Source organism: Chionomys nivalis, chromosome 1 (genome assembly GCF_950005125.1).
Source record: "Chionomys nivalis chromosome 1, mChiNiv1.1, whole genome shotgun sequence".
In the NCBI taxonomy this organism is placed as follows: Eukaryota; Metazoa; Chordata; class Mammalia; order Rodentia; family Cricetidae; genus Chionomys; species Chionomys nivalis.
In genome coordinates this window covers 19,807,292-19,879,380 of record NC_080086.1, presented here as the reverse complement: position 1 = coordinate 19,879,380, position 72,089 = coordinate 19,807,292, and the positions used below count along the sequence as shown (strand labels likewise).

Sequence of the window (72,089 nt, the reverse complement as noted above, 5' to 3'; positions counted from 1 at the left end):
TAGACAGATGAAATTAATTAAAATCACCGGAAAAAGTATTAAGAAGTTGCAACTATTTTATATCTGAATTTAATTTTCTTCATTACAAGTTTTGCAGACCTATGATACTGAAACTATATTAAGAAAACATTTCAGGAACATTGCCAAATTCATTTTATGAGACCACAGTCATGCTCATACACAAATCACAAAAGTCTCAACAAAGAAGAGAATTACAAATCAATTTTCCTCATGAAACTGAGTATGGAAAAATAATACTCAATAAAATACTAGTAAACTGAATCCAAAAACACATCAAAATGTTCACTGATGAGAATCAAGTAGGCTTCATTCCATAGATGCAGGGATGGTTCAATATACAAAAATCAGTGAATGCAATCCACCATATAAACAAACTGAAAGAAAAATTGATATAGAAATGAATAATTTACATTGGTATAAATCTTTATTAATACAAGTTTAAGGTCAATTTTGTTATATGCACATTTTAAATCTTGATTAAGGTATTGTGATTGTGTAGTTCATTTAAAAATGTAATGTTTAATTAGGAAATATAGGTTGTTAATGGATAATCATCAATAATAGTCAAGCTTGTAGTCATGTTAGTTAGATTTTCTAGATGTGCATAGATGTATTTCAGATAGATATTCTTCATATCTTTCAAAGACTACAGGATATGGCTTTTAAAATGTTTTAATAACTTAGGACTTTTCATGACAATGAGACACATCTACTCCTGGCAGCACCAAGCTACTTCAGAGGAAGATGGGCATCGAAGAGGCTCCTTATGGAGTTTGATAGCCATTTGGGTAAGAAACTGCTCTTGCCTGAACTGTTGCATAAACTGGACATAAAGAACCCATAGAGAGAGGACTTCTGAGCTTGCCTAAAGGTGAGATGTTCCTTCGGGGTTCCTGTTTCATGAAAGAGTCTGCTAGACATTCTGCAGGATACAGAAGAAAGTGACTGAACTATTTTTGAAATTTCCTGCTTCATGGAAATGTCTGCTGGATACTATGGGCCTGTAGGTTAAAGATGAATGCCCCAATGGTAGAGAGGAACTTTGGGTGACTGTCCAGGCAGCGAGATGTCTCTGTCATTTCTAGAGTTTGGAAGTTGCTTAATTCTTGTTTACTTCGGTAATATTATATCCTTCTGGAGTCTTTGATGGAGTTGAAGAATGTATAGTTATAGTTTTCTTTTGTTATGATAAAAGATAAAATAGATATAAATATTGTAACTGCAATTCTTGCTTGATAACTGTTTTGTTATTTGTAGTTTTAGTATGTTAAAGTGAAAGCCTTTTTTGTTTGAACAGAAAAAGGGGAAATGGTGTAGGAGGTCCTTCTGTATTTGTGCTGCTTTCATTTGTTGAATAAAGATACTGCCTTGGCCATTTGATAGGCCAGCCCTTAAGTGGGCAGAGTAGACAGAAGAGAATGCTGGGAAGAAGGGAAGTGTGGCAGACGTCATGAATCTCCAGCCTGAGATGGATGTAGGTTAGAATCTCTCCTGGTAAGCCAAAGCCTCGTGGTGACATACAGATTATTAGAAATGGGTTGAATCAAGATGTAAGAGTTATCCAGTAAGAGGCTAGAGCTAATGGGCCAGGAAGTGTTTTGATTAATACAATTTCTGCATGGTTATTTCGGGAGCAAGCTAACCAGGTGGGAGGGAACAAAGGGCCCACTCTCTCCCTTACAACAAAAAACACTTTACATGATTATCTCATTTGATTTTGAAAAAGCCTTTGACAGAATCCAATACCCCTTTATGAAAAAAGTCCCCAAGAGATCAAGAACACAGGGACATTTGTAAATATAGTAAAGGCAATTTTCAGCATCCTTATAGCCAATAACAAATTAAATAGAGAGAAATTTAAAGCAATTCCACTAAAATCAGGAATGAGTCAAGGCTGTCCACTCTTTCTATATCTATTCAATATAGTACTTGAAGTTTTAGCTGAAGTAATAAGACAAGTTAAGAAGTTCAAAGGATTACAAATTGAGGAAAAAATAAATACTATTTACAGATGTTATGATTGTATATATAAGTGACCCCAAAAATTTTAGCAAGGGAACACCCTCATCTGATAAACACTTCAGCAAGGTGGTTGGATATGAGATTAACTTTAAAAAATCAATGGCTCTCTTAGGCATAAATGACAGATGGGCTGCCAAAGAATTCAAGGAATCAACACTCTCCATAATAGCTTCAAATAATATAAAATACATTGGGATAATTCTAACCAAACAATTGAAAAACCTGTATTATAAGAACGTCAAGTCTTTGAAGAAGATTTCAGAAGATGGAAGTATCTCCGATATTCTTGGGTCAGTATGATTAACAGTAAAAATTGCCAACTTATCAAAAACAATCTACAGATTCTATGCAATCCCCATCAAAATTCCAATACAAATTTTCCAGACCATAACAGCAAAACTCAGCTTCAAATGGAACAACAACAACACATAGGATAGCTAAAATAGAACCAATCATGGTAGGGAAAAAAAGTTATTGAGATTATTCTTAATGATATTCTGCTATACTAATAGACAGGAGCCTGATATAATTGCCATCAGAAAGATTCCACTCAACAACTGATGGAAACAGTTGCAGAGAATCACAGCAAACACTAGTCAGAATTTGGCAAATCCTTACTGAGAAAGGGGAGGAGAGTTTCTAGAATTTAAAAGGGTTCAGGACACCACAAGAAAACCCACATAATCAACTAAGCTGTACTCAGAAGGGCTCATTGAGGCAGAACTAACAATAAGGGAGTCTGCTTAGGACTGATTTAGTTCCATTGCATGTATGTTACAGTTGTGTAGCTTGATCTTCTCATGAAAATCCTCACACAGGGGTTGGTATCTGTTTCTGACATTTTTGCTTACTTTTGGGACCCTTTTCCTCTTCCTAGTTGCCTCATTTATCCTTAATATAAAGAAAGGTACCTAGTCTTATTTCAACTTCATATGCATGTTTGGTTGATATCCCAGAGAGACTTATCTTTTCTGAGGAGAAACAGAAGAGGAGTGGATGAGAGAAAGAGGCTGGGAAGGGAGGAGAAAGGGTATCTACTTATATATGGAAATGTAGCTAATAAATAAGCAACATAGTTGTACTAAGGAAACTCAATTTGTAATCTTCAGCTTCCAGCAAAGCAATACTACAAAGTCCTATGACAACAGTACATTGGATGGTACATTTGAGATGTAACAGTCCTTCTGCAGAAACTCTCCTTGGATATATGTAATCTGTTATAAAATTTAACATTATAAAGATAGAGACAGAGTCCCACATTGGAGCACCAGAACGAGCTCCCAAGGTCCCAATGAGGAGCAGAAGGAGAGAGAACATGAGCAAGGAAGTCAGGACCATGAGGGGCGCACCCACCCACTGAGACAGTGGAGCTGATCTATTGGGAGCTCACCAAGACCAGCTGGATTGTGACTGAAAAAGAATGGAATAAAACCGGACTCTCTGACCATGGCGGACAATGAGGGCTGATGAGAAGCCAAGGACAATGGCACTGGGTTTTGATCCTACTTCATGTTCTGGCTTTCTGGGAGCCTAGCTAGTTTGGATGCTCACCTTCCTAGACCTGGATGGAGGGGGGGGGAGGACCTTGGACTTTCCACAGGGCAGGAAACTCTGACTGCTCTTTGGACTGGAGAGGGAGGGGGAAAGGAGTGGAGGGAGGGAGAGAGGAGGGGAAGGAGGGGGAGGGAAATGGGAGGCTGGGAGCTGGCGGAAATTTTTGTTTTCAAAAAAAAAGAAAAAAATCTATATGTATTTGATAGCTAATATTGATCAGAATGTGAATAGGTGGAGGTAATTAAACTCAAATAACTAGGCAGACATTTTCATTTCCTTTGTGTACATTGCCTATGCATCCTCTTATCTGGTCTTTCTGCTCAAATCTTTATTTTCCTGTCTTTTGCTATAACTAGTTGCACATGCCTATGAGTTTTATAAGATAGGGACTGGACATATTTGACATCTAAAGTAATCATAAAAATTTAATTCCTTAGTTTTAATTTTATGTGCTATTTGAATTAGAATAGTACAGACTACAGTTGTAATTGCTATGGTATGAATAATGTGGTAAAAGCTTTAATGAAAATTAGTTCAGTAAATTCCTAAATTTCAACATTTTCACAGTACAACCCATAGAGGGACAAAAACACCTTCAAAAGTAGTTTGTACTTCTCATTTAAGTATTTTAAAGCTTTTTATTAAATTATACAGTCACAATTGGTATAGTTAAAAGCAATCATTATAATGCTCCTGTTATTTATATCTTTGAAAAAAATCAGAATAACCATTCCACATTTAATCCACATATGTACTTGAAATAAAAGAATTTTCTTTACTAAGAAAAAGCATTGAAAGACACTTCATCGTTACAGAGGAAAGCTCCTTTATAATTTCTCAAAAGCATGCTTTCATGGAGAGACAACTCTGGTCTTTATCACCAAGGTAAACAATAAGGCCAAAAAGACAATGCCCAGGATCCCAGAGATGAGCTTCTCTGGAATTGATAAAAATTCTGCAGAGATAGAAAATGGATATAGATGTTCAAAGCATTTACACAGAAGAGAACTAAGAAAATCAGAATAATAAACACAGCACCCAAGCCTTCAGCATGCTGCAATCGGTCTATAGGCAATATTATTGCATTTCCACTGAATAAAATGATCATATATTCTTGCAAAAAAGAATGAAAACTGATCAAATCTTAAAAATAATAGCATGGGTCAGGTTGGAGCTTCCTTTCCTTCCAGTAAGCAGCTTATTCCTGCATGCCAGTTAGTCACCACCGGAGAACAGTTACACTGAAGGTCCATTCAATGCCTTACATTTGCAGTGGCTGTGCCTACTGTTCTTGAGATGTTTCTGGGAAGCATTATGAAGGCTGAGCTCCATCAGCTGATTTCCTGCAGGGTCACTGAAATGGAGCTGTGAGTGCCCCTGGGTTTCTTTTGATGCTTCCCTGGGTCCTAAGCCACCTGTTCAATTCTGAGCAGATGACTCATGACTCATGTCTACAGCTCTGTGAGGAGCTATGGTCATTCTACTTATGAAGACATCCTGATCCAGTCACAAAGGAGGGGCCCAGAGAACTGTAGCTTTTGTACAGTTGATACATCTAATTTTACCTTTGGCCTTCAGCTCATATGTAATAGTTTAAAAAATACTATAAATTTGACAAATTATTATATATAGAAAAAATGAAAAAAAAACAAGTTAGTGAGATGAAAAGGTTCACAAACTAAAGGTCAAATTATATACTGAATTCAGTTTCCGTATGTCCTCAAACTCACCCAACATATGTCCCAATGTCACTACACAAAATCAATTTTTTGAAATAGAACAATTATTTAAATCTTGTGTGGTAAAAAAGAAAGTAGTATATTTGAGGCAATTGATACCAAAGGACATAATACTTTAATGAAAAGGCCTAATGCTGAAATAAAATCAGTTTTGCATCAATTTTATGTTACTTGAATTCAATAAGAATTTTACCTTGGGCCTTGAATTCATGTGTTATAGTTTAAAAATAAATTTGACAAATTAGTACTAATAGGGAAAATGAAAAAAACCAAACAAATTAGTGAGACAAGAAAGTTTACAAATTAAGTGTAAACTTATACATTGAACTTAGTTTTCATATGTACTGAAACTCACCCAATATATGTTTCCAAATAACAAGACACGACACAAAATAATTCTTTTGAAGCAGAACAATTATTTATATCTTGTCATGTAAGAACAGTAGTACATTTGAGGCAATTGATACCAAATGACAAAATGCTGTAATAAAATCAATATGCATCAATTTTATGTTGTTTGAATTTAATAAGAAATAGAAATTGAATGATCTAAATCAGTGAGTAGGAACATTGATATATTCTAATTGTTTACATTATCTTATTTTGGGCCAATATTTTATATGAATTTAATAAAATGAACCATGTGCTATTAAATTAGCATTTATATGGAGTAATGAAATGATTCTGAGAAATTACAAAAAATTAAGTATTTGGAAATATTGAAAATTATTTTGTGTCAAAATAACATGTACAAATTAAACAATATTTGAAACACTTCAAAATTGTTTTTCTCAAAAGATGTTTTTAGTATTTATTTTATTTGATAAAATAATTTGTTATTGATTTAATGGCTTAATTTTGAAGCTAACAAAGTAATAAAGTTAAGGCACTACATAATCAAATATTGTTTTGTTTATACTTAGCCAGAGAACCTGTGGTTGTTAAAATCTACCATTTTATCAGATTACTGATTCAGTTATAAGAAGATTTCATTAAGTAATTTAATTCTTGAGTCCTGGAATCAGTGAGATCTAGAATTAATTTTGGCTTTGAGACTTATAACATATGACTGTTAAACAGTTATTAGTATTTGCAACACTTAAAATCAACACTTCATCAGCAGGTCTTCTGTGTCTGTAGGTTTAATTGTATTGATAAGGAAATACAAACACGAGTAGGTGGCTAACTCTCCACAGACAGCAAGGACAGAGCTTTGACACAATTTTCCAGTGTGTTTCATGAGCTGGATTTCCCTGAGGTGCTTAAAGGCACCCATGTTCCAGTTTGATTCCCTGCTTAGAACTGTGCCTCAGTGGCTCTACATGGAACATTTCAGTGTCCCCTGAACTGAATGGGCTGGTGGAGACAAGGAAGCAGTAACAACCTCCCTCTCTTGCCAGAAAGAAAGACCTCCTGCATTGAGGTGAGGAGCTCCCAGGAGTCCTGTGGGAGCTGAGCAAGAAAAAGTGAAAGTCAGTGGCAGAATCCAGGACAACTGCAACAGTGAACTAAGCAGGCTGCCCCATGAGGTAAGTTATGAGCGGAAAAAGAGATTTCTCATTAATGTGTCTCTGAAGGCTGAACAGGAAATTCTCATACCCAACTGATTTTGAAATTGGTTTTTATCATCACATCTTTACAATGTAGGTCACTTTGTGGTCTTGTTGAAAGGACATAGTGGTCAACTAAGTGTATCTTGTAGTGTGTTATTTACTGAGTACCCTAAAAGAATTGCTATGTGTTCTAAAAAGGTGAGAGAGGATTAATCACCAAGCTTCCTCTTTCAAAAGATTCTTATTTGGGTTTTCTCTTTTACAGAAAAATATTTTTATATAATATATTCTGATTGCAGGTTTTCCTCTCTCTACTTCTTCCAGTTCCTACACACCTCCCCTCCCATCTGAATCCATACCCTATTTTTCCTCTCATTAGAAAACAAACAGACACCTAAGCAGTAATAATATAATATAAATTGAAAGAAAACAAATTGTAATAAGAGAAAAGAACTGAACAAGAGAAAGTGTCAAAGTAAAAGCATAAAAAATGCATATAGATGCAGAGACACAGACATTCTCACACAGGAATCCCTTAAAATCCAAAACTGTAAGTTATAATAGATACGCAAAGAATCTTTAAGTTATAAAACAAAGTAACCTGACTTAAAATTATGAGATAAGGAACCTCCAAAGATGCCATTGAGTTTGTTTTGTGTTGTCAATCAACACCTGATTATGGGCCCTAGCGTTAAGAATGGTTTAATTCTTCAGCGTGACCCCCTTGGAGAAAATTAAATTTTCATTTGCAAGTGACCACCGATTGTAGGTAGCCTATGTGTTAGGTAGGAGGACAGGTGTCTACTTCTCCCTTCAGCTTTTGGACTCCATCTGGTACAGATACATGCAGACCCTGTGCATGCTGCCACAGTCTCTGTGAGGTCATCTGTGTGCAAGTCCTGTTGTGTATGGAAGGATTTGATTCCTTGGTGTCCTCCATCCCCTGTGGCTCTTATACTCTTTCTGTTTCCTGTAGCCCTGAGGGGAAAGATGATAAATACATCCCTTTGAAGACCATAATTCCCAAGGGCATTGATTGTGAACTGACAATCAAAAGCCTGCTTGGGATTGACCTAGTTCCTCTGCATGTATGTACAGTTGTGTAGCTTGGTCTTCTTATGGAAATCCTAACAGAGGGTTGGTGTCTGTTTCTGACATTTTTGCCTGTTTCTGGGACTCTTTTCCACTTCCTTGTTGCATCATTCATTCTTAATATGAGGGAAGGGGCCTAGTCTTATTTCAACTTGATATGCCATATTTTGTTGATATCCTAGGGAGACCTTCCTCTTCTGTGCAGAAACAGAAGAGGAGTGGATTACGGGGGAAGAGGCTGGGAATAGTGGAAGATGGGTATCTACACATATGGAAATGTTGTGAATAAATGGGCAACATAGTTGTACTCAGGGAATTCAATTTGTAATCTTCAGCTTCCAGCAAAGCAATACTACAAAGTCCTATGACAACAGCAAATTGTATGGTAAATTTGAAATGTAACAGTACTTCTGCAGAATCTCTCCTTGGATATATGTAATGTCTTATAAAATTTAGCATTATAAAGAGTATCTTGAGAAAAAAGTTTCAGATACAAAAGTAATATTTAGACTTTGGTGTGTTTAGTGTACTTCAATGATTGTTTTTGAAAAAATTTATTATTAGAACAAACAATATAATTCACTTTAATATGTACATAGTCCTAATCTTATTTTCAGGTTATGAAATAGAGAATTACCTGAAAGATTCCAATACAGGGTTTTTAGTTGGTGAGCTTATGTTTACAAAGATATGTATGTAAAACTGCACAGTCATCTGCTGGGAGGCCAGAGGTTGAAAGCATGACACAGTTATGTTCACCATGGAAAAGTTCTGTTATCCTGCAATGGTGGAAACACAAAATGAACATATACTTTATGTGGCTAATCTATTAAGTGAGTGACTCCTATAAATAAGTACAAAAGAAGGGTCTCATGCAAGTAGGCAATGGTATCTTCACTAATAGTGTGGTAAATGCTGATTATTATGAAAGTCAAGTAGACAATTCTTCAGATTCACATAAGGAGTTCACAAAGGTCAGCTTCTTTCTGCCTGTTTATAATTCATCTTCATTTATTGACACCATTCTTTTGAGGGTTTCTTTTTATGATTTTTTCTTGTCTATTGCATCATTCATGAAAACTTACCTTGGTGTGAAAGTTGAGTCTTTTTTCAAAACCCAGGGTTGATCTCTGCTCTCGCGAAAAACTCCAGTCCATGTGATCAGTGAGAGGGATTGGAGAAAGTTCTACCAGGGAATCAAGAAATTTTATTAGTATGAAGTCTCATACTGTCTTTTAAATGTGTTAGTATATTCTGTCATAGTATGCTTATTATCTAGTACGAAGCAAATTATTAAAGTTGAGAACACTTATTACATTGCCAAAAACATTCACACAATATGTTATGTTGACGTAGAATTAACTTTCAAATGTTTACAATTATAAGTTTTATTCTTGTATTAGTAGGAAATTTGGCAACTTAATTATGTAACTTAATTTTTATTTATGCTCACAACACAAACATAACAGGGATTCAAACAAATTTCCAGAAGTTATGCATGAAATTCTCTGGGTATTGTGCTCAAATCAGTTTTTCTACTATTTCTCAAAGTTCAGTTTTAGAAGCAAGGTTGTGGCTTGCTATTGGTGAAATGGGTGATGTAGTGGACATAGTTTCTGCTTTATGGGTAGCCATGTTATCACTAAGTAGCTGAGCCTCCACTGTTGTCAATCACTGTAGAGGTGGTTTACTAATAGGGTAGGTCTAAAGCTTCTCTTAGTTACTGTTATAAATAAAGGTCAAACTTGGGGAGTTATAATCAAAGATACAAGCAAGAAATTCTGAAGGCATGAAACAAAGCTGAAAGGACTTGACACTTGAAGGTGGGGGACTTCAAAATGGCAGGACATCCTGTGTCACTCATTCAATGGAAGGAAATTACCCTGTATGTTCTCTCTCAGGGCTCAGCAACAACATGTAGATTATGTGAGCTCTCTCCTCTGTGTGTAAGAGAGACTGGCCAGCAGCACTGAGCAAGGCTGAAAGTGCCTAATAGGGTAATTGGTCATATGAAGGGCTTCTCTTACTTGCTGAAGGACACCAAGGTGAGAGTTGGTGTCCAGGATCCCGTAAGTACAAATGGCCATGTAAATTGCCTCTGCCTCTGAGGATGCGGCATTCACTCCTTCCTTCAATGGCCACCAGATAGCATGGGTGGTATGGGAGTATTGTCTAGCACATTGGCAATAATAAAGGTTAAGCAATGATTGATAGACGACAGCTCTTACCTGCTCCTCTTCACTCTCTATATAAAGCAGACTAGAATTTTTGGCATTGCAGGACACCAAACTGTCAGTCCAATTTTTTTTCTGCACACTAATATAATAACAATTGTGGGAATATGACATCCACTCCTTTGGACAAGAACCACATGGATCTGCTGAAGAAAGATTATTATCTAGAAGCAAAAGAAATATCATAATGAAAGTTAATTTACATTTGCATAGTTTTGTGCATCCACATATAAAATATAGCTATGAACTCCAGATGCTGATCCTTAGAAAGCAAAATGCAGACTCAAACACACTCAAGCACAGCAGCAACCTCTGATCCATAGTTATATGTCCATATAAAGCATATGAATCCAAAACAAATTCTCTCCCCACAACTCTACTCAAAATTACTGAGCATAACATCTATTCTAGAATACCAAATTCATTCCTGACTCATCCTAGACTTTAAGTAGGGAATTTAAGCCAATTATAAAAAGTGTTGTATAGTTATTTTACGTAATTATTTCTTCTTATTGAGTGACAAAAGGTATTATCATCCTTTAATGTTTGTTTAGGAGATTATAGCATTCATGTTTCTAGATCATTCTCTTCCTATAAATATATCATTAACTTTGCCTGGCTTAAGTTAGACACAAAATATAACGTGTACAAGCCTCAGAACTTTGGCAAGTGAAGTGTGCTATTCTGACTTGTAATTAAGAAGGGGTGGGTTTGCTCCTTTAGTTTAGTATCTGGAGGGTTAATGTAATTCTTAGTAAATTTAACATCTAAATTAATCATAACAATTCTAATCCCTTAGTTTAAAATTTATGTGGTTTTTGAATTAGAATAATACAGAATACTATTGTAATTGTTATGATATGAATAATGTGGTTAAAAACTTTGGAAATAATTAGTTCAAAAATTTTTTAAGTTTAAACATTTTTACAGTACAACATATGGTGACAAAACACTTTCAAAACTAGTTTATTTCTCAGTTAAATATTCTAAAGCATGTTGTTAAATTGTAAAGTCATAATTGATATACTTAAAAGCAAACATTATAATGCTCCTTTTCTTTATAACGTTGACAAAATCAGAATCAAAATTACACATTTAATCTAAGTATGTACTTGAAATTAAAAGCATTTTCCTCACTAAGACGAAGCATTGAAAGACATGTCATCATTAAAGACGAAAGCTCCTTTATAATTTCTCAAAAACATGCTTACATGAAAAGACAATTCTGGTCATTATCACCAAGGTGACCAGTAAAGCAAACCAGACAATGCCCAGGATCACAGAGATGAGCTTCTCTGGAGGTGATAAAATTTCTGCAGAGGTAGAAAATAGATACAGATGTTCACAGCATTTACACAGAAGAGAACTCAGAGAATCAGAAGAACAAACATAGCCTCCCTGACCCTCCCCCATGCTGCAATCGGTCTGTAGGCAATATCATTGCATTTCTAGTGGATATAATGGTCATATATTATTGCAACACGGAGTTTAAACTGCTCAATTTTTAAACAAAACGGCATGGGTCAGGTTAGAGTTTCCTTTTCTTCCAGTAAGGAGTCTATTCCTGTGTGCTTGCCAGTTACCATCCCAGAACAGTTACACTGAAGGCCCATTCAATGCCTTACTTTTGCAGTGGCTGTGCCTGTTGTTCTTGAGATGTTTCCCGGAAGCATTATGAAGGCTGAGTTCCATCAGCTGATTTCCTGCGGCGTAACTGAAAGGGAGCTGTGAGTGCCTCTGGGTTTTCTTTGCTGCTTTCCTGGTCCTGAGTCACGTTTTCAGTTCTGAGCAGATGACTAATGACTCATGTCTACAGCCCTGTGAGGAGCTATGGTCTTTCTACTTAAGAAGACATCCTGATGCAGTCACAAAGGAGGAGCCCAGATAACTGTAGCTTTTGTACAATTGAAACATCTAATTTTACCTTGGGCCTTGAGTTCATGTGTTACAGTTTAAAAACATACTACAAATTTGACAAAATAGTACAAATACGGAAAATGAAAAACAAACAAATTAGAGATGAAAAGTTTTACAAATTAAAGGTAAATTTATACATTGAATTTAGTTTCCGTATGTCCTCAAACTCACCCGACATATGTCCCCAAAGTCATGAAACATAATATCTCTTTTGAAACAGAATAATTATTTAAATCTTGTCATGTAAAAACAGTAGCATATTTAGGGAATTGATACCAAATGACATAATGCCTTTGTGAAAAGGTTCAATGCTATAGCAGAATATATTATGTATCAATTTGATATTGTTTGAATTTAATAAGAAATAGAAATATAATGATCTAAATAGTGACTAAGAACATTGACATATTTAATTGTCTACATTATCTTATTTTGGGCCAGTACTTTATATGAGTTTAATAAAATGAACCATGTGCTACTAAATTAGCATCTATTTGGAGTAATGGAAAAGTTCTGAGAAGTTGCAAAAATAATTAAAGGTATTGTAAATATTGGAAGATATTATGTGTCAAAATAAACACATATAAATTAAACAATATTTGAAACACTTCAAAATTATTCTTTTCAAAAGAGATTTTTAGTATGTATTTTATTTGATGGAATAATTTGTTATTGATTTAATGGCTAAACTTTAAAGATAACAAAGAGATAAAGTAAAGGCACTACATAACCAAATATTGTTAGTTAATACTTACCCGGAGGACATGTGCTTGTTAAAATCAGCCATTTTATCAGATTACTGATTCAGTTATAAGAAGATTTGATTTAATAATTTAATTCCTGAGTCCTGGAATCAGTGAGATCTAAAATTAATTCTGGCTTTGAAACCTATAGCACGTGACTGTTAAACAATTATAAATATTTTATTCATCTAAAATCTAAGTTCAAGTATGTACAAAATAAGCATGTAAGGCAGTTGGTACCCAGCTTGGCATATTAAGCTCTCAATATGTGCCCTCAAGATACATAGAACACAAATTGCAACACTAACAAGCAACACTTTGTCATTAGGTTTCCTATAGTTGTAGATTTAATTGTATTGATAAGGAAACACAAACACGAGTAGGTGGCTAACTCTCCACAGACAGCAAGGACAGAACTTAGAGACAGTCCTCCAGTGTATTCTATGAGCTGGATTTCCCTGAGGAGCTTAAAGGCACCCATGGTCCAGTTTGATTCCCTGCTTAGAACTGTGCCTCAGTGGCTCTACATGGAGCATTTCAGTGTCCCCTGAACTGAATGGGCTGATGAGGACAAGGAAGCAGTGAAAAGATCCGTCTCCTGTTTGGCCTCCTGTAGTGAGGTGGGTGAGGAGCTCACAGGAGTCCTTTGGGGGTTGAGTAACAAAAGTTAAAAGTCAGTGGCAGAACCCAGGACAACTGTGACAGTGAACTAAGCAGGCTGCCCCAGGAGGCTCAGGGTGAGTCAGGAGTGGAAAAGTAGATTTCTCACTAATGTGTCTCTGAAGGCTGAACAGGAAATTCTCATACCCGACTGATTTTGAAATCAGTTTTTCTCATCACACCCTTACAATGTTGGTCACTTTGTATTATTGAAAGGACATAGTGGTCAGCTAAGTGTGTCATGTAGTGTGTCATTTTCCGAGTACCTTACAAGAATTGCTATGTGTTCTCAAAAGGTGAGAGAGGATTAATCATCAAGCTTCCTCTTTCAAGAGATTCTTAGACAAGTTTTCCCTTTTACTGAAAAGTATTTCTTATACAATTGATTCTGATTGCAGTTTCTCCTCTCTACTTTTTCCAGTTCCTGCACACCTCCCCTCCCATCTGAATCCAAACCTTACTTTTCTCTCATTGAAAACAAAAAGGCATCTAAGGAGTAATGCTAAAATAAATAAGTATAATATATAAAATAAATCGTAATAAGAGAAAAGAACTGAACAAGAAAAAAGAGTCAAAGGAAAAGTCAAAATAAAAGTACAAAAAATGCATATAGATGCAGAGACACATACATTCACACTCAGGAATCCCTTAAGAATCCAAAATTGTAAGCTACAATCTTTATAAAGAATCTTTAAGTTAAAAAACAAATAAACAAAAGAAAATGAAAATCTGACTTAAATTTATGAGACAAAGAACCTTCAAAGATGCCATTGAGTTTGTTTTGTGTTGGCCATTGATAGCTAGGCATGAGGTCCACCCTTAAGAATGATTTATCTTTTTCAGCATGACTCCTTTGTACAAAACTAAATTGTCATTTGCAAGTGACCACCGATTGGAGGTAGCCTATGTATTAGGTATGAGCACAGGTGTTGACTTCTCTCTTCAGCTCTAGCACCCCCTCTGTGCAGACACATGGAGGCCCTGTGCATGCTGCCATGGTCTCTGTGAGTTCATTTGTGTGCAAGCCATGTTGTGTCTGGAAGGACAGAATCCTTGGTGTCCTCCATCCCCTCTGGCTCTAACATTCTTTTTGCCTTCTCTTCCATAGTCCCTGGAGCCATGAGGGGAAAGATTTGATAGAGACATCCCTTTTAGGACTGTAATTTCCAAGGTCTCTCCCACTCTACACATTGTGCATTTGTGGCTCTCTGTATTTGTTACCCTCTGATGCAAAGAGAAGATTGTAAACTGGACAGTGGTATGCATGCCTTGAAGCCCAGCACTTGGGAGGCAGAGGCAGGCATATCAATGTGAGTTCAAGGCCAGCCTCGTCTAAAAGAACTTGTTCCAAGGCAGGCACCAATGGTACACAGAGACATCTGGTCTCAAAAAATAAAAAAAAAAGAGAGAGAGAGAAAAAACAAAAGAAAGAAAGAGAGAAGATTCTTTGATAATGGCTGAGCAATACACTGATCTATGAGTATGATAGAATGTCACTTATGAGTCATTTTATTGGTATTTTCTTTAGCAGAACACTAGTGTTTGGTTGCACCCTAGGTCTCTGGCCTAACACGTCTCATGTTCTTAGACATCTAACAGCATTGGGTTATGGATTCCATCTCATGGAGTGAGCTTTAAATCCAATAAGATATTGGTTGGTTACTCGCAAAAGCTTTGCACAACTATTGCACCAACATATCTTGCATGCAAGTCACTTTGTAGCTGTGTTTGTATCTCCTTTTCTTCTTTAGTAGAGATCATAATTCCTTCAAGTATCATGAACACTAGTCAGTAGGGATGAAGTCTCTACGTAGGCACCAGCTCAACATCTCCATGTTTCATGAATAGTGTACGGTAGTGAGTAGTTTTCAGCAATAAGGGTTCACTGTTAGTTTGTAGAAAGCCACGAATGTCCTTGGCAACAGCTTGGTTTGTTTGGGTATTTCCATGGAAGGATTCTTGTATTTTATTCTAAGTTTCTGTCTCATGTCTCAGGAGGCTGCCCACACCAAATATAAATGATATTACATACATTTTTTCTCCTTGTAGTCATATTGTATCAAATATATCATTAAAAGTCACAAAACATTATAAAACTCAAAATACTTTGTCAACTAATATTAAGCTTGATGTTTGTGTAATCAATAATTATCCTATATCTAATGATGTTACAAGAAACACAAAAATCATTTTACATTTTTGTTCAAATTCTTGAAGTCATTACATTTTATTTCATTTTCAAAGATAAATTTTTGTTTAAAATCCCTTCAATGAAATAAATGTTAGGTGAGTAGATATCATTGAATGTTATCAATCTTATGCTCTGTCACTAAAATTAAAATATTAAATATGTTGTTATATAACTATTTTATCCTTAATTGTAACTGTTTATATTGTAATAGGAATGTTCAGTTTTAAATGACAAATTTCAAATATTACTATTTAGTAAATAAGCTAAATTAAAAGTTCTTATCTGTGCTACACAAAAGAATCATTTCAATATTTTAAGGTTTGCATTGTGGCCTTTTTGCTTTGTGACTCTTCTATCTGCCACTAGAAATACCCTTATTCCTTGTCTGTCAAAATATATTGCTAAAACTCTTCCATATTCTTGTACATATGTTTCTATATTATTTACAAGTCTCTGAAACATGTTTTCTGTTTTGACTTCATAGTATTTCATTTATATTTTTATATTGCAGAAGCATATTTGACTAGTTTCATTTCAGTTCCTATGGCCACACCTTGTTTCAGTCACAAAGTTGAGAAAATCGATTGTTCTGCGTCTTCTACAATGAGGCAGGCTCTCTGTTGATCCCAGAACTCACTGATAAGTGTGTTCTAGCTGTCCTTTTTACTCTAATCTTCCTATCTCTGCCTCCCACACTCTGGGATTACCTGCTTGAGGCCTCCTCTGTCAAGCACTTATATGGTTTCTGTTGTTCCAAATGCTGGTCCTCAGCCTTGCACATAAAGTATGGTAGCCATTAATCTATCCCACTAGTCTACAAAGCAGAATTCTCATGGGACAGGAAATCAAATTCTCACTTCAAATTTTTCTTTGTACATTAATGTTGTAATAGCTATTGTAAAATGTCAACTGCTTCTTTGTAGAACAATGGAAATAACATAGCAAAGATTAGAAATTATCTCCCTGTAACAGCATTGATATTTAATGAGTTTGCATTGTTCATAGTTATAAACAGGCATGTATACACTACATGCACTCTCATAGGCTTGTATATATAAAATGACACACTAATACACATATGCACAGAGAAATGTCAGGCACACATTTCTATCTATCCCCGTATTAGGAAAACCAAGAAACACACAACAAATGTTTCCAAAGTCATGGCACAAAATGACTCTTTTGAAACCTAATTGTTTAAATCTTGCCATGTAAAAGCAGTAGCAAATTTGAGGCATTGGTACCAAAGGAAATAGTGATTTCAAGCATTTCCTTTGAATATTGTATATGAATAAATGTTTTCCTAAAGTCTTTATCTGTGAAAATTCATTGACTAATTTTTATTGCTTATTTTCCCTGAAAGTATTGATCACTTTTGTGTAGTCTGAGATCAAGACAAATAAGCCTGTGCAAATATTGGAACTTTGGCAATTATTGTATATTTTGCTGGGGTTTATTGATGAGAAATGGTCTGTCCTTAATTACAAGAAGAATACTGAAATAATTAATATGCCTACAAATATAAATTTTAGTGTATTAGTTTAAAATCTTTTTATATAAAAATATGAGAATATATAATAAAAATTATTTAATACAGAAAATTATTATAGAAATTAAACTTTGAAGGACAATATTATAAAAACCTAAATGTCAAAACTACCAAATATTGCAATAGTTAATGCAACAAGTTACAAATATTAATTAACATATTCATAAAGGTTTCCAGAGGCAAGTCTTAGATTTACAAAATCATAACATATAGATATAAAAACCACTAGGCAATACTTCTGTCATTATTCTTTTGATGAATTCTGAATAAATATTTGACTATTAATTACACAAATATGAAAATCTATATACAGAGACTTCCAGTGCTCAGAGTGAAAACTTCTGTATAATCATCTAAAACCTTCTCACAGGTGATAATTGTGTTTGCCACCACAAAGTGAGGCATTTAGAGAGATAAGATGATCCTTTGGAGTCCAGCTACAAGTTCATCTGAAGGGAGCAGGAAATCTGTAGGGGGAAATGGAAGCAATGAGCAATATGGAGGGAGACAGCTGCACAGGAAGTAAAATGCATGGAGAATAGAAAAAATAAACTCAGACAAAAATGACACATCCACGAATCTAATTTTCTATTTAGAATGGACATTTGTATTTCCAGTAAATGTGTTATTGAACACATTTGAACAAGCAGTCTCTGCTTGCACCTTCTTTAGTGGCTTAAAACTATAACCCAAGCTACTTCAGAAGTTGAGGCTGAAGTGTCTTAAACTCAATAACATACTGGTCTATAGAAACCCATGCGTGTTTCAGGAATAAAACCATGTAAGACCCAGGAACAAAACAAAAATGTGAAGGAGTAATCTGGAGTAAAGCTGTTCTCTGGCATGCAATTTTCAGTATTAGAAAAATGCTCATAAGTAAAAATATCACTACTTTGAAGCAAGATCACATAAATAGCTCAATTACAATGTCCAGAATATTACTGAGCCTACTGATTAGAATAGATGTATTCATTTTTTATTTTCTTTTATAAATGATAAGTCAGGTTTTTATGAAAATTATGAAATATAATGATCAAAGTCTAGAGGCTACATAGGTATGAGGATAATATTTCTATTACACATATAGTAATTATTTTACTATCATGCTTGTATTTACTGACTACTATTAATCTTTAAAATGAGATACTATTCTTTAGTTTGAATGGCTCAATAGTTCTGAGAAATCTTTAAAGTTTTTAAGAAACAAGCATTTTATGTTTGAAAATGTTATAAGACATTAGACTTACCCATACAATATACAATATCAATATCAATCAAAAGGGACAATGTTATCTGACACCAGGATTGTTTATGGCCAGAAATCCTCTGCAAGACTGAGCTCAAACCAATCTAAGTTTTAATTCCAGAAGTGAATGAAATTTATTTTGACCTGTATAGTCATTGCCCACATAATGACATTCTGTGGTTGAGGATTTATCCTCAACTTGCCCAGCATCTGGGATAATTCCCAGTAACACAGCAAACAAACCAAACTAGCAGCAATGTGTAAAGTACAAGAGACATCTTCCAATAAAAATAGCCTCTATACATTAACTAAAAAAAAAAACAGGCTCAAAATAAGGATCTGGATTAAGGCCCAATCTTACTTTTGCCATGTAAACATTGAAAAAAGTCCCCAAGCTGTTAGCCACATCTGCTTCCAGCCTTCTGGGTGGAAAAGAGGTTATTACTTTGAAGATAACACTCTGTGAGCTTAACATTCCTGGTAGTTCGAGTGCTTATCTATGAGCACAAGAACCTACATTTCTCCTATAAGGAAAGTACTTATATTTCCATTAATTATGCTTCATTTTTATAAACGGAATCTTATTTTAAGTGCTCCATATATGTGCTCTATACATGTTCAATTCATTTTGCTTACATATTACTACACTTAAGATTTAAAGCTGTTAATTAAAGCAAACCATGCCATATTCATTAATGTTCCTTTTTTTGTTTGATATAGTTATACCTATTAACATCATGGACATTAACTTGGAGCTTTAAATTATATAATCCTACATAATTAGAGCATATTATTATAATATGCAATGATATGGTCTTTCTCTTTTCTGTCATCTAACTCCGTGAAATCTCTGTTCACATAATGATATAACAAAAATATGAAAACCAAGCAAATGATTTAACTTAACAAGAATAATTAGAATTTATTCTTGAATATGTGGAAAGTAACTTTTTGAAATAATATGAAAAGGTTAGTCACATTTTTTTCCTATTATGCATCTCTCAGTATAGTACTGTTAAAATAACTTTCCATTGGCTCTTGTTAAAGGAATTTGGAAGCTAAAGATGAATAATTTGGAAGTAAAAAGAAGTAAATGTATTTTTTACTATGACACCAAAATAAATTCATTTCTCAGGAATTAGTAAACAGAGAGTCACCACTTGATTACAACTAAAGGAAACATTTGAAGTTCTTTTAAAGGTAAACACTTCCTGTGAATTAGAGCCTTGCAATTGCAAAACAAAGAATAGATGGAACTGCTGAGTGTCCTTAAATAGATAGTAAATAGATGCAATATTGATGTCAAAATATCAAATTTGTAAATTTGCTATTATAAGGATACAATATATCATAGCACGTCAGGTAGAACATATAGAATAAACAGTGAATAAAAGTAGAATGTTGTTGGAACTTTTGTTTGTTTTCAAAAGAGCAAAATTACTAATTTGCTGGATTTTAAGGAGTAAAGATTATATTGTAAACTGTGAGACAGAAATTGAAAAATAATTAAAGCTAAATTAATCTATCTTAGTGACATTTAAAAATTTATGTAATATCATATGATCAATGAAAATATGGTGAAAAGACAAAGAAACAGAAAAAGAGTTCATGAGATAGTAGTGTTCAAAATTAAATGAAAAATAGAATTAATTATATATGCAAGCAACTTATAAAAATCATAGTAATCTAATAATATATTAAGTGTAAGCTAAATAATATTCAACTTAAATTAATATGGGTTTATGATTCAACTTTCTTTTTCTTTTTTAAAGAAAACAGTAATATACATATTATTATATGGACATATTATATGAATAATATACAAATATACAAAATCCAGATTCTCTGTGTATTTTCCATCTTTTTTTTTGTTGAAAAAAAATCCGCCTTCTCCCTGCCTCCCATTTCCCTCCCCCTCCTCCCACTCCTTCTCCCCTCCTCCCACTCCTCACCCCTCCCCACACTCCTCTCCCCTTTTCCCCCCTCCTCTCTCCCTCCCCACACTCCATTCCCCCTCCCTCTCGACACTGAAGAGCAGTCCAGATTCCCTGCCCTGTGGGAAGTCCAAGGTCCTCACCCCTCCATCCAGGTCCAGGAAGGTGAGCATCCAAACTGGCTAGGCTCCCAGAAAGCCAGTTCATGCAGTAGGATCGAAACCTAGTGCCATTGTCCTTGGCTTCTCATCAGCCTTCATTGTCCGCCATATTCAGAGAGTCCGGTTTTATCCCATGCTTATTCAGTCCCAGTCCAGATGGCTTTGGTGAGCTCCCAATAGATCAGTTCCACTGTCTCAGTGGGTGGGTGCACCCCTCACGGTCCTGACTTCCTTGCTCATGTTCTCCCTCCTTCTGCTCCTCATTTGGACCTTGGGAGCTCAGTTCCGTGCTCCAATGTGGGTCTCTGTCTCTATCTCCATCCATCGCCAGATGAAGGTTCTAAGGTGATATACAAGATATTCATCAGTATGGCTATAGGATAGGGTCATTTCAGGTTCCCTCTCCTCAGTTGCCCAAGGTACTAGCTGGGGACATCTCCCTGGACACCTGCGAGCCCCTCTAGAGTCAAGTCTCTTGCCAACCCTAAGATGGCTCCCTTAATTAAGATATATACTTCCCTGCTCCCATATCCACCCTTCCTTTATCCCAACCATCCCATTCCCCCAAGCTCCCCCCATCCTCCCCTTCTCACTTTTCTCACCCCATTTCCCCTCAGTCCCATGCCACCTCACCCGCAAGTTCCCAGTTTTTGCCCGACAATCTTGTCTACTTTCCATATCCAGGCGGATAACTATATGTTTTTCTTTGGGTTCACCTTCATATTTAGCTTCTCTAGGATCACAAATTATAGGCTCAATGTCCTTTATTTATGGCTAGAAATCAATTATGAGTGAGTACATCCCTTGTTCATTTTTTTGGGTCAGGGTTACCTCACTCAGGATAGTGTTTTCAACTTTCTTATATAAATAAGAAACTCTCAACAGAAAAAGAAAAGATGAATATAAAAAATGAAAAATAAACCAATAATGTACTATCATAAGATGATAATAACCATTATAAGAGATGAAGAAAAGTGTTTAGTAATGATAAAATTGCTATGCCAACTACAATTAATATTTCATTAACTGTTATGTACCTCAAATAACCTAAAAAATAATATAACATAGCCTTTAAGAGAGGAGTTTAATCCCAAATGGGAACTAGACACTTCTGCACCATACCTTGGCCAGCAGATTAATCTATAAGGATATGGAAATACTTAAACTGGAATCAGCATGGGAATTCGCTCACATATTCATCTCTGTGAGCCTAGAAGGCTTAGGTTCTTAGATCCATTTGAGAAATTTCCTTAAAACTATACCAATATTTTCAAGTATATAATTAGAAAGAATTTAAAGCTGAGTTGTCTACACAGTTGCTGTGGTAGCCACTAGTCAGCTTACATATGACATTCAAACTGCAGTTATTCAAAGTAAATTTAATTAAAAAGTAAATAAAAGATGAAACAAGTTCACCAATCAGAGAAGCCATATCTACCACAGTCTTAAGTTTATAAAAAATCAATAAATGGCCCTAATTTTAAAACATGTAGTTTCTAAATCAGAAGAACACTTCTAAATAATGTTGAGACAAATAGATGATCATAATGACTTTTCACAATTAAGAATTACAAAATAGCACAATTTTTCTTTTTCTTTTTCTTTTTTTTTGGTTTTTCGAGACAGGGTTTCTCTGTGGTTTTGGAGCCTATCCTGAAACTAGCTCTTGTAGACCAGGCTGGTCTCGAACTCCCAGAGATCCGCCTGCCTCTGCCTCCCGAGTGCTGGGATTAAAGGCATGCGCCACCACCGCCCGGCTAGCACAATTTTTCTTATGAAAAATTGATTTATTCAAAGGCAAAATTACATAAAGGAGACTTTAATAGGACATAAATCCATAAAAAGTGAAATCAGAAACAAGTTTTAAATCTCAACAAATGAAGCAGAAAGTGGAAAACGATAAACTGCAAAATTATGATCAAGAAAAATTACAACAAAAACGGTCAATAAGAAACAAAGTTGATTCCATTGAAGAGACAGAAAGCCAAGGTTGGTGACACACAAATGTAAGTCTCTGCTCTTAAGAGGCAGAATGCTTGCTGGCAGTGTGATATCAGACTGTGTTAAACAGTTAAACACTGTCTTCAAAACAAAACTAAGGGTTGTGGGAGGACTCAGCGGGTAAATGTGTTTGCCACCAAACTTTTTAAGCTGAGTTTAAACACTAACTTACATACGTTAGATAGAGAGAACCAACTCCTATAAACTGTCCTCTGACTTCTGTACATGGGCAATGCAATCTGTGTATGTGTGTGTGTGTGTGTGTGTGTATGTACGCACAAACATGCAAACACAATAATAAATAATAAATGTGAAAGAGAATTTAAAAACAAAAAAAGAAGAAATAGACTCAAGACATTGATTAAGGGGCCATGAAAAAATGTTACAAAGTTGAAAATATTTTATGTGTGAATTTAATTTTTTTCCTTACAAGTTTTGAAGACTTATGATACTGAAACTATATAAAGAAATCATTTCAAGAACATTGCCAAATTTATTTTAAGAGGCCACAGTCACACTGGTACCCAAAATAAAAAAAGACTCAAAAAAAAAGAAGAGAATTACAAACCAATTTTCCTCATGAACACTAACATGAATGCATAATACTCAATAAAATACTTGCAAATTGAATGCAAGAACACTTCAAAAAAATCACCCACCAGGATCAAGTAAGCTTCATCCCAGAGATGCAGGGATGGTTAAACCTACAAAAATTGGTCACTGTAATCCACTGTATAAACAAACTGAAAGAAAAAAACCACACATGATCATCTCATTAGATGCTGAAAAAGCCTTTGTCAGAATTCAAAACCCCTTCATGAAAGTACTAGAGAGATTAGAGGTACAGGGGACATTTTTAATATAGTATAGGCAATTTTCAGCAAGCTGATAGCCAATAACATTAAATACTGAAAAATTCAAAGAAATTCCACTAAAATCAGGAATGAGACAAGGCTGTCCACTCTCTCCATATCTATTCAATATAGTACTTGAAATTCTAGCTGAAATAATATGACAAGAGAAGAAGATCAAAGGAATACAAACTGAAAAGGAAGAAGTCAAAATAATACAATTTGCACATGATATGATTGTATACAAAAGTGACTCCAAAAGTTCTAGCAGGCCACACCTACATCTGATAAACACCCTACTAAGTGGCTGGATATGAGATTAACTTTAAAAAGATAGTAGTTCTTTTAGATATAAATTACATATGGGCTTCAAAAGAATTCAAGGAACTAATACCCACCACAATAGCTTCAAATAATATAAAATACCTTGGGATAAATCTAAACAAGCAATTGAAAGACATGTATGACAAGAACTTCGTCTTTGATGAAGATATCAAAAGATGAAAATGCTTCCTATGTTCTTGGATCAGTAGAAGTATCATAGTAAAAATGAACATTTTACCAAAAAACAATCTACAGATTCTATTCAACCTCGATCAAAATTCCAATCCAATTCTACAGACCTTAAAAAATAAATATTCAATTTCAAATGGAACAACAACAACAGCAAATAGGATAGCTAAAATAGAACCAAACATGACTGGCAAAATATTAATGAGATTTTCTTAGTGATATTCTGCTATACTCATAGATAAGAACCTGACATAATCACCATCAGAGAGCCACCAGTTGGAACTTGACAAATCCTTATGGTGAAAGTGGAAGAAGGATTTTAGGAGCCAAAAGGGTTCAGGACACCACAAGAAAACCCACAGAAGCTGTTAACCTGGACCTAAAGGGGCTCACTGAGACAGAACTGACAATCAGGGAGACTGCTTGGGACTTATCTAGTTCCTATGCATGTATGTTACAGTTATGTAGATTGGTGGTCTTATGGAATTCCTAGCACAGGGGGTGGTGGCTGCTTCTGACACTTCTACTTACATTTTGGGACCCTTTTCCTCCTACCAGTTGCCTCATTCATCCTGAATATGAGGGAAGGTGCCCAGTATATTTCAACTTGAAATACCATATTTGTTGATATCCCAGGTCGACTAGGCTTTTCTGAGCAGAAACAGAAGAGGAGTGGATGGTACAGGGGAGAGAGGTTGGGAGGGGAAGAGCAAGTGTATGTACATATGTATGGAAATGTGGTTTATAATGAAAAACCTAGTTATACTAAGGGAACTCAGTTTATAATCTTCAGCTTCCAGTAGAATAGTTCTAGAATGTCCTATGACAACAACACATTGGATGGTAAATTTGAAATGTAACAAAACTTCTACAGGAACTGTTCTTGGATATATGTTATTTGTTATAAATTTAACATTATGAGTATATCTTGAGCAAAACTGTTGAGATACATAAGTAATATTTGTACTTTAGTGTGTCTAATATGCTTCTATGATTGTTTTTGAAAAAAATCACAATTAGGACAGATAACATAATTCACTTTAATATGTACACAATCTTAATCCTATTTTCAGATTATGAAACGCAGCATTACCTGACGGACTTCAAGTGCAGGTGTTTTAGTTGGTGAGCTTATGCTTACAAAGATATGTATGTAAATCTGTACATTTATCTGCTATGAGGCCAGAGGATGACAGCACAACACAGTTTTGTTCAACGTGGGAAACTTCTCTTATCCTGCAATGGTGGAAACACAAAATGCATATATACTTTATATGGATAATTATTAAATGAATGACTCCTATAAATATGTGCAAAAGAAGGATCTCATGCAAGTCAGCAATGGCATCTTCACTATGGTGTTGTAAAGTCTGATTATTATGAAAACTAAGTAGCCCATTCTTCAGATTCATATGATCAGTTCATGAAAGTCAGCATCTGCAATGGACCAGCTCAACCGGGGTACTGTGCAATTCCTCTTTGTATGCTGTGAATACCATTGGTTAATAAAGAAACTGCTTTGAGCCAATAGCAGGGCAGAGATAGGCAGGGAAACTCATCTGAATGTTGGGAGAGAGAAGACAGAGTCAGAGAGAAGCCATGTTGCCCTGCTGGAGATAGACCAGAACTTTTCCCTGTAAGCCACAGTCTCGTGGCAAAACACAGAATAATGGAAATGAGGTAAATTAATATGTAAGAGTTAGCCAATAAGAAGCTAGGGTCAAGCAGTGATTTAATTAATACAGTTACTGTGTGGTTATTCTGGGGCTGAGCTATCAAGAATAAACAAGAAGCCTCCTCTCACAACATTGGAGCATTGTTAATGACAGAACAGGGTCTCGGGAAGAGGTGAATGACAAACAGACACAAGTCTCAAGCGAATTGCATCTGAATGTGTATTTACTAGGTATGATGCTTATCTGTTATACAGAAAAGATTGCTTACTAGCATGTGTTGTTTTTTCATGTGGTACAGATTATTTTTAGAATCATTAGATCAGATACATGAGAATAGATTTTCATCAGACAGCTGTCCCAGTGAGAGTCTGTGGTTGGTTATGCTAGACATGACTTGGCATTAGTTTTTGATATAAGTCATTATATATACTATAAGTTTAAGGCATTTTGAACTAAGAGCAAGTAGTTGTGGTTAACAGTCACACAGTCTACATTATTTTTATATATCTGCAATCTATACAGAAGACCTTTCTATCTCCTTCTCAATATTTCTAACTCCTCTTCAAACTTTCCCCCAAAATAATCTTAAGAAGATACAGTCATTTATCTCTCTCTTCAATCATTATCCCATTTTTGCTGAATCTGTCTAAATTGCTTAATTAAGTTTGCCTTTTTTTCTCTATTTACTAAACACCAGATTAAACCAGGAAACCTTTTTCCCTTGAATGCTAACACATCTTCTTCCATTAGCTTCATTACTCCTGTATATGGCAATGTCTCATCAGTAGACTCTGGAAACTTAAACATACTATCTTCCCTTCCAGAAGAAAGAAGACTGTATTCCTTCAAACATAAGCAGGTAATCCCAAAAGTGTAAGGACTCCAATGCAGGAAGCACAGCACACACACCCCTTCTCTGCGGGCACTCTTCCTTGAAGCTTGTGCTACATCTTACATGCGAGATCATGCTGACTTCGCAGGAGGTGGCGTGATAAACATCATTAGCCTGTAAATAATTCAGCTTCATTTACAGACACCATTCTTTTGAGGCATTCTTTGTATGATATTATTCTTATTTATTGCATTATTCATGAAAACTTACTTTGGTTTGAAAGTTGAGTCTTTTTTCCAAACCCAGAGGTGATCTCTGCTCTCCCGAAAGACACTAGTCCATGCAAACAGTGAGAGGGATATCAGAAATTCCTACCAGGGAATCAAGGAATTTTATCAGTATGAAGGCTCTTATTATTTTTTTAAATGTGCTAGTATTTTCTGTCATAGTATGTTTATTATCCAATATGTATCTACTTATTAAAATTGAGAAGATTTCTTACGTTGCCAAAACATTCAGATATGTATGTCATGTTGACAGAGAATTAACTTTTAAATGTTTATAGTTATAAGATTTATTCTTCTATCAGTGGGAAATTGGAAATTGATCTATGCAACACAATAGATATTTATGCTAAGAACACAAGCATAACAGGTATTCAAACATATTTCAAAAGTTATTTATGAAATTCTCTGGGTATTATGCTCAAAACAATTTTTCTACTCTTTCTCACAGATCAGTTTTAAAAGGAAGGTCATGGTTTACTTTTGAAGAAATGAGTGATGCAGTGGACATAGTTTCTGTTTTTTGAGTACCATGTTATCACTAAGTAGCTGAGTCTCAACTACTGTCTATCACTGTAGGAGTGGATTACTGAAAGGGTAGTACTAAATCTTCTCTTGGCTACTGTTATAAATAAAGGGCAAACTTGGAGAGTTCTAATAAAAGACACAAGCAAAGAATTCTGAAGGCTGATACAAAAAGCTGAAATGTCTTGACACCTGAAGAAGGCAGGACAACCTGTGTCTCTTGTCCAGTGGAAGAAAATGACCATACATGCTCTCTCTCAGAACCCAAACAACAAAATGTAGATTATGAGATCTCTCCTCCATGTATAAGACAGACTGGCCAACGGTATTAGGCAAGGCTGAAAGCACGTAATAGGGTAATTCTTCATATGAAGGGCTTCTCTAACTTTCTGAAAACAGCAGTGTGGGACCTGGTGTCAGGGATCCCATAAGTACAAATATCCCTGTCTTTGAGGATGTAACACTCATGTCTTCCTTCAAGGACCACCAGAAAGAGTGGATTTTAGAATGTTATGCTTACAGTATACAGAAGTATAAAACTGCAAACTGCAAATCAATGCAGGAGCAAGAATCAATAATTTTCTGTAAGAACAATAGTGTTGGGTCTCAACCTTCCAAATGCGGCAATGCCTTTTTACAATTCCTCATGTGGTGGTGAGCCAAAACCATAAAATTATTTTTGTTTTCTACTGCACAACTGTAATACTGCTAGTGTTTTCAATCTTAATATAAATATCTGATTTTCCCTATCCTAGGTGACCCCTGTGAAGGGGTCCTCCACCCTCAAAGGGATTGCAACACACAGTTTGATAACCACTGTATTGCAAGATTTCTATGCAAAAATGCACACATATGTCTGATCACGTTCTTTTGAAACTCAAAGGCACGTGCCACTAATTATAGCAAAAGTCAGCTTTAGGTGAGTTTAGCCTAAAGTGGATCCTGCATGTCCAATTCCTACAGCATAACATCCAGCATTCCAGTAAGAGCAATATCCTGTCTAAATGATTAGAAAACTCCAGATTAAAAGGTTTTGTGCAGGAAGACCTCATGAGAGTATGCATCGGGAAGGGACATGAAGGAAATGAATGTTTCTGCCTAGTTATCAGACTATAATTGCATCCACCTATTCACATTCTGACCAATATTAACTCTCATACACATATAGGTACTTTTGTGTATGGTAAAATTAAATGGCAAAGTTAATTTCAGAGTAAATGCACTTACACAAGAATGGTTTTCATAATATATGAAATATCTGGAAATAAGTATTCACTACCAGTATACAAATATAGATAAAATGTTCTAAAATAAAGCAATGAAATGTTATACAGAGTTGTAAATACATGAAACATGTGTAAGAATGTGAATCTACTCCACACACATCATACCGACAGGAAAAAAGGTTAAGCAGTGATTGACACACGGCAGCTCTTACCTGCTCCTCTTCACTATCTATGTAAAGCAGACTAGAGTTTTTGGCGTTGCAGGACACCAAACTGTCAGTCCAGTTTTTTTTCTCCCCACTAATGTAATAACAACTGTGGGAATATGACATCCACTCCTTTGGACAAGAACTACAAGGCTGTACTGAAGAATGATTATTATCTAGAAGCAACAGGAATTTAATAATGAAAGTTAATTTATGTTTGCATATTTTTGAGCATCCATATATAAAATATACCTATGAACTCCATATGCTTGTCCTTAGAAAACAAAATTCAGACTCAAATATATTCAAGCACAGTAGCAACGTCTGGCCCATAGTTTTATATCCGATCATTCTCCTCCTATAAATACATCATTATCTTGACCTGGCTTAAGTTAAACACAAAATATTATGTGTACAAGCATCAGAACTTTGACAAGCAAAGTGTACCTTTTAGACTTGTTTTCAGCGACAGTTGGGTCTTCTCCTTTGGTTCAGTATCTGCAGGGTTAAAGTAATTCTTAGTAAATTTACTTAGTAAAGTAAAATGCTGAAGAAAGATTATTGTCAATCATCAGAACGTTGACAAGCAAAGTGTACGTTTCTAACTTGTAATTAGGAATGGGTGGGTTTGCTCCTTTAGTTTAGTGTTTGGAGGGTTAATGTAATTCTTATTATATTTGACATTTAAAGTAATCATATCAATTTTAATCCCTTAGTTTAAAATTTGTGTGCTATTTGAATTAGAATAACACAGAATACTATTGTAATGCCTATGATCTGAGTAATATGGTAAAAGCTTTGGAAAGAATTATTTCAATATATTCCTAAATTTCACCATTTTTACAGGACAACCCATACGGTGACAAAAACACTTTCAAAACTAGTTTATTTCTCAATTAAATATTCTATAGCATGTTGTTAAATGTAAAATCATAATTTATATATTTTAAAGCAAACATTATAATGCCCCTCTTCTTTTTAACTTTGACAAAATTAGAATAAAAATTTCATATTTAATCCACATATGTACTTGAAATAAAAAGCATTTTCCTCACAAGGAAGAATCAACGAGAGACATGTCATCATTAAAGACAAAAGCTCTTTTATAATTTCTCAAAAGCATGCTTACATGGAAAGACAATTCTTGTCATTATCACCAAGGTAACCAATAAAGCAAACCAGACAAGAGTCAGGATCCCAGAGATGAACTTCTCTGGAGGTAATAAAATTTCTGCAGAGATAGAAAATGGACACAGATGTTCATAGCATTTATACAGAAGAGAACTCAGAGAATCAGAAGAATAAACACAGCCCCCTGGCCTTCATCTATGATGCAATTGGTCTGTAGGCAATATCATTGCATTTCTAGCGAATAAAATGGTCATATATTCTTGCAACACTGAATTTAAACTGTTCCAATAATAAACATAACAGCATGGGTCAGTTTAGGGTTTTCTTTCCTTCCAGTAAGCAGCCTATTCCTGTCTGCAAGCCAGTCAGTCACCAACCCAGAACAGTAACACTGAAAGCCCATTCAATGCCTTACTTTTGCAGTGGCTGTGCCTGCTGTTCTTGAGATGTTTCTGGGAAGCATTATGACGACTGAGCTCCATCAGCTGATTTCCTGCAGGGTTACTGAAATGGAGCTGTGAGTGCCCCTGGGTTTCCTTTGCTGCTTCCCTGGGTCCTGAGTCACATGTTCAGTTCTGAGCAGATGACTCATGACTCGTGTCTACAGCCCTGTGAGGAGCTATGTTCATTCTACTTAAGAAGATATCCTGATGCAGTCATAAAGGAGCCCAGAGAACTGGAGCTTTTGTACAGTTGATACATCTAATTTTACCATGGGCCTTGAGTTCATGTGTTATAGTTTAAAAACATACTACAAATTTGACAAATTTGTACAATAAGGGAAACTGGAAAAAAAAACAAACAAATTAGTGAGACGAAAAGATTCACTAATTAATGGTAATATTATACATTGAATTTAGTTTCCATATGTCCTCAAACTCACCCAACATATGTCCCCAAAGTCATGAGACATAATATCTCTTTTGAAACAGAATAATTATTTAAATCTTGTCATGTAAGAACAGTAACAAACTTGTGACAACTGATACGAAATGATGTAATGCCTTCATGAAAAGGCCCAATGCTATAGCAGAATATATTGTGTATCAATTTTATATTGTTTGAATTTAATAAGAAATAAAAATATAATGATCTAAATTAGTTAATACAAACATTGATATATTTAATTGTTTATATTATCTTATTTTGGATCAATATTTTATATGAATTTAATAAAATGAACCATTTGCTTTTAAATTAACATATATTTAGTAGTGGAAGGGTTTTGAGAAATTGCAAAAATAATAAAAGGTATTGTAAATATTGGAAAAGATTTTGTGTCAGAATAAACATGTATAAATTAAACAATATTTGCGACATTTCAAAACTATTTTTTTCAAAGGAGATTTTAGTATTTTATATGATGCAATAATTTGTTATTGATTTAGGGCTAATCTTTTAAGCTAACAAAGGGATAAAGGCACTACATAACCAAATATTGTTAGTTCATACTTACTCGCAGAACTCGTGGTTATTAAAATCAGCCATTTTATCAGATTACTAATTCAGTTATAAGAAGATTTGATTTATAATTTAATCCCAAGTCCTTTAATCAGTGAGATCTAGAATTAATTCTGGCTTTGAGTAATATAATAAGTGACTGGTAAACAATTATAAATATTTGGAATCTAATAACCCTGTTTATTCATATATAGTCTAAGTTCAAGTATGTACAAAATAAAGCATGTAAGGCATTTAGTACCCAGCTTGGCATATCATGCTCTCAATCTGTGCCCTCTGACATAAATCAATATATTGTTACTCAAAGATACCCAGAGGACAAATGACAACACTTAAAATCAATACTTTGTCATCAGGTCTCCTATAGCTGTAGGTTTAATTATATTGATAAGGAAATACACAAATAGGTGGCTAACTCTCCACAGACAGCAAGGACGGAACATTGAAACAGTCCTCCAGTGTGTTCTATGAGCTAGATTTCCCTGAGGGACTTAAAGACACCCACGCTCCAGTTTGATTCCCTGCTTAGAACTGTGCCTCAGTGGCTCTACATGGAGCATTTCAGTGTCCCCTGAACTGAATGGGCTGCTGAAGACAAGGAAGCAGTGAAAAGATCCATCTCCTGTTAGGCCTCCTGAACCTAGGTTGGTGAGGAGCTCACAGGAGGCCTCTGGGGGCTGAATAACAAAAGTCGAAAGTCAGTGGCAGAACCCAGGACAACTGTGACAGTGAACTAAGCAGGCTGCCCCAGGAGGCTCAGGGTGAGTCAGTTGTGGAAAGTAGATTTCTCACTAACATGTCTCTGAAGGCTGAACAGGAAATTCTCATACCCGACTGATTTTGAAATCAGTTTTTCTCATCACACCCTTACAATGTAGGTCATTTTGTCTTATTGAAAGGACATAGTGGTCAATTGAGTGTGTCATTTTCCGAGTACCTTATAAGAATTGCTACGTGTTCTAAAAAGGTGAGAGAGGATTAATCACCAAGGTTCCTCTTTCAAGAGATTCTTAGACAAATTTTCTCTTTTACTGAAAAATATTTTTATAAAATATATTCTGATTGCAATTTCTCCTTCCTCTACCTTTTCCAGTTCTTATACACCTCCCCTCCCATCTGACTCCAAACCCTATTTTTCTCTTATTGAAAACAAACAGGAATCTAAGGAATAATACTAAAATAAATAAGTATAATATTAACATAAATCAAAATAAAACAAATCATAATAAGAAAAAAGAACTGAACAAGAAAAAGAGTCAGAGAAAAAGAGTCAAAATAAAAATAAAAAAAAATGCTGCAGAGGCACATGCATTCACACTCAGGAATCCCTTAATAATCCAAAACTGTAAGTTATAATAGATGTGCAGAGTATCTTTAAGTTAAAAAACAAATAAACAAAAGAAAATGAAAACCTGACTTAAATTTATGAGACAACCTTCCAAGATGTCCTTGAGTTTGTTTTGTTTTGGTCATTGATAGCTGGGCATGAGGTCCTCCCTTAAGAATGGTTTGTTTATTCAGCATTACTCTCTTTAACAAAATTAAATTGTCATTTGCAAGTCACCACCAATTGGAGGTAGCCTATGTGTTAGATAGGAGGTCTTGTGTCCACTTCTCTCTTCAGTTCTAGGACCCCATCTTTGCTGACTCATGCAGGCCCTGTGCATGCCGTCATGGTCTCTGTGAGTTCATTTGTGTGCAAGCCATGTTGTGTCTGGAAGGATCGAATCCTTGGTGTCCTCCATCCCCTCTGGCTCTTACATTCTTTTTGCCTCCTTGTTCACAGTTCCTGGAGCTCTGGGGAAAAGATTTGATAGAAACATCCCTTATAAGACTGTAATTTCCAAAGTCTCTCCCACTCTACACATTGTTCATTTGTGGCTCTCTGTTTTTGTTCTCATCTGATACAAAGAGAAGATTGTAAGCTGGGCGGTGTGGAATTGCATGCCTTTAATCCCAGCACTTGGGAGGCAGAGGCAGGCAGATCTCTGTGAATTCAAGTCCAGTCTGGTCTAAAAGAACTTGTTCCAAGATAGACACCAATGGTACATAGAAACATCCTGTCACAAAAAAAGTGAGAAAAAGCAAAAATTAAAGAGAGAAGATTCTCTGATAATGGCTGAGCAATACACTGGCCTATGAGTATGGCATAATGTACTTATGAGTCATTTTGTTGCTATTTCCTTTAGCAGAACACTAGTGTTTGGTTTTCCCCTAGGTCTCTGTGCTATCAAGTCTCATGTTTTTAGACATCTAACAGCACTGGGCTACGGATTCCATCTCATGGAGTGAGCTTTAAATCCAATAAGTTATTGGTTGGTTACTTGAACAAGCTTTGCACCACTATTGCACAAGCAAATCTTATATGCAAGTCACTTTGTAGCTGGGTTGGTGTCTCCTTTTCTTCTTTAGTAGCGACCATAGTTCCTTCAAGTATCATGAACACTAGTCAATAGGGGTCAGTAGGGATGAAGTCTCTACATAGGCACCAGCTCAACTTCTCCATGTTTCATGAGTTGTATAAGGGTTGTTTTCAGCAATAAGGCTTCACTGTTAGTTTGTAGAAAGCCACTAATAGACTTGCAATAGCTTGGTTTGTTTGGGTGTTTCCATGGAAGGATTCTTATATTTTATTTTAAGTCTCTCTCTGTCTCATGTCTAGCTCTGTAGGAGGCTGCCCACACCAAATATAAATGATATTACATACATTTTTCTACTTGTAGTCGTATTGTATCATATATATCATGAAAAAGTCACAAAAACATTATTAAACTCAAAATACATTATCAACTGATATTAAACTTGATGTTTGTGTAATCAATATATTTGCTACATCTAATGACTGGTACAAGAAACACAAAAGTCATCTCACATTTTTCTTAAGATTCTTGAAGTCACTACATTTTATTTCATTTTCAAAAATAAATTTTTATTTAAAATCACTTCAATGAAATAAATGTTAGATGTGTAGATATCATTGAATGTTATCAATGTTATGCTGTGTCAGTAAAATTAAAATATTAAATATGTAGTTATATAGCTATTTTATCCTTAATTGTAACTGTTAATATTTTAATAAGAATGTTCAGTTTTAAATAACAAATTTCAAATATTACTATTTAGTAAATAAACTAAATTAAAAGGTCTTATCGTGTTACACAGAAGAATTATTTCATTATTTTAAGGTTTGCTTTGTGGCCTGTGTTATCAGCCTATTTGGAGACTTTTTTATCTGTCACTCGGAAGATCCCTATTCCTTGTCTGCCAAAATATATTGCTAAAACGCTTCCATATTCTTGTACATGTGTTTCTATATTATTTACAAGTCTCTGAAACATATTTCCTGTTTTGACTTCATAGTATTTTATTTATATTTTTATATTGCAGAAGCATATTTGACTAGTTTCATTTCAGTTCCTATGGCCATATCTCGCTTCAGTCAAAAAGTTGAGAAAATCGATTGTTCTACATCTTCTACATTGAGGCAGGCTCTCTGTTGATCCTAGAACTAACTGATATGTGTGTTCTAGCTGTCCTTTTTACTCTAACGATCTTCTGTCTCTGCCTCCCACACTCTGGGATTACCTGCTTGAGGCCACATCTGTCAAGCACTTATATGGTTTCTGTTGTTCCAAATGCTGGTCCTCAGCCGTACAAGTAAAGCATCATAGCCATTAATCTATCCCACTAGTCTACAAAGAAGAATTTTCAAGGGACAGGAAATCAAACTCTCACTTCACGTTTTCCTTTGTACACTAGTGTTGTAACAGCTATTGTATGATGTTAACTGTTGCTTTGTACAGCAATGGAAATAACATAGCAAAGATTAAAAATTATCTCCCTGCAACAGCATTAATATTTAATGACTTTGCATTGTTCATAGTTATATAAGGCATGTATACATTACATACACTCTCATAAGATTGTACATATAAAATGACACATTAATACACATATGCACAGAGAAATGTCAGTCACACATTCCTAAATCTATCCCCATATAAGGAAAACAACAACAACAAAAAAAAACACTTACACAATAAATGTTTCCAAAGTCATCTCACAAAATAACTCTTTTGAGACACAACAACTATTTAAATCTTGCCATGTAAAAGCAGTAGCAAATTTGAGGCATTGGTACCAAAGAAAATAGTGATTCCATGCATTTCCTTTCAATATTGTATATGAATAAATGTTTAAGTCTTTATCTGTGAGAATTCAATGACTAATTTTTATTGTTTATTTTCCCTAAAAGTATTGATCACTTTTGTGATCAAGTCTGAGATCAAGACAAATAAACCTGTGCAAATATTAGAACTTTGTCAATTATTGTGTATTTTGCTGGGGTTTATTGATGAGAAAATGGTCTGTCCTTAGTTAAAAGAGGTACTCTGAAATAACTAATATGCCTACAAAAACGAATTTTAATTTATTAGTTTGAAATATTTTTATAGCAAAATATAAGAATATACAATAAAAATTATTTAATACAGAAAATTATTATAGAAATTAAACTTTGAAGGACAATATTATGAAAACATAAAGGTCAAAACTACCAAACATAGCAATAGTTAATGCAACAAGTTACAAATATTAATTAACATCTTCATAAAAGTTTGCAGAGGCATGTCTTAGAGTTACAAAATCATAACATATAGATATAAAAACCACTAGACAATAATTCTGTTATTATTCTTTTGATAAATTCTGAATAAATATTTAACTAATTTTTAATTACATATATATGAAAATCTATATACAGAGATTTCTGGTGCTCAGAGTGAAAACTTCCTTATAATCATCTAAAACCTTCTCACGGGTGATAATTGTTTTTGCTACCATGAAGGAGAAGATGATCCTTTGGAGTCCAGCCACAAATTCATCTGAGAGAGCAGGAAATCTGTAGGGGGAAATGGAAGCAACGAGTAATATGGAGGAAGATAGCTTCACAGGAGGTAAAATGCATGGAGAATAGAAAAGATAAACATGTATGAAAATGCCACATCCACAAATCTAATTTTCTTTTTAGAATGGACATTTGCTTTTCCAATAAATGTTTTACTCCAAGAGTGCTTTGTAAAATGCTAGGGATTTAAGCAACATATTAGCACAATTATTCTTATGATAAATTGATTTCTTCAAAGGCAAAATTACAGAAGGAAGACTTTAATATGACATGAATTCATAAAAAGTGAAATCAGAAACAAGTTGCAATTCTCAAGAAATGAAGCAGAAAGTGGAAAACAATAAACTGCAAAATTATGATCAAGAAAAAAATTACAACAGAAAAGGTCAGTATGGACCAAAGTCGATTCCACTGAAGAAACAGAAAGATAAGGTTGGCAACACACACCTGTAAGTCTCTACTCTTAAGAGGCAGAATGCTTGCTGAGAGTTTGATGTCAGACTATGCTAAACAGTTAAACACTGTCAACAAAACAAAAGAAAGGGTTGTGGGAGGACTCAGCGGGTAAATGTGTTTGTTACAAAACTTTTTAAACTGAGTTTAAACCCTGACTCCCATATGGTAGAAAGAGAGAACCACATTCAGAGAGTCCGGTTTGACCGCATGCTCCATCAGTCCCAGTCCAGCTCTGAATGTGACTGACATTGAGGGCTGAATGAGAAGCCAAGACAATGGCACTGGGTTTTGATTCCACTGCATGGACTGCCTTTGTGGGAGCCTAGTCTGTTTGGATGCTCACCTTCCTAGACCTGGATGGAGCGGGGAGGACCTTGGACTTCCCACGGGACACGGAAACCTGACTGCTCTTTGAACTGGAGAGGGAGGGGAGGTGGGGGGGAGTAGGTGGAAAATTTTAATAAATAAATAAATTAATTAATTAAAAAAAAGGGAGAACCAACTCCTGAAAACTGTCCTCTGACTTTTGTACATAGGCAATGACATGTGTGTGTGTTTGTGTGTGTGTGTGTGTTTGTGTGTACGCACATACACGCAAATACATGACATAAATAAATGTGAAAGAGAATTTAAAAACAAAAGGCAGAAGCAATAGACACAAGAGATTGATTAAAGGGCCATGAAAAAATGTTACAAAGTTGAAAATATTTTATGTGTGATTTAGTTTTTTCCTTACAAGTTTTGCAGACCTTATGATACTGAAACTATATAAAGAAATCATTTCAGGAACATTGCCAAATTTATTTTAATAGGCTAACATCACACTGGTACCCAAACTATAAAATGACTCAACAAAAGAAGAGAATTACAAACCAATTTTCTTCATGAACACTAACATGGATGCATAATACTCAATAAAATACTTGTAAATTGAATCCAAGACCACATTAAAAAGATCATCCAGCAGGATCAAGTAAGCTTCATCCCAGAGATGCAGAGATGATTCAACATACAAAAATTCGTCATTGTAATCCACTATATAAACAAACTGAAAGAAAAAAGCACACATGATCATCTCACTAGATGCTGAAAAAGCCTTTGACAGAATCCAAAACTCCTTCATGAAAAACTACTGCAGAGATCAGGTATACAGGGACCTTTTTTAATATAATAAAGGCAATTTTCAGCAAGCTGATAACCAATAGCAAATTAAATACAAAAAAATTCAAAGCAATTCCACTAAAATCAGGAATGAGACAAGGCTGTCCACTCTCTCTGTTGTGCTTTGCTGTCCCTTTAAGGGACAAGCCACGCCCACTCTGACCTGCCCACGCCATCTGACCTCTGACCTGCCCGCGCCATCTTGTCTCTCTCTCTTCTGTTTCTTTGGCGTACGCGTTTTCTCTGACTCTTTCCCTCTTTTTCTCTTTCTCTTCTCCCTCTCTCCCTCTCTCCCTCTCTCCCTCTTTCCCTCTCTCTCTCTCTCTCTCTCTCTCTCTCTCTCTCTCTCTCTCTCTTCCCCTCCCTCCCTTTCTCCCCTTTTAATAAATGCTTTTATGGCTACTTTCTGTGTCCATGGGTCTGCTCACAACCACCGCACATTGGGAATTCTGCCGCATGGCTTCCCTCTGCCGCGGCTCGGGTGCCGGACCCTGGAGCCAGCACCCGGCACCGCTGGGGACCCGCCAGAGCTTGCTGCTCTGTGAGCCCCCTGGGGGACTCCCCCACATTGTTTTAGGAATAAGACTCTCCATATCTATTAAATATAGTACGTGAAATTCTAGCTGAAATAATATGAGAAGTGAAGAAGATCAAAGGAATACAAATTGAAAAGGAAGAAGTCAAAATAATATAATTTGCACATCATATGATTATATATAAAAGTGACTCCAAAAATTCTAGCAGGGCACACCTACATCTGATAAACACCCTCAGCAAAGTGGCTGGATACGAGATTAACTTTTAAAAGTCAGTAGTGGTTTTTGATATGAATTACCGATGTGCTTCAAAAGGAAGTCAAGACGGCGACTGGTGCACTCACCCACTGAGACGTTGGGGCTGATCTAATGGGAGCTCACCAAGGCCAGCTGAACTGGGACTGATAGAGCATGTGGTCAAACCGGACTCCCTGAAGGTGGTGGACAATGAGTGCTGACTGAGAAGCCAAAGACAATGGCACTGTGTTTTGATCCTATTGCATGTACTGGCTTTGTGGGAGCCTAGTCAGTTTGGATGCTCACCTTCCTAGACCTGGATGGTGTGGGGAGAACCTTGGACTTCCCACAGGGCAGGAAATCCTGACTGCTCTTTGGACTGGAGAGGGAGGGGTAGGGGAAGTGGGAGGATGGGTGAGGGAAATGGGAGGAGGAGGAGAGGAGGTGGAATTTTTTAATAATAATAATAATAAATAATAATAAAGAATTCAAGGAACTAATACCTACCACGATAGCTTCAAATAATATAAAATGCCTTGGGATAAATCTAAGCAAGCAATTGAAAGACATGTATGACAAGAACTTCGTCTTTGATGAAGATAACAGAAGATGGAAATGCTTCCTCTGTTCTTGGATCAGTAGAAGTATCATAGTAAAAATGAACATTTTATCCAAAACAGATTCTATGCAATCATGATCAAAATTCCAATCCAATTCCACAGACATTAAAAGAACAATATTCAACTTCAAATGGAACAACATTTGATTCTATGCAATGGAACAACATACAGATTCTATGCAATCATGATCAAAATTCCAATCCAATTCCACAGACATTAAAAGAACAATATTCAACTTCAAATGGAACAACAACAACAATAAATAGGATAGCTAAAATAGAACCAAACATGACTGGCAAAATGTTAATGAGATTATTCTTAAAGATATTCTGCTATACTCATAGACAAGAACCTGACATAATCACCATCAGAGAGCCACTAGTTGGAACTTGACAAATCCTTATGGAGAAAGAAGAAGAAGGATTCTAGGAGACAGAAGGGTTCAGGACACCACAAGAAAATCCACAGAAGCTACTAACATGGACCTAGAGGGGCTCACTGAGACAGAACTGACAATCAGGGAGACTGCTTGGGACTTATCTAGTTCCTCTGCATGTATATTACAGTTATGTAGATTGGTCCTCTTATGGAATTCCTAACAGAGGGAGTGGTGTCTGCTTCTGATACTTTTGCTTACATTTTGGGACCCTTTTCCTCCTACCAGTTGCCTCATTCATCCTGAATATGAGGGAAGGTGCCCAGTATATTTCAACTTTAAATACCATATTTGTTGATATCGCAGGTCGACTAGGCTTTTCTGAGCAGAAACAGAAGAGGAGTGGATGGTGCAGGGGAGAGAGGTTGGGAGGGGAAGAGCAAGTGTATGTACACATATATGGAAATGTAGTTAATAAATGAAAAACCTAGTTATACTAAGGAAACTCAGTTTATCATCTTTAACTTCCAGCTGAGTAATTCTAGAATGTCCTATGACCACAACACATTGGATGGTAAATTTGAAATGTAACAGAACTTCTACAGGAACTGTCTTTGGATATATGTAATCTGTTATAAAATTTAATATTATAAGTGTATCTTGAGCAAAAAGGTTGAGATACATAAGTAATATTTGTACTTTCGTGTGTCTAATATTCTTCAGTGTTTGTTTTTGAAAAAAATCACAATTAGAACAAATAACATAATTCACTTTAATATGTACACAATCCTATTTTCAGGTTATAAAATGCAACATTACCTGACAGACTCCAAGTGCAGCTGTTTTAGTTGGTGAACTTATGCTTACAAAGATATGAATGTAAATCCGTACACTTATCTGCTGTGAGGCCAGAGGATGACAGCACGACACAGTTTTGTTCAACATGGGAAACTTCTCTTATCCTGCAATGGTGGAAACACGAAATGCATATTTACTTTATGTGGATAATTATTAAATGAATGACTCCTATAAATATGTGCAAAAGAAGGATCTCATGCAAGTTGGCAATGGCATCTTCACTATGGTGTTGTAAAGTCTGATTATTATGAAAGCCAAGTAGCCCATTCTTCAGATTCACATGATCAGTTCATGAAAGTCAGAAAATGTGATGGACTAGCTCAATCGGGGTACTGTGTGATTTCTCTTTGTATGCTGTGAATACCATTGGTTAATAAAGAAACTGCTTTGATCCAATAGCTGGGCAGAGGTAGGCAGGGAAACTCAACTGAATGTTGGGAGAGAAAGAATGGAGTCAGAGAGAAGCCATGTAGCCCTGCTGGATATAGACACCGGAACTTTTCCCTGTAAGCCACAATCTGGTGGCTAAACACAGAATAATGGAAATGGGATAAATTAATATGTAAGAGCTAGCCAATAAGAAGCTAGAGCTAATAGGTAAAGCAGTGATTTAGCTAATACAGTTTCTGTGTGATTATTCTGGGGCTGAGCAGTCAGGAATAAATAAGTAGCCTCCTCTCACAACACCAGAGCACTGTGAATGAGGGAACAGGGTCTCAGGAATAGGTGAATGACAAACAGACACAAGACTCAAGGGAATTGCATCTGAATGCGTATTTACTAGGCATGATGCTCATCCTTTATACAGAAAAGATTTCTTAAAAGCATGTGTTGTTTTTCCATATGTTACAGATTATTTTTAGAATCATTAGATCAGATACATGAGAAAAGATTTTCATCAGACAGATGTTCCAAGTGACAGTTTGCGGTTGGTCATCTTAGACATGGCTGGGCATTAGTTTTGATATAAATCATTAGATAGACTATGAATTTATGGCATTTTGAACTAAGGGCAAGTAGTTGTGGTAACCAGTCACACAGACTACAGTATTTTTATGTTTCTGCAGTCTATACAGAAGAACTTCTTTCTATCCCTTTCTCCACATTTCTAACTTCTCTTCAAACATGCCCCCAAAACCAATCTCAAGACGTTACAGGCATTTATGTCTCTCTTCTATCCTTATCCCATTTTTGCTGAATCTGTCTAAATTGTTTAATTAAGTTTGCCTTTTTTTCTCTATTTACTAAACACCAGATTAAACCAGGAAACCTTTTTCCCTTGAATGCTAACACATCTTCTTCCATTAGCTTCATTACTCCTGTATATGGCAATGTCTCATCAGTAGACTCTGGAAACTTAAGCATACTATCTTCCCTTCCAGAAGAAAGAAGACTGTATTCCTTCAAACATAAGCAGGTAATCCCAAAAGTGCAAGGACTCCAATGCAGGAAGCACAGCACATACACCCCTTCTCTGCGGGCACTCTTTCTTGAAGCTTGTGTTACATCTTACATGCGAGATCATGCTGACTTCGCAGGAGGTGGCGTGATAAACATCATTAGCCTGTAAATAATTCAGCTTCATTTACAGACACCATTCTTTTGAGGCATTCTTTGTATGATATTATTCTTATTTATTGCATTATTCATGAAAACTTACTTTGGTTTGAAAGTTGAGTCTTTTTTCCAAACCCAGAGGTGATCTCTGCTCTCCCGAAAGACGCTAGTCCATGCAAACAGTGAGAGGGATATCAGAAATTCCTACCAGGGAATCAAGGAATTTTATCAGTATGAAGGCTCTTATTATTTTTTTAAATGTACTAGTATATTCTGTCATAGTATGTTTATTATCCAATATGAATCTACTTATTAAAGTTGAGAAGATTTCTTACATTGCCAAAACATTCAGATATGTATGTCATGTTGACAGAGAATTAACTTTTAAATGTTCATAGTTATAAGTTTTATTCTTCTATCAGTGGGAAATTGGAAACTGATCTATGCAACTCAATAGATATTTATGATAAAAACACAAGCATAACAGGTATTCAAACATATTTCAAAAGTTATTTATGAAATTCTCTGGGTATTATGCTCAAAACAATTTTTCTACTGTTTCTCACAGATCAATTTTAAAAGGAAGGTCATGGTTTACTTTTGAAGAAATGAGTGATGCAGTGGACAAAGTTCCTGTTTTTTGAATATCACATTATCAATAAGTAGCTGAGCCTCAACTACTGTCTATCACTGCAGGAGTGGATTACTGAAAGGGTAGTACTAAATCTTCTCTTGGCTACTGTTATAAATAAAGGGCAAACTTGGAGAGTTCTAATAAAAGACACAAGCAAAGAATTCTGAAACAAAAAGCTGAAATGTCTTGACACCTGAAGATGGAGGACTACAGAACGGCAGGACAACCTGTGTCTCTTGTCCAGTGGAAGAAAATGACCGTACATGCTCTCTCTCAGATCGAAACAACAAAATGTTGATTATGAGATCTCTCCTCCATGTATAAGACAGACTGGCCAACAGTATTAGGCAAGGCTGAAAGCACGTAATAGGGTAATTCTTCATATGAAGGGCTTCTATAACTTTCTGAAAAAACAGCAGTGTGGGACCTAGTGTCAGGGATCCCATAAGTACAAATGGCCATATAAGATGCCTCTTTCTTTGAGGGTGTAACACTCATGTCTTCCTTCAAGCACCACCAGATAGAGTGGGTTTTAGAATGTTATGTTTGCATAATACAGAATTGTAACATTGCAAACTGCAAATCAATGCAGGAGCATAGATCAATGTTTGGCTGAAAGAACAATAGTGTTGGGTCTCAACCTTCCAAATGTTACAATGCTTTTATACAATTCTTCATGTTGTGATGACCCAAAACCATAAAATTATTTTTGTTTTCTACTTCACAACTGTAATACTGCTATTGTTATGGATCTTAACATAAATATCGGATATTCCCTATGGTCCTGGGTGACCCCTGTGAAAGGGTCCTCCACCATCAAAGGGATAGCAACACACATTTTGATAACGACTGAATTGCAGGATTTCCATGCAAAAATGCATACATTTGATCACAGTCTTTTAAACTCAAATGTATGTGTCTCAAAAGTCAACTTTAGGCAAGTTCTGCAGTCATTTCTCTGTGCCTAGTTATCTTCTATGATTGCCTCCACCTGTTCACGTTCTGATCAGTGTTAACTCTCATACACATATAGGTACTTTTGTGTATGGTAAAATTAAATGGCAAAGTTAATTTCAGAGTAAATGCACTTACACAAGAATGGTTTTCATAAAATAAGAAATATCTGGAAATAAGTATTCACTACCAGTATACAAATATAGATAAAATGTTCTAAAATAAAGCAATGAAATATTATAAAGAGTTGTAAATACATGAAACATGTGTAAGAATATGAATCTACTCCACACACATCATACCGACAGGAAAAAAGGTTAAGCAATGATTGACACATGGCAGCTCTTACCTGCTCCTCTTCACTATCTATGTAAAGCAGACTAGAGTTTTTGGCTTTGCAGGACTCCAAACTGTCAGTCCAACTTTTTTTCTCCCCACTAATGTAATAACAACTGTGGGAATATGACATCCACTCCTTTGGACAAGAACTACAAGGCTGTGCTGAAGAATGATTATTATCTAGAAGCAACAGGAATTTAATAATAAAAGTTAATTTATGTTTGCATATTTTTGAGCATCCATGTATAAAATATACCTATGAACTCCAGATGCTTGTCCTTAGAAAACAAAATGCAGACTCAAACATACTCAAGCATAGTAGCAACCTCTGGCCCATAGTTTTATATCTTATCATTCTCCTCCTATAAATACATCATTATCTTGGCCTGGCTTAAGTTAAACACAAATTATTATGTGTACAAGCATCAGAACTTTGACAAGTAAAGTATACCTTTTGGACTTTTGTTCAGGAAGGATTGGATCTGCTCCTTTGGTTCAGTATCTGCAGGGTTAAAGTAATTCTTATTAAATTATTTAGTAAAGTAAAATGGTGAAGAAAGATTATTATCCATAAGCAACATGAATTTAATAATGAAAATTAATATTGTTTTTAGTTTTGGACATTTATATAAAGTATTTATCTACACAGCATAGAGTCTGATAAATAAAAAATATGCATTCAAGCACACAAAGAATAGAGTCTGTCCTATAACCCCAGTGTTATTCATGTGGCTAAACTAAATACACAAGGCTTTACTCTAAAAATTTCAAAGTCTCTGAACATAAATAAGTTATATCCTAGAATAGTGAGTTCATTTCTGTATCATCAAATTTCACCAGTTGGAAAATAAAAGCAATTATTAAAAACTTTGCATGGTTATTTTATTCCTATTGTGGGACAAAAAGTTTATCATCGTTAATGTTTACTGATGAACATGTAGTGTTCATGTTTCTAGATTATTTTATCTTAGAAATCTAATACCATCTTTGCATAGTTTTAGTCAACACAAAATATAATGTGTACAAACATCAGAACTTTGACAAGCAAGGTGTATCTCTCTCGGTTCTAGTCAGGGAGGAGTTGATCTGCTCCTTTGCTTCAGGACCAGGTGAGTTAAAATAATTCTTATGAAAATAAACATGTAAAATGTTGTAACAATTTTAGTTTCCTAGTCTAGAGATGATGTACTATTTTGAATTAGGATACTGGAGAATACAATTGAAATTGTCAAAAAATAAATAATATGGTGAAACAATTGGAAAAAACTACATCAATGAAAGCACACATTTCATCATCTTTTCCCATACAACCTATGACAAAACCCTTTCAAATACTCTCAGTAAAGAGTTTCCCAGGTTTTAAACCATGTATTTGTGTTATGAAATCATTAATAAACCAAAAGCAAACACAATAGCTCTGGTATTCATGATGTTGATAAATTCATAATAACATTCCACATTTAATTCACATGCATAATTTAATTAAAAGTTACTGTTCTTGATAAGTTTTGAAAGGCATTTTTAGTCATTATTTTAAAAACACGCTTACGTGATTTGGCAACTGTAATAATTAAAACCATTAAGACAAAACTGACGATGCTCAGGATCACAGTGATGAGTTTTTCCAGAGGAGATGGAAAACCTGCAGAAAGAAATGTAGGGATGAATAGTGGCAGTTCACAAGGTTTATGTACACAAAAATCCACGTACACAGTGAGTCAAACAGACAAACGTTGACCCCAGATCCTTCTCTATACCGTTATCATCTGTAGGCAGTCTCATCACAAGAGAGTGATCGTAAATTTTTGCAACAGAATAACATCCATGCTCACAAATCATAAAAGCATGGACAGAGTTAGAGTTCTCAGTCTTCACAAAGAGAAACCATTGCCACCTCTGCACCTATCTAAGAGCAGTTAGAGTGAGGGCCCATTCTGTGTCTCACCTTTGCACCAACAGTCCCTACAGATTGAGGGATGCTCTGGAGAAGTATTTTGAAAGCTGAATTCCACATAGGTGATTTCCTGCTCATTTACTGAGATGGAGCTGCGGGTGTCCCTTGGTTGCCTTTTCTGGTCTCTTGAATCCTTCGACACATTCAATTCTATGTAGGTGACTCTTTCATTACTCATCTCGGCAGCTGAATGATGCCAGGGCCTGTGCCATGCAGCTGTTCACTGAAAGGTACACATTCTGATGCAGCCATGGGTGGGGTTTGGAACATTGGAGCCCATTTTGTGGTTTTAATTTGTAATCTGTTTTTCCCCTTGAGCAACGAACTCATATACTGTGGTAAAAATAAATAAGCAAATAAATAGTTTTGAAAGACAATCCACTTTTGGCAAAATATTTTTGATAGCACAATAACTTTGTGAGGAATAAAGATATCTATAAACAAAAGAAAAATTTTACAAATTAAATTTAGTTTTCATCGGTGTAACACTATGAAATATTTAAAGTTTGCATCAAAGATCCCTATACTATAAAGAATAGTTATAGGAAAAAATGTTGCATTAATTTTTGCAACTTAAATTTTTATTGTCTTGAGAATTTCGCATATGAGTAGCATATTTATATCATTTCTATCCTTCTCTCTTTCTTTCCAGCCTGTTCCATGCACTCCACTCCCTCTTGAATCCATGACCTCCTCTTTAAATATTGTTACACATACATGTGTGCGGGCTGAACAAAAATCTGCTGGACTTTTATAATAAATTTAAATCCAACAATGAGTTTTGACTGACTGCCATAAATGGGTAGTATAGGAAAAGTTTATACACATACATGCACATAAAACTAACCTTACTTTTAATAGCTAATACATTTATAAAAATGGCATGTTATTAAATTTAATATATAATTTAGTCAGAGAAATGAATAAATATTAAAAGACATTGTAATTGTTAGAAAGTATTATGTCAGAAAATCTGGCATAAAATAAATGGATTTCAAAATACTTCCAAAGTGATTTTAAAGCCTATTTTATTTAAAGAAATAATCATCCAACATGTGAAGCCATAACATGATAAAAATAATTCATATTAGAATGATGACGATTCAGACATTCCCGAAGGATCTGAGTTTATCAAAGTCAGTGTCATTTTATTACATACAATACAACTGTAATAACTTAATATAATTAATAATTGATTCAATTAGTCTGGGAATAAGCAAGATCTAGAACTAATTTTGGCTTTAAAACTTACATGTGACCTTTGAATAGTTACCAATAGTCCAGTGCATTTGTCTAAAATATTAAAAAAAACTTTTGTAAGGCAATTCATACTTACCTCTGGCATGCAGAGCTCTCAGGAAATGCTAGTTATTTTTTAGTCTTAATTTCTACTATGACTCTTCTTCCTACTCAGTGAGAGTCCTTTCAATAATCTGTGTCATCTGGGATAAATCCATATGTTGCTATCCAAGGATCCACAGAGTACAAATTGCAACATTTAAAATCCATACTCCATCATCAGGTCTCCTGTGGCTGTAGATTTAATTATTTCGACAAGGAAATACAAATATGAGCGGTTGGCTGACTCCACAGACAACAAGGAAAGAACTTTGAGGTAGTCCTCCAGGGAATTCCACAGGTTTGGATTATCCGAGTTGTTCAAAGGCATCCACATTCCTGCTTATTTCCCTGCATCAGAACTGTCCCTTAGTTACTCCACATGTCCGTTTTGCAGTGTTCTGTCAACTGACTGGGCTGGTCGAGAAAAGGCCATTGACAAGCTCCCTCTTCTGCCAGAAAGCCAGGCCTCCTGCAGTGAGGTGAGGAGCTCACAGGAGGCCTGTGAGAGCTAAGCACCAAAAGATAAAAGACAGTGGCAGAAATCTAGGACAACAGTGACAGTGAACTAAGCAGGCTGCCCCATGAGGCTCAGGGTGAGTCACGAGTGGAAAAAGAGATTTCTCATTAATGTGTCTCTGAAGGCTAAACAGGAAATTCTCATACCCGACTGATTTTGAAATTAGTTTTTCTCATCACACACCTGTACAATAAATATAAGTGTTGTCTTTTCCAACTGTTTTTATAAAACTGCATGTGCATAAAATAGAGAGGTCAGGGCAAGGAGTTCAGCCATGATTGAAGTTAATTGTTTTCTACAAAAATTGCTATCCTTCTTGAAGAGAGACGTAGATTTGCAAGCCTTGGTTTTCTTTGTTTTCCTTTGCTTTCTTTCTCTTCCTCCCTCTTCCCCTCTCTTCTTCCCTCCCACTTTCTCTAATTTAGGTAGAGCTTTGCTTTTAGGCTGCTCATAACAAGTGTGTATAAAATTATAACACACACACAAACACTCTCTTTGTATTTATATATGTATACATGCATATGCATATCATATATATGATCTTATATATACACATAAAATTATATACATTGATTGGATGTATTTGTTATATATATGATATGTGTCTACATCGTGTATGTGTTGTACGTACATTCTATGTATATATTTTAAATATGTATATAAATATATGTATATATTATATAGGTATATATGTAAATACAGAGAGACATATTATATTTTAAACCTTAATTGTATTACAATGTAAAATTATAAATTCATAGGAATATTATGAATAATATACAATGCTATCTATTACTGATTTTTCTGAGCAGTGATCAAGTTTTCAACTTTTTATGGCTGGCACTAAATCTTCCTTGCACACTCATCTTCTCAAACTCATGTATTTCTGTTTAATATTTCACAATTCCTAAGTTATTTAATTTTATGTGTATAGGTATTTTGCCTTTATGTATGTTTGTGTACCATATACATGCCTAGTGTCCTTAGAAGTCAGAATGCTCTTTACGTGGAGTTACAGAAGATTGTATACCACCATGTGGGTTTTGGGAATTGAACATGGGGCCTATAAGAGAGCAACTAATGGTCTTAATCTCTGAACTATGCCCCAACATCCCTATATTTTATTTCATATTTTAAAATAATAATTTCTAGGAATCCTTTGACAAAAAACAAATATAGTTTGAATAGATAAAACATTGAATTTTTTCTTTCTTTCTTTTTTCTTTTTCAAGATTGCATTTTTCTGTGTATCCCTGTCCATGCTGGAATTCACTCTGTAGACCAGGCTGGCCTCGAACTCTGCCTCCCAAGTACTAGGACTGAAGGCGTGCATTCCCATTGATTGGCTACATTATTGATTTTTAAGCTGTGTCAATTTACCAGAGATTAGAATTCTAAATAGCCAATTGTAATTTACTCATTCATCTTCTATCATAACTGTTTATATTTTAATAGGACTTAATTATTTTAATTAAGAAAACACAACTCAAATTAGACTACATTTAAGAAGCTTGTCTATGAGAGATGAACAGGTTGTGGTGGGTATTTCAAGGAGGTCTCCTATTCATATCCACTTACAATAATAGTAATTTTTTTAGTCATTCCTTTGTAACATGCCTGTGAAACTTTATGTCATTGACACATCGTTTGAAAGAGGGGACTCATTCAGGTGGCAGTTTTCTTGAATCAGAAATGACCTCATTCCCCTATGAGCCCTACTAGTACTATGCTAGACACTGTTAGTGCCCAAAACTACCTGCTTTGAGATCTCAGCTTCTGCTTGATACCAATGTTACACCCAAAGGGACCACTTGCTAGGCATGACCACATCTATCCCCAGAGCAAGTCTGATGACCTCAGTAACACAAAAGATACAAAATGGCCAGACATTGTGCACATGCCTATAATCATTGAAAAGTCAGAAGGCCAACCTTGAATTTAAATGATCCTGCATGTTTACATAAAGGTTGTATCTTAGCCGGGCGGTGGTGGCGCACGCCTTTAATCCCAGCACTTGGGAGGCAGAGGCAGGCGGATCTCTGTGAGTTCGAGACCAGCCTGGTCTACAAGAGCTAGTTCCAGGACAGGCTCCAAAACCACAGAGAAACCCTGTCTCGAAAAACCAAAAAAAAAAAAAAAAAAAAAAAAAAAAAAAAAAAGGTTGTATCTTCTATGACTTCTATGGAACATGGTGGTCCTTATGATAAAAAGAATCAAGGAGATATATCCTGACCAGGACATAACTGTAAGAGCTCATTAATCCTGACTCGACTCCATGATCAGGACCAAGTAAAGAACACCCTGACCCTGACTTGACGTCAGGACCAGGACTTTAAATCCCACCAATTCCTGAGTACAAAATCTCACCAATTCCAAGTCTTGCCCCAGAATCAGGCTATAGAAACTCACTAATCCCAAACTACTCTGTAAAGCTCTGCCCCCTAAAAAACAATATATAAACTCTATATTCTGATCTGTTTGCTGCTGCTTCTTATCCTAAAGATAGTTATTCTCCTGTATTTTTCTTTCCCAATATATTCCATGAATGAGGATTGTATGTGGCCTGACACTTTCACAAGACCTGAGCCCAGATGTGACACTTCCGGGGAGCAGTGTCTAGCTGTAACATCTTTCACAGGAGTGGAGTAGAACTGTAGCACTTTCCCTGGGAAAACTTTTCTCTAGCAGATCAGAACTGTAACCCTTTTGCTGGGGCAACTCTCCCCCATAAGAGGAGCAGAGCTGTTACACTTGCACTGGGGGAAACCTTTCCAGGGAGCAGAGCCTTAACTCTTACAGTAACTTCGTGGTATTACTTGGCTCCTAATCGCCAGATCACCTTTCCATGGGAGCTCTAACTCTTACAACCAGTATAAAGTGCTGAAACAACAGAATCTTAGGAAGGCAATTGTGTCATGAGGCTCTGTTTTCATGATAGAATTATTGTAGTTCCCATGAAACTAGATGAGTTTCCTTCAGAGAAAGCTATCACAGAGAGAATATAGTATTTTTGTCTTGCTGTCTTGCTTCTGCCCTCACCATGTGAACAGTCATTTCTATACACCAACCACTATGGCATGTGTCTCAGACCAGAAGACAAGCAACTGGTGAGATATTCCCATCTACCAGAACCACAAGGTGGGGTGCAAAACAAAAACGTTTTTCCTTATGAATTAGTCACAGGCTTTATCTACTGTAGAGAGCCGTGTGGAGTCACACCTGATGGCTATGTGTAGAGAGCTGCGTGGAGTCGCACTTGATGGTGCTGGCTTCCACCCTCTGCTATCCCGAAAGCGAGTGCTCTCTGTGATAATCAACTCCTAATATCAACTAGGCCTGACTTATGCTATTATCACACAATGATTGTCAGCTGCTTGCATATGCGTGGACCTATGAGCAGTGCCCACCTGGCAATCCAGGATTGGTAGCCCATGCCTACTTAAGGGCTGGGAGAGGTTTGCCCTGGGAGAGAGGAAAAGAGAGAGAGGAAAAGAGAGAGGAAGAGAGAGAGGAAAGAGAGGGAGAGAGTAAGAGAGAGAGAGAGAGAGAGAGAGAGAGAGAGAGAGAGAGAGAGAAATTTTACAATTGTTAACAAGGTCCTGAATAAACTGCTTAACAAGAAGAGCTCCGGTGTGTCGTGAGTCCTCCTTGCTGGCCGAGGGGGACCGTGACAATCTACAGTACAGAGAAGAGATTAAGAAGATTAATCTCAGCTCAGCCCTTCACAGTTGCAGTGTGGGAGTATCCACGTACACCCAGGAATCCAGAAGACATACTTAGTATATGACCTGGCTACCTATAGTTCCACTATGTGTTAGGAAATGGCCCTATGATACAGATTGACCCTCTCTGAACTATTATCTGAGAGCTAGACTGTGCAGTCAGGAACCCATCAAATGGCACAATTGTTCTTGACCCTAAAGATAGTTGTAAGGAAAATGGCTCACTGTAGATCATGGAAAAAAGCCTGATGACTCAATTCCAGAGCCCCATAAATAGGGTGAGGCTATCTGTCATGTCAGGGACCCAGCACTTGACACAATGGAAGCCGCAAAGCTCCAAAAGAATTGCACTTATTCACACAACTTGCAAAAGACTCACCCTATGCACACCTGAGGTACATAGGTATATTGTCTCAGCATCAGCAAACTGGCACATCATGATCATGTAGTATATATCTCTTTGATCTAAATATCATTTAGTGTTAAAATTTTTAAATACTCTGGGCTATATTCCCAAAATGAAGAATAAAAGCAGAAGATAGGTGCTGAAAAAACATTTGATGGATTTAAGTATTTTCTACTTTTTTAACAAATGTATTATTTTTTAAATTATATTTAGTGTGCTGGTGTTTTGCCTGTGTGTATGCCTATGTGAAAGTGTCAGATCCTCTGGAACAGGAGATACCGACAGTTATGAGCTGCCATGTGGGTGTTGGGAATTGAACCCGGGGTCTTTGGGAAGAACAGCCAGTGATCTGAACTGCTGAGACTAAAGTAATTTTACGATAAAATTTTCAACAAGTTATATACAGGAAGAAGATATCTGGGTACAACCAATCTATGATAAGCTTACTACCTGACAATCCAAGTTATCATCATATTCAACACAGAATTACTTTTTCTTTAACGTCAAGATAAGGTAAAAACATTCACTCTTATCTTCTCCATTTAGAAAAGTCATATAAGTCCTAGATAATTCATTTATATAAGAGAACTAAATGAAAATTGTCATCATCAGGATTATTTAAATTAAATCAACCATCTTTTCATGTTACATGACCTGGGCATGGAAGCTTAAACATACCAACCAAAAAGTTTATGAGGAAATGCGTAAATTAAATAAAAAGTGTAGGGATGAAATAAAAATTCAGTAGTATTTTTAATTTGGAAATAAAAAACTTAAAAAGTAGTACTATTTACAATAACATCAAAAAGAAAAGGGAAAGAGTGTGTGGCTTATGAATGCTAAGGTTAAAATGATGAGGATGGGAATGGAGGAAAATAATTGAGAGGGTTTGTGACTGAATATGAGATAGCTCCACTGACAAGAGAAGAGGAAGCACAGGGCTTTAACAACAAACAATAAAGCTGGTCTCCACAGACTCTATAAAGCTCCCCCTTCAAACCAAGGAACACACTCACAACATTGCTGAAGGCTCAGCAGTTAAAAGAACTGGCTGCTCTTCCAAAGGACATGGGTTCAATTCCAAACACCCACATGGCAGAACATAACCATCTGTAACTTCAGTTCAGGCGAGATCTGAGGGCCTCTTTTATTTAGTGCCCAAAGACACTGCAAGCATATAGTTAACAGACAAGATATACAGACAAAACAACTATACATGTAAACTAAACAAACAATAAACAAAAATTAAAAAGTAACATTACTGCCCTCTTTTTTAAAAACATTTCAGCTTAGTAGTGTGACGTTTAATAGTGTCATCTTGACACAGTGTAGAATCCCCTGGAAGGGACTCTCAGTGAGGAATTGTCTATATTAGGGTTACCCATGGACCCACCAGAGAGAGATTCTTTTAATTGGAATAATTGAGGTGGAAAGTGAGTGTGAGGGAAGTAGGCTCTGGATTGAATGGAAAGGGGAAAACCATAAAGCACCATTATGCATGCATTAATTCATTGCTTTGCTCTAGAGTGTGATGTAGTGCGAACTGCTTCAAGTTCATTTCACGTTCAGTTTGCAATGATGGACTGTAACCTGGCTTTGTGAGTCAATAGATCCTTATACCTTAAGTTGATTTTGTGAGGGTATTCCATCGCAACAATGAAATGAAACCAAGACAGGGAGTTATAGAATTTAAAGTCTTACATCTAGTCCATCTAACAATAACAAACTGAATTGTAGGTAAAATGGCTTCTTAGCAAGCTTCTGCTTATTCTATGAAAGAGAGTAACCCAGACTGCCATAGGGGTAGACAAAAGGAGGAGAAAGTACCAAGGCTTTGGACTCCAGTTGCTAAAGGCTGCCCCTTACCACTTCTTGACTTGGTCAAGAATTTGCTCAGCATTGTCTTTCTGCCTTTACCCCCTCACTTTCTGGAATAAGGTTTGATAACATTCTCTACCTTTCTTTCAGTCTGCAGTCAAGATATTAGGGAATGTAAGAGTAGACCATTTTGTTTCCTCTTACTAGAATTCCTGGGAATAGATTTACCTAAAGGGTTATGTGGGAGTCCCCTTGTATGCTACAATTACCATTAATGAATAAAGAAACTGCCTTGGTTTGTTGATAGGGCAGAACTTAGGTAGGAGGAGAAAACTAACCTAAATGCTGGGAGAAAGGAGGTAGAGTTGGAGAAAGCCATGTAGCCCTGCCAGCAACAGACACCAGAACTTTACCCAGTAAGCCACTGCCCCATGGTGATAATTAATTAATTAGAAATGGATTAATGGAAATGGGTTAAATTAATATGTAAGGGTTAGACAATAAGAAGCGAGAGCTAGTGGGCCAAGCAATTATTTAATTAATATGGTTTCTTTGTGATTATTTTGGGGCTGAGCAGCTGGGAACCAACAAGCGTCCTCCTTCTACAGAAGAGGTGTATTTTTGCCAACTCCATAAGTAACTGAGGATGACCTTGAACATTAGATATTCCCCCACTCCCACCTCCACATCCCAAGTGCTGGAGCTATAGACACAACATGATGCTTTAGTTAGGGTTTCTATTGGTGTTCTGAAATGCCATGAGCAGGAGCAACTTGTGGAAAGGGTTCATTTGGCTTACCCTTCCACATTGTGGTCTATTACTGAAAGAAGTTAAGAACAGAAACTCAAACAGGCCAGGAACCCGGAGGCAGGAGCTGGTGCAGAGATCATGGACATGTGCTGCTTACTGGCTTGCTCACCCTGCTTTCTTATCAAACCCAGGACCCCCAGCTCAGGGATGGCAACACCCAAGATGGGCTGAGTTCTCAAACATGAATCACTAATTAAGAAAATGCCCTATAGGCTTGGCTATAGACAGATCTGCTGCGGGAGCGCCTTCCTCTCCTTTAGCCAATAGCCACTAAGATACCAACCCACTGGGGTGTGGTCTCTCTCTCTCTCTTTAAAAAAGCAGCGGCAGCCCTCTTCTATCTCTCTTGCTTCTGGCTCCGCATCTGGCTACTAGACTTCTTTCCTGATCACACAGAGGGCTGTTGTCTGGGAAGGTGATCTGTAAGTGTAGTAGGAGCTGCGGGCCGCTTCCTGCCTCCCAGCTCCTGGCCACCAGCTAGCTTTACCTGAAATAATTACATGAAAACTGTATTCTTTTAAACACTGCTTGGCCTACTAGCTTTAGCCTCTTATTGGCTAACTCTCACATCGTGATTAACCCATTTCTAATAATCTGTGTACCACCACGAGGTGGTAGCTTACCAGGAAGGATCCTAACCTATGTCTGTCTAGGGTTGGAGAATCATGGCGACTGCCTTCACTGCCTTCTTCCTCCCAGCATTCTGTTCTGTTTACTCTGCCTACCTAATTTTCTGTCCTATCAGGGCCAAGGCACTTTCTTTATTAACCAATAGACATATGACCCTCCTCCATCATGTAAGTTTTTTCCCTTTAAATAAATAACCATTCTATTAATCATAATTCCAAACTGGTGTGGGATTGTTTGTGACTTATGCCTTCACAGATCTTATAGAGACATTTTCTCAATTTAGGCTCCCTTCTCTCTGATGACTCTAACATCTGTCAAGTTGATATAAAACCAGCCAGCACACATAGGTTAACAGACTTAGTTCTTAGTGCTTGTGATTGAACCCAAGGCTTCATGTGTACAATTTAAGGTCTCTAGCAACTGACTTATTTTCCCAGCCTCTGCTTCTGCATTTTTCCTTTACTCTTAGAAAACATCTTTTTCTTGTAGATAGTTTAAATTTTTCCTTTGCAAATTAAAAAATACCATAAGTTCCTATTTCATGCAAATCAGATAATTCATGTAGAAACCTATCCCAATCTTAAAGAAAATATGCATTGGACTTTAAATGCAGAAAAAACACTAAGAAACATGTAATTGAAGAAGTATCACATAAGACTTATTTAGTGGTGTTTTCTTCTCCATGATATTGTGATGTTGCCAGGGTAACTCTGACCACACCATGATGTCTGGAGGTTTCAGATCCGGCAATTTGGTATGAAACATAAATTACTTGTTTCATTATTGCACACTGTTAGGTTTTTGTCATAGTAACACAAAATAAAATATTTCTTTAGGCAATAATGTTCATGCTATAACTTGAACATGAGCTATGTGTGCATAGATAATGGAACAGAGTGTAGAAAGAATGAAAGTAGCTAGCGTAACACTCTGGTTTGAGAAGACTAGTAATTTGAATGGCAAAGACCTCCATGAGCTCATATATTTAAATTCTTGGTCTTCAGTTGTTGGAGATGTTTGGGAACACTTAGAAGATGTAGGCTTACTGGAGGAGATCTGTCACTGGATGTGGACACTGTGATTTCAAAAGACCAAATTATTCTTAGCTAGCTGTCTGTCTAATGCTTGTGCATCAGAGGTAAGATCTCCACTGTTGCTCCAGGACTACACCTGCCTGGCTGTTACCATGGCGCCTGTTAAGAGAGTCATGAATATTATCCCTCTGGAACGGTAAGCTTCTGATTAAAGGACTTCTATTGTAAGTTTCTGTGGTTACGGTGTTTTGTCAGAGTAATTCAAAAGGAACTAAGGTAGTGTTAAAAGAACAGTCGAGAATGCTGCACCAAACTAAGTGATGTAGTTGTTGATGAAGAACGAGACTAGAGAGGAGACTGAAGGACAATGATTGTTCTTTGCTAATGGGACATTGGAGGACATTCAGCAGGAGAGATTTAGTAAAGGTAGCTTCTTGTTTTAGTCACTTTGAATGTTCTGTTAACATTAGAATGTTTATGCTGTGGTACAGAGAGTTTACTCAGGAAGTTCTTGGAGTCATCCAAGAAATACACATGATTAGATAGATTGGTGCTGGCGACATGGAACCAGAATCTGGATATAGTTTGAAAATATCAAAGAGAAGTCGTACAATTCTAATGATTTTTATACAGCAGCTGTAAAGATGTTGCTACCAGTGACTCTAATTAGGAATATCAAAATTCTCAGACAAGAACTAGATGATTTTATTGTGTGTTTTGATATCTATGGTTACATTACATAGGCAATTTGATATACAATTAGCAAGTTCTGATGAGGCTATATGAATTCAGTATGTCCCAATACCTTAGTGTCACTGACATTCTCAGGCAATAATGCTATGAAGGATTTGATCATTGGGTTATCTTAGTTCTGACCTTCTGGATGCCTATTTGTATAAGATATTGCAGTGGTTAGCATAACCCCAAATCATTCTTAGAAAAATCAAGAGGTGGGAGGTGAATCACAAGATTGTAGCTTATAGTGATAGGATTCATTAAAACTAATATTTCAAAGGGGCAAAACAATAAGCCTAAGACAGTTAATTTTAGTTATAAACATTTTTGTTAGTTGATTTTCTTAATTACATTCATTAGTTTATGTACACTGGAAAACAAATAAGAATTTTTGAATATTTCCTTCTGTCTATTGCATGACTTATTATGTGTTATATATTATATACTTAAGCTACCTTGCAGTATTCATAGTTTATATTGTTACTCCCCAGCTTTATAAAATATTAACACTTTGTTTCATATGTAAGAAGTTAGATTCATATGGTAAAAAGTAATTCATGATAGAAACACGAATAGCTTTCGCACTGAAAATGAGACTAACAGTGTAACCTTGTGTCCTTGCCATGTTGGTCTGAGTCATTGGAAACATGATATTTTTATGTCTGGGTTCAATGTATCACAACATAGATTTGCTGCATTTAGTCATTTCCTGGAAGTCTCATAAACGTTCAAAGAACTTTTATCAAAGATACCTTAAATTACAATGTATGACTCTTGGCCTTCACAGCCTCATGTTAATGCCATTCTGCAAAACGTATTCAGTTCATCTCCAAAAGTCATCACACTCTGAACTACCAAAAATCTCCTTAAAAAGACAAGTATAAACCCAGTTTTGTTAAGCAATATAAACTTAGACATAAGGCACTGTCAAGTCCATTTATGTAAGTTCAAATTACAGTGGTGTAGAGTAAACAATTCCAGGCAAAAGAAATAGAAGAAGAGTAAGAAAGAAACAAACTAAAACAAGATGGGAACTCAGTGGGGACAGCATTCAATCTTTATTTCCATATTCATTTTCTGCATTATGTTTTTATAGCGTGGAATTCACATGATTTGGAAGACTCTTCCATTGATGGCCCCACTTGTGAGATGGTTTTTCTTGATTTAAAAAAAAATTCCTTTAGCAAATGTACCACATTCTTGTCATCTCTAACTTCTTGGAATCTACAGGGTGTGTTCACCTTTACCCTCACATCTCCATTCTTCTTCTTGCTATGGAATGTCAATGTTTATCCTGTGTTACCTTCTCTGGCTGTCCTTGGAAACCTAGTTGAAAGTCACAATGACTCCATAATTGTTTCATTCTGTATGATTGTAAAGCTAACATCAAATTCATGATGACAAGCTCCAGTGAATTTCTAAACAATAGATTTTGTCTTTTGGATCACAGGTGCACTAGTGTCTGAGTACCTGGATTTCTGTACTTAGGCAAAGTCTTTGCCAAATGGCCCAGCACCAGGGAACGTGCTAGAACTCTCCTCTCAAAGGAGTCTTTCAAATGAGCCACAGCCTTTATAGCCTTGAACGTATAACGAGTAAGATCCAGCCAATTACCCAGATGCCCACAAAGAACATTTCCTACTGCTTATATGCAAAATACATGCTTTCATTTAATGACACTACTCCTTCTAAAAACCATGCCTCACTCCTAGATTTGCCTAGACTTTTGTGAATTTTTAAAATATTGTTTATTTATTCCTTTATGAATACCCTCTATTTCCCCTTTTCTTCTAAGGATATTATTTGTTTCCTTTCTTACTTAATTCTTTGTGGTTGCCTAGAGTCTACAGTTACTTTATATTTGCATAAACTATAATAATCTGCAATCAATTTTAGTATCGTGTCTGGTTATTCTACCATATATCATCTATTAGATTAAATAAGGAATCTAAAGAGAATGAGAAAAAAATGAGGAATACAATTTTAGAAGAATCACAGAATTTAGTCTTCTGATTTTACTGTAAAACCCATGAAAGTGAGGCAGCTTTTCAAACTGAGTACCCTTGAGCTTTCACTCTCATTCTTGTTCATGTCAGATGTATATCAGGCTTTAGTTATTGTTTCACTAATCCAGCAATTTAAACAGCTTGGCATATTAGAGCACCATAGTCTGGATTAGTTGTACAGACAAATGAAAAGTGTTTAATTCTCAGAGTTCTAAATGCTAAATAACTGGGGCTGGTGAGATGACTCAGAGGTTAAGAGCATTGCCTGCTCTTCCAAAGGTCCTGAGTTCAATTCCCAGCAACCACATGGTGGCTCACAACCATCTGTAATGAGGTCTGGTGCCCTCTTCTGGCCTGCAGGCATACACACAGACAGAATATTGTATACATAATAAATAAATAAATATATTTAAAAAAATAAATGCTAAATAACTATGAGAACAGGTGGTAGCTCTGGTTCGCTCTGGTGAGAGCCTTCTGGTGTTATCATCATGAATGGGTGAGTCATTCATTAGGCCCCAACTCTCACTGCAGGACTATGGACTGTAGTAGCTGTTGGAGTAAGAGGTATCATTTTATTTAGTGGTGTGGTCACTATTACATTGCCCATGTTCCAGTAAATACACCCATTCCCACTCATGTCAGCAGCTAAAATCAGACTCTGTGTGTTGCATATACATTTAAACACACCAAACCTGGAGGGAACCATGCTAACCACAGCAGTAGTGTGTTCATGAGTTCAACCACCATGCTGAAGGAGACCTTCACACAGAGAGGGCTTCCTCCTGAACACTGGGTTATACACAAACCACATCCGAACACCTATTTTTACAGATATGTTCTTATTAAGTGAGGAAGAAAAATTAAAATGATTGCTTTTTGCCTGAGTCAGAAACCAGTAGCAAATGACCTTGCAGGTGTCATTTTTCCTCGAGGAAGAAGGGCAGGTCTGTTTAAGAATTGGCAAAGATACAGTTGTAAAGGAGATAGGTAAAGGGAGAGAAGAGGAATGAAGCAATGGGGAAGGAGTATTTGTCCAGGAGGAACAAAGGCTGCCTCTGGATAGAGAGGACATAGATGTGTCACATAGGCAAAGGACAGTTCGTAAAGGTAAATAGGAAAATCCTGAGTTAGGATGTTGGGTTTCATTTTAATTGGGCATGTTAATTAGGTGAGCCAAAGGGGGCTTTTGATTGGTGGACATTGTCAGGCAGTCTCTTAGCTTTAGGAATGTAGCCTAATGTTTTTTTAGCAAGGCAGGGAGAATGGGTGAAAAGGGCAAGGCCTGTCAGAGATACATGCCTGAGTGGGTTAGTGTCCCATCACATGCAATATTCAGAAGAGAATTTCACGTTAGTCCTCCCTTCCAGCAATGGGCTCCTGTCAGGTTCCTTTGCTCCAAAGTACCCTGAGTAATGTTTCTAAAACCAGAAGTCTGAATAGGTCTTAAAATGTACTAGTTTCAGCTGGGCGGTGGTGGCGCACGCCTTTAATCCCAGCACTCGGGAGGCAGAGGTAGGCGGATCTCTGTGAGTTCGAGGCCAGTCTGGTCTAGAAGAGCTAGTTCCAGGACAGGAACCAAAAGCTACGGACCTGTCTCAAAAATCAAAAAACAAACAAACAAACAAAAAAAAACAAAAAAAGTACTAGTTTCTTATAGAAAAATATGTATATCTTTATTCTAATGACTATAGCAATTTTCTTTGACTGTATTCTATATACAGCCATCATCTTTATCATCATGATTATTATTCAATATACTGTCATCACCATCATTATTATCATCATTTTATGTTAATAGACCTTTTGGCTTTGTATGTACCACATGTGTCCATGGGGCCCTCTGAAACCAGAGAAAGTATTGAATATGCTGGAACTGTGCGTATAGACAGTTGTGAGATGATGCCATCTCATGGGAATTGAATCCTAGTTTGTTGGAAGAGCAGCCAATGCTTCCAGGCACTGAGTCATTTCTTCAGCTTAACATTCATCCTCTCTAAGTGTCAGTAGTAGGACAACGGGGCTCACAGCTGTGGTTTTCCTTTCTAAGTCTTCGTCAAGTTTCCTAGTATTTTAATGCAAACAATAAATTTTAAAATTCCATTTAGAGGACTGTTAGCCATTGTATCTTCAAAGATTTGAAACATTAGAATTTTAAATGTTTAGTTATAGAACTTTTAGCAAAAGATCTTTCTTTTGTTTTCCCTTCATGGTTTTTGTTCCTTTTCTAGGCTCTCTCATCTGTTCTCTCATCATCACTGAGTCACCTTTTAAATGACTGAAACTGCAGTATTAGCTGCTCTCTAGAATAGGCAATGTCAGACAACTGTCACCAGACTCTGAGATCCTTTTTTTTAAAAAAAAATTCATTATTTTATATTATAGTAACTCATACAAGAAATATACGGAAAACCAAGTCAAAATATGAATTCTTTATTAGTTGATGGCAAAGAGCAGGCACATGCGTCAACATCTCTTGATGCTCAAGCTCAGGGGTACAGAATTTTTAAAGGTAAAAACCACGAAGTCCAAAGTTTACATAAATGTTAGATGACGGTCAGCATAACCTTGGAACATTTATTTCTAGCAGTTCTAGATATGACAAATATTTTTGAGTTTTTTAGCTTATGTTAGATTTGTATAAACATTAATTATTTTGGTTAATACATCTGGACCATAAAAATCACAATTGTTCTCCTAAGGTAGATGTTAGGGGTGGACAGAGAGATAAGAACTCTAAGCAAACCCAAAATGGAGTCTGGATAAGGTGGTGTTTCGCTAGACATTGTAATGTATCTGTGAGTGCATATGTGAGTTATCATGTGCATGCAGGAGCCTGTGGAGATGAGAAGAGGGTGTCTGATATGGTGGAGTTAGAGTTGCAGACTACTGCGAGCTGGCATGCGGGTGCTGGGAATTGAACCTGTGGCCTCCGAAGAAACAGTAAGCATTCTTAACCTCTGACTCAGACTCAGGATGTCCTACCTTTTCCAATGTCACTTGCCTTTGTTCTTTATTGTTTTTCATTAAACCAGTTCTTGTTGTCTCAAGTAGTATCATCAACACATCTCTTAAACAATATTAAAAGGTACCTGGTTAGGAATCTTGCACTGAGTGAATGGGCTGTATCTCTGGTCTACCTACTAGATATACTGAGACTCAAAAACATTTGAAACCTGGGAATACAGACTAGACTGAACAACACAGTGTAAGATTATTCCACAAACAGAAAAACCAAACAGCAGCATGGCCCACTGGGTAGCAGCACTTGTCATGCAAGCCCAGACACCACATTTTGATTCCTGTAACCCCCATAAAAGCAGAAGAAGAGAACCAGTACCATCAAGTTGTCCTATGACTTTCAGTTGTACACTGTGGCGTCCCCTGCTCCTAACATATAAAACAAATTATAGACTTAAACAAACATATTTTGTTATTCATAGTTCAATAAAATTTATGCTAATGAAATAGCTACTGTGACATATTAAACTCACAGGTGTATGCTTTCTTAGATGAACAGTCTTCAAGAAAAAATTGTTTTCCATTCAGATAATGACAACTATGATTCTTCTTTTCTGAATCATTAATTCTGTGTAAAAACAGTAAAAAAGAAATCAGAAATCAAGAGGTGGTCACTGCAGATATCATTTCTTATCTCAAAGCTAGAATTAGCTGAACTAAAACAAGCATGGGACAAAGAAGAAAAATATTACTGGAAGAAAGTGAAGAGCCATGATGGAGTGGGGTGGGGATGAAGTGATATAATTGCAAATCAGCACACTTAATGGAAAACATCAGGCACATGCTAATTTTACACTGTCTGAGAAAATAGACCTGTGATTCCAATAAAACAAGGGTTAGAGTTACAGACTTCTTAAAATGATGTGTAAGTGTCTCCAGGGAGTCCAGTAGAATAAAAACACAAACCTTTCATAGGTGAGAATACTTGAAGCTAACATGCTTTCTCTATTATGGAACACTGCTGCTTCCATAGCAGAGCTCTCTCTTTTCTTCTGGATGCTCCTTCTGTGCCACACACAGACAGGATGCACATGTACAAGTCCCACTACTCTCAGCAAGGTCCACTTTATCCAAACATTGCACTTACCTGGTTTCCTGTATTTCGGTTCCATTTTCACACAGCCAGGACCCATCTGCTTCATCTATATTGAGAATAATCCACCCTTGAATTTTAAACAATAGCAAGCTTTCCTGTTGAGTACAGAAAAATCACAATCCATAACTGCTTATGTAATCCTAATCAAATTTTTCTTTTCCTTTTCCTTTTTAAAAATATTTAACTATTACATATATATAGTTAACATTTGAGACAGAATTTCACTCCATGGTCCAAGCTAGTCTGGAAACTCACTGTATAAACCATACTGGCTTCAAACTCAGGGTAATTCTCCAGTCTTACCCTCCTAAATGCTGGGGTTAAGGGAATGAGTTTCTAGCCTAGCGGATCTGCTCCTTCTTTACTAAACAGCAGTTTTGGGTCTCCCCAGGGCTTGCTCAAGAACATTCCTGTGGGAGCTCTTTTGTTACTTTTGTTTTCATGTAACATTATACATTGCAATGCTGCAGACAACTCTCTACTTTCTCACCCAGGTAAAATAGCAAATCAGCATTAGTTCCATCACAGGCCTTCCATAACATTCAGTTTGCTAGGTCTTCATGATCAGAGTAAACAGTTACAAAGAAACAGGAAAGTAGGATCCTGTGACCCACCAGCTCTGCTTTGGAGTCTATCACCACAAGATGAGAGTTCCTTTTCTCACAGGAAGATTGACTGTCTGCCCAGGTTTTTATTTCACGAAAACTATGATAGAAATTGTTTCCAAAAGCAATCCAGTCCAGTGAACAAAGGTAACAGGCGCCATCTAGGAAACACACATGTGTGAAATGGGTGCTCAGCACTAGAATAGCCATCATTAATGCTACTAGGCTTTTCTGAGACTTGTGAATACTCCTTAGAGAGCGAAGCTTCATTAATGTTTTTGTACATTTCATTTTAATTTCTATTACACTTATAATTATCCATTTGCCCTCAGAAATATGAGGGCAGTTACTTTTCTGTCTCTCATGTCATTCAATTATTTCCATGACAACACGTGTTTATGAAACATAAATTATATTTCTTTACTTTGTTAATTTATTAAAATAACATTGTTCCAACTGAAAAATATTTTATAGACAATGTATGTCTAAGAAAGTATATTAGAATTGATAAAGCTCCTAGGTAAGACATTGGACATCACCCACCTCCTACTAACATTCCTTAAACCTGCTGAACAGCCCTAGTCTGCACTTTTCCCCTGGACTTCTTATTCTGGTCACAACTTCAGCAGAGCACAAGAGCTGTTGGTACAATAGTTGGAAATGTAGGCTACTGTATTCCCTAGTAATTATCAACCCCTAGACCAGAGAAAATGTAAAGATTCTTGCAGAATAAATAACACAGTATAAGAATAACGTAACTCTCCTTTGTTTAAATGGCATGTATCAAATTTTGAGCTGAAGACCAAAGAGTTTGAGGAGAATAATCATTACGCCATCATGATCCATGGAGACAAAGTAGGAGAGGAGAATAGTGAGCCACAGCTATTATGTTGACAATGACAAGAGAAGACCTCAAACTCTGTAAAATGAATAGCTTAACAAATAGTGCTGAGAACACACGGTATTGAAACATAAAAATGCTGAAGAAAGCTTATAGGCAAGATCATTTGAAACCTCTTGGGAGCAAGACCAAGAGACAAGGAAAGGATAGACAGCTCATTATTTTAAATTATTTCATTGTATGCCATTTTTAACAGTTTGCTTGAAGAGCTTAGCAAAACTTTATCAGCTCTTTTCTAGTTGGAGTTGGAGTTGTCTATTTCTCCCAGACTCTCCCACATTCTTTCCAGAGTAAGCTGCCTAATGCCTCCTCAATACCTTAGGGAAATATGCCTCAAATGCATAATACTGCCTTTTTCTGATGACTTTCTAAATAATAGATACAAATTTTTGGCATGGGCTGACTTTTATTATATCACCTTTTCCATTCAGTATGTTTTTCAACACATCCTCATTGTATAAACACTTAATTTGTTTATTGTTGACTCATGTCCCATGGCACAATGAAACAATACCTTGCCTTAATCAGCATTGCTATTGCTGTGATGAAATACTCGAACCACAAGAACTTGGAAAGAAAAGGATTTATTTGGCTCATACTTTCATATTGCTTTTCCTCATCAAAGGAATTAATGACAGGAACTCAAACAGGGCAAGAACCTGGAGGCAGGAACTGATACAGAAGCAATGGAGGGATGCTCCTTACTGGCTTGTTATTCTTATTACTGATTTACACAAGAAAGAGTACTAATAACCACAAGACATAGTCAATATTAAACTGTCTTAAAATCTCCTTTACCAATGTTATTAATCTAACTCTTCAATTTAGACCCCAGAAGATTTTAGAACAAGGGCAGAAAGCAGCCACATTCCTTGAACAAATGAGGTAAGAATGGTCCCTAGGCTACTTGCTAATACTCTTCCCCTCTGAGACTTCTCGTACATGTCCACCACTATTTATATCACTCTCAGCACTGCTGTAGATATGCCTACTAACATGGTCCATTAAGCTCTGCTTAAGGCATTCAGCTGCTTTCCTAATCTAAATTCCTGCAGTCAGCATTCCCCTAACAAGCAAAATGGTTAGGACTATCACAACAATATGCCACTCCCTTGTATCTTCTGTCTTAGGATTCTCTAGAGGAACAGAACAGATAGAATAGCTATGTTTATATGTACATTTTTTTAGAGTGGCTTACAGCCTGTGTTCCATATTTTTTCAAAACTGACTCTCTTCCAACAGAAAAATCCAAGAAACCAGTAGAACAGTATACAAGGATGGATTTCTCAACTGATTTTCAGTATACACAGGAATACTGAAGAAGTAGGCTTTTATGTCAGTAAAGGAATGGACTTGCCATCAATTGTGAGGGCAAGCAGGTAAGAGCAAAGACTTCTATTTTCTTTTCATGTCCTTGATGTAGGCTGTCACAGAAAGTTGTGCCACAGATTAAAGGTCGATTTTATCCCCTCAAAAGATCTGAATTTAAGTTGTGTCTTCCCACTTCAAATCATTTGATTAAAAAAAATTCCTTAGACCAGATGTATACCCAAATATTTGGGTTTGAGTTAATTCCAGATGTAGTCAAGTTGACAACCGAGAACAGTCAGCATACTTGTCGACCACTGACCTGGTGACAGCTGTTTTGAATGTTTACAGTTAAGATACATTATGATGAAATATTTAGAAATATCTGTATACAATCATTTGAGGACATGGTTTTCTTTCCCCTATTCACATGCATAATTGTAGAATTCATGAAAATGCATACCAGAACTGTTTTCTCTACAGGATCATTATTCTTTGTACTAGGAATAAGCATACCTAGGATTACTTTCTAATAAATTGATATTTACTTTAAAGCAACAGCATAATAAAAAATTATATTTAGTACTCAACATGTTTAAATCTAATTTTTCTCCTAATAGGAATTTTAAAAACCCACATATACTTGTAGTCTTTGGGGATTTTGTTTTCAGATTCTCTTTTCTTAGAGTTAATCTAATTCTTAGAGTTAATCCTTACCTCTTTGGTAAGGGACTGAATGAACAACACTGTGTCAGCCTTTTATGGTTCATCAACATTGGTGGAAATGGGAATATCTCTTGGTCCACTAATGAAAAGTCCTGGAAGTGAATCCTATAAACTTAGTACTCACCCAAATCCTTAGGGTTAATACTCACCTTCCTCTTCAGGAAGCGGAGGATGACGAGGCGAGCTTTCTCTGCTTTGTTCTTGGCTAGAGAATACTAGGGCACAATTCAAAGCAGTAATTAGTAGTGTTTAGGATATGATCATTGGGGTGCTGTGAAATAGTTTCCACAGGGAGTCAAACTATCATATTGCTGAAAGCACAACTGGTGTAGGAGGTTCTTTTGTTCATGTCTTGCTTTCATTGGTTAATGAATAAAGAAACTGCCTTGGCCTTTTGAAAGGGCAGAACTTAGGCAGGTGGAGAAAACAGAACTGAATTCTGGGAGGAAGAAAGCAGAGTCAGGGAGACACCATGGATCATCTGCCTGAGACAGACACTGGTTATAATCCTTCCCAGTAAGCCACTGCCACATGGCGATATACAGATGAATAGAAATAAGTTAAATCAAGATGTGAGAGTTAGCTAATAAGAGGTAGAGCAAATGGACGAGGCAGTGTTTCAATTAATGGAATTTCTGTGTGGTTATTTCGGGTGTAAGCTAGTTGGGCAGCTGGGATGAACAAGCGGGCCCTCCTCCCTGCAACACACAACTACTACAATACAAAGGAATTCCATAATTACTTACATTTTGGAAGTAAGATCCCCACGGTTATCGTAAGCACCACACACAAGACTCCAAGGATGCCAGTTACTATTTTCCACACAGTTGTTTTTGGACCTGAAAAGAAAAACAGTGACAATGAGGGAGTTTCAAACTTTCAGGTAGGTAGTGAAGATCCAGTCTGCATCTATTTTAGGATTTAAGGACATCTTATAGAAAATAAAACTAGGTTCATTCCTGTTTATGAACAAACTCCTACTTCTTAAGGATTTGGCTATGCTCAACCTGTAACCTTAACTACAAATGGTTCTGTACTGCCTGTTCCAGGAATGGCAATCATGTCTTAGTTTCAAAAATTTTTTACAACCATCTTGCAACCTTACCTCTGTTTCAAAAGGTTGTATGACCATGTATGATTATCTTGTCATGCCTGCCTGTTCTTATGACTGCCTTGTTATGTCCACCTTACAGGCAGATGTTGTTTCAGGAGGTTGTTAGAACTAACATGAATACTTATGTTCTCTTCCTATGACTCCACCTTTTTTTGCCTACCAAGTCCTCCAGTTGGAAACCCCCTAACCCTGAGTTATAACATCCTTGTTTTCCTCACACCCAATGCTGACCTCTTGAACCCTGCCATAGGAGCAGGCAGCCTGTGTAGACGAATTAAAAAAAAAAAAAACTTGCTTTACTTAACTGCTTGTTTCAATTAATTAGGCCTTGATGGTTTGGGTTTATGGTCATTCTCCTCCCACCTTTGGGATCATTAGTCCCTTAACTCCAATTTCTTTGAGATATTCAAATACCACATGTTATCTGGCTTTTACTGGGTAAATCAACTGTGATGAATGCCTTTCTAACTATGGGAAGAGTTAATGATGACTAATCACTTACAGGAACATTAAAATAGTTTGTAATGAACCAAGGTGTAACTTAGCAGGTAAAAGCACTTGCACTGCAAGCCTGGGAACCCGAGTCCCATCACTGGAGCCCATGGAAAAAGCCTGTGGTGTGCATTAGCATCTGTATCTGTTACTCCTGTGGGTAGCAATAGGAGAATTGGAAACTAGAAGCTCACAAGCCAACTAGCTTGGGGTAGGCTACAGAAACTAAAAGACTCTGCTGAAAAACGAGGTGGAAGCAGAGAGCAGGTTCCTCCAGCTCCTCCTTTTCCACATATCTATAAAGAAAGAAAAAAAAAAGACAGAAATAAAGTTTGTGTTTTTTTATTGTATTTAACTTCTTAATTTTATTTCTGTTATCTGGTTAAATATAATATAATTTTGCCTCTAAACTACTATGAAAATTATTTCTTTGCAATCTATTATTCCTGTGAAACCAGAGTATAATTTTTTTCCAATCTGGTGGCTATTTCTCTTTCATCACTTTGGTCTACCGCATGTTCAGATCAGACCCACTGAGAGTGAATTAGACTTAACTGAATAAAGGTGGCCTCAATAGCTATTTTCAAAATAGCTGAGAATGAAGTCAGTCATGTTTGCTCACACCTGTATTTCTCCCACTTTAGGAGCCTAAAGCAAAAGTACTGCTTTGTGTTCAAGCCCATCTTGGATAGAATATAGGGCCTGGTATCATAAAAATGAGGGAGGGTGTGCATCCAAATAGACTAGGGTCCAAAAAAGCCAGTACATGCAATAGAAACAAGTCCCAGTGCCATTATCAATGGCTTCTCAGTCAGCCCCCATTGTCAGCCACATTCAGAGATTCCGCTTTGATCGCATGCTCCTTCGGTCCCAGTCCAGCTGGATTTGGTGAGCTCCCATTAGATCAGGCACACTGTCTGAGTGGGTGTACCAACCTCTTGCGGTCCTGACTCACTTGTTCATCTTCTCCCTCCTTCTGCTCTTCAACTGGACCTTGAGAGCTCAGTCCAGTGTTTTGATGTGGGTCTCTGTCTCTATCTCCATCAAATGCCAGAGGAAGGATGAACACCTTCCTAGGCCTGGATGGAGTGGGGAGGGCCTTGGACTTACCACAGGGCAGGATACCCTGCCCTCTCTTAAGACTGGAGGGGGAGAGAGGAGGGAGAGTGTGGAAGCGGGAGGGGAATGGGAGGAAGTGGAAATTTTTGAATGAAAAAATAAATAAATAAAAAATGGGGGAGGGGAAATAAATGATTTTTTAAAGTCTATTTGTTTATTTTACATTTTGACCACAGTTTCCCCTCCCCTCTCTCCTCCCACTGTCTTCTCAACCGCTCCTTCTGCCTCACATTCAGGCCTCCTTTTCTGTTAAGAAAGGAGCAGGCCTCCCATGGATATTAACAAAACACAGCATATCAAGTCCCAGTAAGTCTAAGCACCTCCGCATGTATTAAGGCTGGACAAGGTGACCCAGTATGAGAAGCGATCTAAAATCCAAAAAAAGAGTAAGAGATTGCCCTGCTCCCACTGTTAGGAGTCCCACAAAAAGACCAAGTTACAAAACTGGCCCATATATGCAGAAGGCCTCGCCAGTCCCATGGTTGTCTGTCAGTTCCGACTCTGCGAGTCCCTATGAGCCTAGGTTAGTTGATTCTTTAGTTATTATTATTATTATTTTTTGCAATTTACTTGACCCCTCTGGCTCCTACAATCATTCCTCCCTCTCTTCATCAGGACTCCCCAATCTCTGCCTAATGTTTGGCCATGAATCTTTGTCTTTGTTTCCATCAGTTGCTGGGTGAAGCCTTTCTAATCATAATTGGAGTAGTTACCAATCTGTTCAAAGGAAATGGTCAGTTCAGGCTACGTATCTACAATTGCTAGAAGTCTTAGCCGGAGTCATCTTTGTATATTTCTGGGAGTTTCCCTTGTGCCAGGTTTCTACCTGACCTTGAAACGCTTCCCTCCTTTCTAGTCATCTCTTTCAGTATTTACCTCATCAACCCCCCCTAGTCTGGTCCCCCATGTTCTCATCCCCACTTGCCCTCAATCTGACTATGAAATTTCTCCTATTTACCCTTCTCAATGTGATCAAGCAACCCCCCTTGAGCCCTCCTTGTTTCTTGGCTATTCTGGGTCTGTGGATTATAGTATAGTTATCCTTCACTTTATAGCCAATATCCACTTATAAGTGAGTACATACCATGTTTAGCTTTCTGGTTCTGATTTACCTCATGAAGGATGATTGGAATTTTTAAAATATCATTCAATTGTGCTCTGAAATACAATACAATTCTGTTGGAATCTGCTTCTTAGATGCTTGAGAGAAACAGATCATAATTTACTCTACTGTAGTATCCTAGACTAGCTGGGGTCATGGGTGTTACAAAGATATGTAATTAATATATGGTGACTAATTTAGCATGGTTATACTTCCTTTTCATTCTGTTGCTGTGACAAAAATACCCTGGGAAAGAAAGGTACATTGAATGTGAAAGAGGCCTTTTCAGTTTATAGTATGTCCTTTTATAGTATGTCAGAGACGTTCCATCTGTATAGGAGCTTGAAGTGACTGGTCACATGAACAGTCAAGAGCAGAAAGCCATGAACACACTCATGCTTAATGTTGACCTACCTTTTTCTGCTCTTACAAAGTTCAAAGCTCCAAACTTGGGAATAGTGTCTTCCACTTGCAGGCAGTCTTTCCATATCAGTTAGGGTACCAATACAATCTACAACAGACATGCTCCCAGGCCAAACTGATATAGACAGTCTCTTAGTAGGACTCTTCCTCATTGTTCTATGCTGTGTCACATTGACAATTAAAAATAGTCAAGACAGATATTGAAGCTGCAATCTAAAACCTAGTGCTGAGATCTGTCACTTGCAGAATGGACACACCACTGTACCTTGTCTTTTTCCTCTGACAACCCGTTTTGGGGAGAGGAGCTGAGGTGTTCTGTCGAATGTCACTTCTGCATAGTTTAGTTGCTCTTCACTTAGCATTACAGAGCTCTGCTTGGCTTTAGGTTTTCTTTGCTTCTTTGTAGACTTAGCTGTCTTTATCTCTGTGTAAGAAATGTCCTGCTTGTTTGCTGTATGTTCATGGTGTTTGCTGTGAGGCATTTTGTTCTGCTTCACCTCAGTTTTGGCAGCCTGCTGCCTTTCTACTGGAGTATCTCTGCAACAAAAACAACAACAACAACAACAAAAAAAAAAACACATACACATGCACTCTGCATTGCTGAGCTATCTCTGAGCCTTGGCTCTCATGTAATATTCTAGACTAGGATTTGTTTATGAAATTTCAGGTGAAATAAAGAAAACAAAAGTACAGATCACTCTCTGACATAATACTTTCACTGTTAAGTATTTTAAATCCTCGGTAATGGGTTTTTCCACCAAAGAAATAAGCCAAGTCAAGTCAAATTAATAAGACCAGGTTTAATTTGAGCAAAACACATCTGTGCTTTGTGATCTCAGGGAATGAATAAAGACTACAGGTCTATGGACCAGAGCTTACATACCCTGCAAATACAGTATTGAGCAGCTCCAGAATAGAAACCACCACCTGGCAAGCTTTCTCAGGGACAGGGTTTTGAAAAAGGGGATGGGGGGCTGAGGCAGTGCTTCCAATGAAACAATTCTATAATCCCTTAAAAAACTCACAACCACTTTCCCTCTCTGAGCTTGTTTTTAAAGGTGTTGACCTGGAATTTTCAACAAGATTCCGTCTTGGCATTCCATGCATGATTAAAATCTATAATAATAAAAAAACTGGCTAAAATGTCACTGTATTAATGAAAAAATAGAGATTTTAATTAAAGCCAATTTGAAATCAGATGCCTATAAAATATATTTGTAAAATAAAGTATTATTTAGTGGAGTATAATATT

General features: G+C 36.5%; 2 protein-coding genes and 2 pseudogenes across 2 annotated transcripts; all 4 read right to left on the bottom strand.

Annotated features, from left to right (window-relative positions):
* Window positions 1-8,642: 8,642 nt before the first annotated feature.
* Window positions 8,643-12,919, bottom strand: LOC130885590 (NKG2-A/NKG2-B type II integral membrane protein-like; annotated as a pseudogene).
* Window positions 12,920-25,099: 12,180 nt separating this feature from the next.
* Window positions 25,100-30,453, bottom strand: LOC130884351 (NKG2-A/NKG2-B type II integral membrane protein-like; annotated as a pseudogene).
* A 10,005-nt stretch (window positions 30,454-40,458) lies between these two features.
* Window positions 40,459-46,088, bottom strand: LOC130885582 (NKG2-A/NKG2-B type II integral membrane protein-like). Its single transcript, XM_057787146.1, has 5 exons — window positions 45,902-46,088; window positions 45,506-45,598; window positions 43,967-44,136; window positions 42,133-42,233; window positions 40,459-40,576 (listed from the first exon to the last, which is right to left on the bottom strand). The coding sequence occupies exons 1-5, from the start codon at window positions 46,086-46,088 to the stop codon at window positions 40,459-40,461; spliced, it is 669 nt and encodes a 222-aa protein (XP_057643129.1).
* A 16,313-nt stretch (window positions 46,089-62,401) lies between these two features.
* LOC130885576 (killer cell lectin-like receptor subfamily I member 1) lies at window positions 62,402-71,319 on the bottom strand. Its single transcript, XM_057787116.1, has 6 exons — window positions 71,103-71,319; window positions 67,334-67,426; window positions 66,769-66,802; window positions 63,662-63,842; window positions 63,039-63,142; window positions 62,402-62,519 (listed from the first exon to the last, which is right to left on the bottom strand). The coding sequence occupies exons 1-6, from the start codon at window positions 71,317-71,319 to the stop codon at window positions 62,402-62,404; spliced, it is 747 nt and encodes a 248-aa protein (XP_057643099.1).
* Window positions 71,320-72,089: the final 770 nt, after the last annotated feature.

Coding starts and splice junctions, on each gene's coding strand:
- LOC130885582 (XM_057787146.1), bottom strand. CDS start 46,088: ATGAGTAATGAAAGAGTCACCTACATAGAATTGAATGTGTCGAAGGAT. Junction 42,234..43,966: donor TAGATAGTGAAGAGGAGCAG/GTAAGAGCTGCC, acceptor ATTCCCTGGTAG/GAATTTCTGATATCCCTCTC. Junction 40,577..42,132: donor GACTCAACTTTCAAACCAAA/GTAAGTTTTCAT, acceptor CCACCATTGCAG/GATAAGAGAAGTTTCCCATG.
- LOC130885576 (XM_057787116.1), bottom strand. CDS start 71,319: ATGCCTCACAGCAAACACCATGAACATACAGCAAACAAGCAGGACATT. Junction 63,843..66,768: donor GAACAAAGCAGAGAAAGCTC/GCCTCGTCATCC, acceptor TCTAGTGCTGAG/CACCCATTTCACACATGTGT. Junction 63,143..63,661: donor TAGACTCCAAAGCAGAGCTG/GTGGGTCACAGG, acceptor TGTACTCAACAG/GAAAGCTTGCTATTGTTTAA.